General features: G+C 46.8%; 2 protein-coding genes, 1 long non-coding RNA gene and 2 pseudogenes across 4 annotated transcripts; 2 read left to right on the top strand and 3 right to left on the bottom strand.

Annotated features, from left to right (window-relative positions):
* The window catches only part of LOC147961887 (uncharacterized), a 3,441-nt pseudogene extending 390 nt beyond the window's left edge, over positions 1-3,051 (top strand).
* A 305-nt stretch (positions 3,052-3,356) lies between these two features.
* Positions 3,357-3,935, bottom strand: LOC125554580 (uncharacterized). The gene has a single exon (XM_048718098.1). It carries the CDS (start codon positions 3,933-3,935, stop codon positions 3,357-3,359), a length of 579 nt encoding a protein of 192 aa, XP_048574055.1.
* Positions 3,936-9,579: 5,644 nt separating this feature from the next.
* Positions 9,580-11,117, bottom strand: LOC147961886 (uncharacterized; annotated as a pseudogene).
* Positions 11,118-54,442: 43,325 nt separating this feature from the next.
* LOC125523754 (putative methyltransferase At2g41040, chloroplastic) lies at positions 54,443-57,265 on the top strand. Of its 2 annotated transcripts, none has more exons than XM_048688817.2 (7): positions 54,443-54,717; positions 55,203-55,303; positions 55,398-55,620; positions 55,820-56,013; positions 56,291-56,402; positions 56,772-56,888; positions 56,983-57,265. In XM_048688817.2, exons 1-7 carry the CDS (start codon positions 54,487-54,489, stop codon positions 57,118-57,120), a joined length of 1,116 nt encoding a protein of 371 aa, XP_048544774.1. In that variant the 5' UTR covers positions 54,443-54,486; the 3' UTR covers positions 57,121-57,265. The 2 variants fall into 2 exon arrangements, with proteins under 2 accessions (XP_048544774.1, XP_048544773.1); XM_048688816.2 differs by having other exon boundaries at positions 55,197-55,303.
* Positions 57,266-57,927: 662 nt separating this feature from the next.
* On the bottom strand, positions 57,928-58,448 carry LOC147961885 (uncharacterized). The gene is made up of 2 exons (XR_015612331.1): positions 58,411-58,448; positions 57,928-58,311 (listed from the first exon to the last, which is right to left on the bottom strand). It is a non-coding gene; the product is annotated as an uncharacterized LOC147961885 (long non-coding RNA).
* Positions 58,449-71,917: the final 13,469 nt, after the last annotated feature.

The following is a 71,917-nucleotide window of genomic DNA, read 5'->3' as shown; positions in this document are numbered from 1 at the left end:
CGGCAAGCAAAACATGATGGCCGAGGGGCCCTCGATGTCGATATTCCCGGAGCTTGTGGTGTGCGATCCCTTGCACCGGCGGTACATCCTGCTTCCCCCAGTGCCTGAAGATCTGGTGGCGTCGATGGAGAGCCAAGACGACGAATTTTTAGGGTGGTCTTGCAAGCCTAGCCTCATTCCACTCAGCGATGAGGAGGCTGCCCTGGTGAAAGAGACAACGTTCAGAGTGATCTGGTCGGCATGTTGCAAAACCAATATAGTCGTGTTTGTCTTCTCTTCGAGCACTGGGCAATGGCAAGCCGCTGCATCCCAGGCCTGCATGGACGGGGCGCCTTTGTATTTTATCAGGCGCCATTTGGTGGGCGGCTGCGTCTACTGGGTCTTGCCGATGAATAAGACTCCATTGCTGACCTCCCACCTGGAGAATGGAGCCAACAAGATATAGCTATTGTGGATGCAGGGGAAGGCAGGCTTGGGACGTTCCGTACAGGTTATGAAAATGCAAGTGGTGAATCTTATCTCTGTTATTCCATTTGGCAAAACAAAGGCGAGAGTTCCGGCGACTGGCAGATGGAGAAAATGTCACTAGGTTCTGGGTATCGGTATAATATCGAAGGTGGAACAGAAAACTACTTGATCCTACTAAGGATAGAAGCTCAGAGCATCTCCAGCCGTTGGCCCCCCAGGGCGCGCCTAAAAATCGCCGCCTGGGGGTGAGCCGGCGCAAAAATTAAGCCTGGGAGCGAGTTGGTCCCTAGCCGCCGGCCCCAGGGCTGCCCCCAGGCAGCTGCCTGACATGATTATTGTATGTATGCATTGAGCCACCTTGTAGTGATCTACTATCTTAACCAATCAGAAAATTAGAAAATTTGATGGGCATATATCTTTCCTTTATCCCATTCTCTCCCATGCCCGCCGATGTTCCTTCGGGCATCGACCCACAACCTCCAGCGCTTTCGTGTTCCTTCCTAGAAGCCCATGCCCGCATTTCCCCTTCCTCACTTCCTGTAACATTCATCTCCTATCTCGCTTGCGCGCCTAGCCTGCTTCATGCTGCCTCCCCGCCCACACATAGGAGAGATATTTTTGGTTGTACTGCTAAAACTAAGGGGCGTGCCATCCAGGTAGAAAAAATATACCTGCTGCACACTTGTGGGAACTAATTCATAAAACCTTCAATCAAGATGAGTATCTAGTGAATCCCACAGCGAAGCAAAGCGTGGGCATGTGACTAGTTTGTTCCATTTTGCTCGTGAAGTAGTATTGAATTGTACAACAACCTGAGCTGAAAGTTCTTCTGTATCATCTGATTATTACCTGTCTTGCTTGCGCAGAGTCGGTCGATGGATTAAGAAGCCTCATCCTTGGAACTCCAAGATGAAGAAGGTGGCACTGAAATGTAACAGTTGTGATGAGCATTTGCAAGATTAGGGTGGCGCATGCCTGAGATTAAGAAGCTATTTCGCTGAGACAGTGAGATGGCCCCTAATTATTTTCTTCTTCTTCTTGAGATGATGGCTCCTAATTAGCAGCTAGCTACAGATATGCGCAAAGGAGACAGGGAAAGAAAGGTACATGTTGATGAAGATGCCGCTGAAATTTGACAGTTGTGATGAGCATTTGCTACATATTAAGAATCTTTGTCGCTGTGACGGCATGTTTGTTGATGGACGGATGGATACCATTTCTATATATCGTGTGTGACATTCCCATGTCATTATGAATCCATTATGGTACTTTTATTGTACTGATATTATAGTCTCTTGAGGTGTGGTTGATCCAAATGCATGAGTGAAAAATCTTAGTACATAATTATATATCCGTGTCTACAAGTTTTCTTATATCGGATATAGTTGGCGTGCAAGACAAGTGCACAATAATTGTAGCAGTATGTTCTACATCAAATCAAATACTCCCTTTGCAAACATTTGTAAGATGTTTTAGATCACTAAAGTACTACTGTCTTATAAAGTTTACAGAGGTAGTATGTTACAAGCGTATACTTTTCTGAACTAATACGTGTCGATCTTCATAGAATTCCAGGTTAAATTGGAAAACCATTTCCTTGCAAAAATAATAATTTGAAAACCATTGTTTGGGAACTTGAGATAGCGTGCCCATTCTGAGTATAAGTGTATAACACTGAACTTCATTGCATAAATATGACATAAAAAAGAAACTTGGTTAGCAAGGAAAATACAGTTTTCAGCTATGACCCTATGAAATTAATTACGTAAATATATCACATAAAAATATTTTTGTATGCACGGAAAATACAGTTTTCAAACTGGCGCTGTAGTAGTTTTTTTTAATAATAAAAAATAGCACAACGGACAGCCCGTATAGCCTGAAGGATGGCCCTTTACATATATTCTTCTTACCTTTCATCCAAGGCCCGTTAGCGGATGGCCCGTTAAGGCGTCGTCGAGGGTTTCCGTCGCCGGCCTCCTCTTAATTTCCAATGGAGAGCAGCAAGAGAATTGAACCGAGTTTGCCGGAGTTCCCCGCCCACCTCTTGGAGCGGATATTCCATTTGGTGGGCGGCTGCGTCTACTGCGTCTACTGGAGAATGGAGCCAACAAGATATAGCTATTGTGGATGCAGGGGAAGGCAGGCTTGGGATGTTCCGTACAGGTCATGAAAATGCAAGTGGTGAATCTTATCTCTGTTATTCCATTTGGCAAAACAAAGGCGAGAGTTCCGGCGACTGGCAGATGGAGAAAATGTCACTAGGTTCTGGGTATCGGTATAATATCGAAGGTGGAACAGAAAACTACTTGATCCTACTAAGGATAGAAGCTCAGAAGTACTTTTCGTTAATAACCCCACCAATCACTGAATTTTGCAAACTGGATGTCAGGACAATGCAGGTTGAGAGGATTTGTGCTGAATCTTGCGGGTTCTCTGGTTCTAAAGCGTTCATATATACCAACTTCCCACCATCGTTGTTGTCTTTACCGACAATATGAAGCGGTAAACTTTCTATTGCATCCTTGCTATGTTCATCCCTTCATGGTTATCTCCCAGCTTGTCTAGTGCCTAATAGTTCAATACTGCAGTTGGTTGTTCTTGTTTGCATCATTTAGAGCATCTCTAATAGATAGTCCAAAATTTGGCGGTCCAAAAGCGGAGATGTAAAATTTGGACCGTCAAAAAGTGCGTTTTGGAGCTCCAAAAAAAGCTCAACTTCAACAGATGGTCCAAATTGATGGTCCAAAAGAGCAACTCCAATAGATGGTCCAAAATGAAGATGTAAAACGACATACTACTAGTCTATTCAACATAGTTCAAACATCAAATTCAACATAGTTTCATACATCAACTTCAACTACTACTTATTCAAACTACCAGATAAACTACTCATCGGAGCTACGGAACTGCTCCCAGAACTCCTGCTTCGTCGGGTCGTCGCACCCCTCCTCCTCCTCCTCCGAGAAGTTTGCCCAGTCCTCCTCGGAAGAGGACTCGATGGGGATCACCGTCGAGGGACCGGCCTCATCCTCCTTCTTCGGCCCCTTCTTCTTCTGCTCCGCCTCACGCTTCCAGTAGTACTCCATCTCGGCCTGGACGTACTCCGGATGCTCCCGAGCAAACCTCACCATCGCCTCCTCATCGGTCTCGCCAGCACTGACGACAACCGACGGCTTCTTCGTCTTCTTCTTCTTCGTCGTGATCTCCTTCATGTTGATTCCCTGCAGCATAGGCATCTCCGCTTTCGCCCGACTCTCGATCTCTGGAAAGTTGAGGTGTGACCGAGGCCTCTCGGCACGCCACACCGCCACGTCGTAGGCACGCGCGGCCTCGTGGGCGGAGGGGTACGTGCCGATCCACCAACGCCTTACGGCGTCGGAGAACTCCACACCCCAGTTGCCGGAGGGCTTCTGCCTCACGCTGAAGAAGCCCGACTTGCCCTTCGGCGTCTTCTTTGGCGCCATTGGGAGCGGCGTGCGGCCGGGGCGGTGCTGCGGGGCGGCGGTGGCGGGCGGGGCGATGACGAATGGAGCCGGGCGGGGCGGATCTATGGGGCGGCGGGCTGCGGGGCGGAGCTGCGGGGCGGGCGGGCGGCGACGTGGCATGGAAACATCGGCGGGCGGCGGGGCGGCGTGGAAACAACGGTGGGCGACGGGGCGGTGCTGCCGGGCGGCGGTGGCGGGCGGGGCGATGACGGATGGAGCCGGGCGGGGCGGATCTGCGGGGCGGCGGTGGCGGGCGGGGCGGTGGCGGAGCTGCGGGGCGGGCGGTCGGCGACGTGGCATGGAAACAGCGGCGGGCGGCGGGGCGGTGTGGAAACAGCGGTGGGCGGCGGGGCGGTGCCGGATCTGATGCGGGCGGCGTGCGGCGGGGCGGCGGCGGGGTGTGGAGGCGGCGGGGCGGCGGCAGACGGGTGGGAGGTCGCGGGCGGGCGGGCGGGAACGGAAATGAAGTGGTGGTTGGGAGTTCGCGGGCGGCGGCTGGTTTTGGACCAGATACATCTCGTGATGTATATTTGCATCGCGAGGTGTTGCATTTTACATCACGAGGAGGCCGCGCTCCAATTTTTTTTTGCATATGGACTGTCTGTTGGAGCAGTGTTTTTTGCCCCAGACGGTCCAAAAGTTAGTTATTTTTACATTTGGACCATCTATTGGAGATGCTCTTAGTAGGGGTTATTTATCTTGTGCTAGGTACATAATTGCAATTCGCTGTCTTGTTTTTTGTGTTTGTTCAAATTGTCATTTTTAGGGAATCAGACAGGAGAAAAGATCTTCCACATAGCTTATGCGTCCATTATTATGTTAGGCCTCATGAAATCAACAATTATTTTCAAGGAATATTTCATGGTCAAGGTATAGAAGGATTGATAGATCCAGTTTTTCCTTTTGAGTATTTCACTCACCTAACGATAATTCATTCCATTCAAGCACGGCTACACTTGTGTCTATTTCTTAATAAATAATAAGCAACGAGGCAGGAAAAGTCTTCTTTTAGCCATGTTCGCATATATGATTTTATCTTCAATGTTGTTTCAAAATAAATATGATTAACTTATACAGTCACAAATAAGAGCCCAACTCACTGCTCATGTATCTTGTTCTCAAAAGCTGTTTGATTTGAATCAGCCTCATAAGATCCATTATAGGCGGGGTGCTGTTTTTCCTTTCCTTTTAAAGATAGTTGGAACATTTCACCCGCCTCTTCATGAGTCTGTCATGCCAATGCATGCCAAATATAAGTATTAATCTTTGTGTTGTGCGGTCGGTTCACATGCCAAAAAATGCCTGCAGCCGACCGTTGGGGCCGCCCCATGAACTTACCAGTAAAACCATGACGTCTCATTATCTTCTCCCATCTCCACAACAATTGCCGCCTTCGTTTCATCTCTCCCATATCCACCCCAACAATCAAAGCCGACGCTAAATCGGGCAACGAGGCCTGCGACTCAGGGGCGGGCAAAAAAGCAAGGAGAAGCAGGCACATTAAGCTGAAACCGGCGACGCCATGTCCTGCCATGGCCGAGATTCAGACAAGTCGGAGATGACTCTGGTGGCGGTGAGGCACGGGCAAGGAAGAGACATAGGGCCGAGATTCAGATGTACCAGCAAGCAATGGAAGAAACAACATGGTGAAGATCTGAGTATCAAAGAAAAAGAAAAACAGCAGCTCTGTTGGCTGCACAACCACACTACACTCACAAGGCAAAACGCCGTCCGCCCCGACAAGGCAACGCAGTTGTGAATTTGACGGAGAACTACGAAGAACTAGGCAAGGTTGGTGTCGCGGAGGATCGCCGAACAGACCACCTGTTGTGCGCCATCGTACACCACCAGGGCCTTGCCACCGCAGCTTTGACTTCACAACAACAAACAACCAAGGCAATCCCACGGACACGTCGGAGAAGAGCTGACTACCTCGACCAATGCCAAGCCTCCGACCTCACTCACCCTCTTTTCATCGTTACCACAAAAGCCATCGTGAACGTCCAGCCGCAGGAAGCACCAATGGGATCAAAATCTTCAAGACGGCGCCCTAAAGAGGGGAAACTACGTTGAAGACGACGATACCGCCCGACCCTACAACAGGGTCTTGGTTTTCACCTCAAGATCTTGATCCGGGAGTAGAGGTTGTTTAGATCCCCCACGACGCCTCCAAGGAGGATGACAATGCCCAGGGGCACCGCGTCGCCGGCTGGCGATCACCGGCCTGGCTTCCAGCCGGAGCAACCACTCCCACGTAGCTGGCCGAGGCCAACAGGTACCTCCACTGGACCGTGCACCCCAGATCCACCGTTGTCCGTTGAAACCTTTGGGTCACCAGCGAGCAGGATCTGCGAGCGACCGCCACACCAGCCAGAGTTGAAGGCCGCCATCCAGAGGAGCCGCCGGACCAGCTCATCTCTGGCCCCTCACGACACAGCTGTAGCAAACCATCGGGCGCGATCACTGCAAGCCCCCAATGTGCCAGATCTGCGTGGGCTGGAGTCCTCTTGGCCAACGCGCTTCTTGCGCGCCCGAATCACGCATTGTGGAGCCCCTGCGCTGCTGTGCCTCTGTGCACTGCTTGGCAGACTAGCTGAGCCGCCTCGAGGAAAGCCCCCCCCCTCCCCCCCGCGCTGCCGAGCCGCGCAGGCTTTGCCCGACAACTGCCGCCAACAGAGGATGAACAAACGGTGGGTGGGGTGCTGGCGACGGATAGGGTTTGCTCCCGAGCCGCCCACAGGAGCGGCACGCACGGGAGCGCTCGAGTATAGACAATGTAAAACAGAACAAAAAGGGAGGACTTAAAGGGATGGCCGGGGTAACAACAGTTGGGGTAGGGTGAGGCGGGGCGCCAGCGACACTGGCCGCAGGGTGAGATATGGCAAAATGAACCCTCTTTTCAAAGTTTAGCCAAAAATGTCCCACCTCCCAAACTTATACCTAATCTAACCCTTTTAGTTAATGCCAATCTCTCATGCATTGAACTTGTCTGTGTGGCTATGTCAGTGCTCGGCGTTGGAGAAAGTTAGTGTTCTGTCATCGAAATGGGTGTCACACATGTGTACACTAGTAGAAAAAGGGTCTAATGTGAAACTCATTAGTCACGGTTTGTAATTAAACCGACACTAATGCGACCATTAGTATTGGTTCCAATGGCTAGACGGGCGGCGCTCATTAGTACCGGTTCGTGGCGAACCTTTAGTACTGGTTCATGCCACGAACCGGTACTAAAGAGGTGGTGGTCTTTAGTACGGGTTGGTGGCTTCAAGCGGTACTAGGGGGGGGGGGGGGTCTTTAGTACCGGTTGGAGTAACCAACCCATACTGAAGGCACCACCTTTAGTACGGGTTGGTGGCTTCAACCGGTACTAAAGACCCCCCCCCTTTTAGTACCGGTTGGAGCCACCAACCGGTACTAAAGGTGATGCGCTGCCACCCGCAGTGCACAATGTTTAGTCCCACCTTGCTAGTTGAGAGGAGCTCGCACCGGTTTATAAGCCCCGCCGCGGCTACCGCGTCGAGCTCCTCTCTAAGCAAACCTTTGTGGGCCTATTGCAAGTCTTCTGAACTGTGGAGCCTACTGGGCCGTACGGGCCTGTATCCTGGCCCAACTAGAAATTGGGTTTCTAGTCGTATGTAGGCCATGCCGGCCTAGTAGGCGGGCTGTTTTTGCTTTATTTCAAAAATAAAAATAAAAAAAATCCTTACTAACGGGACTAAAGGTCCCCAGACCACGGCGCGCCTCGTGCCACGTGGTGGGCCTTTGGTCCCGGTTCGTGTTGAACCGGGACTAAAGGGGACCTTTAGTCCCCACTCTTTAGTGCCGGTTTCAGAATCGGTACTAAAGGTCCTTACGAACTGGTACTAAAAGACATTTTTCTACTAGTGGAACAACGCCATGGTCCGTGGCATGGAGCTTTTAGTGCTCAATGGCATAGTCTATGGAGTTGACCCTCTCTCAACATTACACCATCATTTTTGCCACCCTCATGGGGTTAACGCCATGGACTGTGTCGTTGACCTCTAATAGCTCAAATGCCATGGTTTGTGGCGTTGACATTTGAATCTTGACGCTAAGTATTTTCCAACACGGAGGTGTGTGGTGCTGACATAGCCAAGGTCAACACGAAGAAAAGGGTTAGGTTTGGTTGAAGTTTTGGAGGGGTTCGTGTTTTGCTGGACTTCAAGAAAAGGGACAATTTTATTAATTCTCATGGCCGCGGGCAGCTGAAGACGGTGGTTGTTCCGGGCTGGCCGGCTTGTCATCGATACTGGGCACGGTGGCAATCTTGGTGAGTGGAGTCGAGTGGTGGCGGTGGCCCCCTTTGCTTGCTCGTTCATGTGCAGGCCGCAAGACGACTGATGAACATGACTGGTGCAAATCAACCATTGGGGAGCTCTGCTGCAGCCGACCGTGAACTAGCTGTTCTCTAATCTCTCTAGGACAGTAGAAGGCACACAGTTTGTTGATTGTGGCTGCCAAGACCCCCTTAATTATTTTTCCTTGTGTGGCGTAAGTTTGAAGTTTTCTCTTTGGAGACTGAAAACTAAGATTGAAGTTCGTTCAGCTCATTTATTTATGTTTAGTTGCATCTGCCTGACTGTTATTACAGCTCGTGTTTCAAGTTATGGCGCTAAATAGATAAAAGTGAGTTTGCAGTTCGTTACATGTGTCAGATTCAGCTAGGAACAATATTGCCAGTGGGACACAAATGCTATTCTGCTTCTGCCTGTAATACTATATGCTGTAGCTCCCTGTAAAAGTAATGTTTGCAGTTAGTTACACATATCAAATTCAGTTCAGAGCAACATTGCCAGTGGGACAAATGAGCATTTTCAGATAGTAGTTGCATACTTCAAATTTGGTTGAGAAACAATATTACCGGTGGTACACCAATGTTGTTCTGCTTCTGCCTGTTTAATACTACTATAAACCCCTATAATCTGTTCCTAATTCAGTTGAGAAACAATATTGTGGGTGGTACACCAATGCTGTTCTACTTCTGCATGTGTTGTTCTTCCTGTGTGTATACTATGCCGCCAATAATCTGTTCCATTTTGCTGATACGTAAAGTATTGAATCTGCAAAATCTGAGCTGAAAGTCCTTCTGCATCAGCTGATTAATTCTTGTCTTGCTTGCACAGAGTCAATTGATGGAGCCATAGTCAGTCGGATGAACATCCTCGTCCTCACAACTCCGGGCGGTTGTGATTTCGGCAGCGTGGACTCCGTGCAGATGCGGTCGCCTTGCCTGCAAGAGGACATGATTTAATCTACAGTGGACTCACTGTTCAGTGCTTATTGCGCTGCCTCCAGATGGACCAAGCCATGAGAAGAGCCAACGTGGCTAGGCCCTTGCGGTGGTCATTGGGTGATCCGAGGATGGCCGACGTGGACCACACAGATGGCCACTGGGCGAGCCAAGTGAACATCTTGACACGAAGAGGTGCCCAGCTTCTCCACGTGAGGCGCCAGTGGGGGGCTGAAGTAGATCTGACGAATAGAATACGATAGCAGGACCAGGCGGAGTACTTGGCGTCGGTGATCCAACGCAAGACCAGGCAGTCTGGAGAACTGGAGAGGGAGATGGGCCTGAGTAACCTTCAGAGTTGCACATACTCAGTCATAGCCCTGGCGTCAAGGCGCCATGGAGGTCGGCCACCCAGCTGCGACCATGAAGATCTTCCAACACCCCGCGCTTATGCCAACGACGAGGCACGAGTGGAAGGAGGGATGGAGCCAACTCAGAGATGGCCTTGCCATTGATCCAAGGATCTGTCCAAAAGCGGCAGGTACGTCCGTCGCCGACGGACCAGGATGTGGATGCAAGAAGATGGAGGAGGCGTTTAGATTGCTGGGGAGGTGAAGATGCGCCCAAGGTCTGGTGGGGTCCCTGCATTGCAACCACAGCCAATGAACACCAAGCTCAAGGTGTCGGCAGGCACGTTGCCAATGGATGGGACCGTGGCCACTGTGGGTCTCCTTCGGCCGTGGCAGAGGAACTCACGAATAGTACTGTTCACCTGCTTGAGCACTGGCGGGCAAAGAGCAATGACCACGATGATGTGGGACTGGATCACACATAGCACGTGGCGAACCAGAGCAAGGCGCTCGCCATGGGAGAGAAGCGTCGCGTGCCGGGTGGAAAGCTTCTTGACAAGATTTTTGACGATAGGCTGGAGCGACGTCGCGAAGGGTTTCCTCACTGAGAGTGGGATACTGAGGTAGGTGATGGGGAAACAGATGACGACACAGGCGAGCTCGTAGTTGATTGTGGCTAGCGGGGGGTCATTGCACCAGATGGGCGTGGCCGAGCACTTAGCGAAGTTAGTGCAAAGCCCGGGCGCCTCGACGAAGGCACGTAACAGCTCGCGGATGACCCACAGATCTTGGGTTGAAGGATGACAGAAGACAACGACGTCGTCAGCATAGAGGGATATGCTCGAGGGGGCATGGCGATCGGTGAGGCGCTGAAGCAGTCCGCGACTATGAGCATGTAGGAGGAGCGAGTTCAGAGCATCGATGGCCATCATGAAGAGCATGGGGGAGATGGGGTCTCCCTGGCGCAATCCGCAAGCAAGGGCGATCGGAGGTCCAGGAGATCCGTTGATGAGGACACGAGTGCTGGAGGTGGAGAAAAGAATGACGATCCAGCCAATCCAACGTCTCCTGAAGCCCAGGTGGCGTACACCTATGAGGAATGGCAGGAGACCGTGTCGAAGGCGTGCATGATGTCGAGCTTGAGGAAAACTCTGGGGACCCGGAGATTGTGCAACTGGCGGGTTGTCTGCTTGACTAGCATGAAGTTGTCGTGCACGCACCGGCCCGCTATGAACGTGCTCTGGTTGGTGTACACGAACTGACCAAGACGCGGAGCGATAAAACCTTGGCAATGAGCTTGGCGATGAGGTGAATCAAGCTTATTCGCCGGTAGTCCGAGAGGGTGGAGGCATATTGCTTCTTCGGAAGGAGCGTGATGAGGGCCTCGTTGAGGCATTGCATGCTGCACCCATTGAGCAAGTAGAACTTGTCGAGCACGGCACATATGTTAGCTTTGATAGTATCCCAGCACGCCACAAGGAACTCCGAGGTGAACACATCGAGGCCCGGGGCCTTGCCGCGAGGGAGCGCCTTCACAGCCTGCCAAATCTCATCCTCCATGAATTGGTGCTCAAGATCAGAGAGATCAAAGGAGCGGTCCTCAATCTGGTCGAGGTCGATGGAGAACTGGCAAGGGTGGAGGTGCCAATGAGCGAGGAGAAGTTGTGGAACGCCACTTCGGCCATGCCCGGCTCGTCGTAGACCGTGGTGTTCTCGTGCCGTAGGGAGAAGATGCGGTTTTTCTTTTGCCTATGAGCCACATGGTTCTTGAAAAATGCGGTGTTGGTATCACCCTCCTTGAGTTAGAAGAAATGTGCACGCTCGCGAGCAATGGACCTCTCAAGGGAAGCCAGGCCCAGGTAAGCACGCTTGAGATTGCGGCGTAGCCAGGAATCGTAGGGGGATAGGGCTCTAAAATCTTGAGCCGCGGGCAATCGATTCCCATGCAATCATGAGTTGCAACGATACATGGTCGGAGGTACGAGCCGCCCAGCTCTGGAGGTGGCGAGCCGTGTGCTTGAGGCATAGGTAGACGCGCCGATACGGATCCGGGTCGTAAACAACGCCCCACGCGTCCGCCACCGTGTCCTGAAACCTGTCGAGCTTGGTCCAGAAACGCTTGAAGTGGAATCGTTTTGGGCCAGCGTGACGCGGCGAGTAGTAAGAAACATCGGGCAGTGATTAGAGCCTGTCGAGGCAAGGCACCAAAGAAGGCAGTACAGCTGCGAGAGCTCTCATATTCAGAGATGCACATGAACCGATCATTGCGAACCAGCGTGGGAGAGCCCTGCTCATTGGACCAAGTATAACGATGGCCATGCATGTACATGTCCCCTGGCTCCATATCAGCAATGAAACGACGGAAACAGCTCGAAGTGCAGCGATTGATATGTCCATTACTCTTGTCCTCCGATGATGAGACAAGGTTGAAGTCATCCCTTAGGAGCCAGGGCCAGCACAAGACGCGCGGGTATCCTTCAAGTCTTCAAGGAACAGGATCTTCTCGTCATCCTCCTGCGGTCTGTACACGCCGGTGATCCACCGGGGGTGCGCGCCGGAGGTGGAGGAGACAAGGGTCGTGATGTGGTGCTGGCCAACGTACGGACTAGATATGGAGACCTGTTGCAGTTCCAGGCAAGGAGAATTAGGGCTGGACGCTCGAGCGAGCTTTTTAGCTCGGCCCGAAACTCGCTCCAGCTCGGCCCGACTCAGCTCGGCCCGACATGGAAATAGGCCGAGCCGAGCTGTGAATATTCGACTCGTTCGGCGACCGAGCCGAGCCGGTTTCCGCTCGGTCCAGCTCGATGGCCCGTTTCGCGGCCCAGTTTTTTTTTTAGAAAATTTGCAGCCCAGTGTACACACTAAGCAGCCTACGGAACAGCCCAAGCCCACTACGAAGCACCCCTGGCTAACCCTAGCGAGTGCGTGCACGAGATGCCGGCACCCCTGACTTCCCCCGCCGCGCCGCCGCTCTCGCCATGACCTGACGAAGTCGTTGTCCTCCTCGCCATGCCCGATGTTGGACGGATCTCTCTCTCTCTCGGCACCGCTGGCAGACGTGCCCGTTCGGTGCCGCGTCGGACACCGCCGTTCGTCGCTCCCGAGGTTCATGGCCAAGCTCGCCGCAGTCCCTAGTGTCCTCCGCCCCAAGCACAAGCAGGTATAACTTCCATGGCTCCCTCCGGCGGCGCGCACGCACTCACACCGACGGCTAACACACACACTTCACGCATGCACTAGCAGTAGCTTACTCACGCACGCATCCACTGCAGCACTGGCACACTGCATCGGCGCGCACACATAGAGCAATGCATCCACGAGCCGCTCGGTCTGAACCGAGCTAGATGCAAGACGAGCCGAGCCTCCAAAAGCAGGCTCGTTCAACTAGCAAGCTGAGCCGAGCTTAGCTCGTTCATGACGAGTCAAAGGCAGGCTCGGATCAAGCTCGGCTCGGCTCGGCTCGTGTCCAGCCCTAATCATTGCTATATACACTATGTTGTTTTCCTGTGTGTATGTGTCATCGATTGTGTGGCTACTCCCTCCTGAAACTAAGAACGTTTGCAAACGACAGGGAGAGAGGTTCTGAAGTATTTTATTTCTTTCTTTTGTTATCGTGGCTGCTTCTACGTACTTCTCTGCCAGCGTGACTCACAAAAACGATGGTGGTGTTGGCTAGTTGACTGTCTGTTGGTAATTTGGTTGCTGTGGTTCAGTTCTGGGGTTGCCAGCAGTTTGTGCTGCAGCCAAACCCAAACCCTGGCCTGGATGTTTGACCAGGATCGTACAATCGGCTATTTGTTTTATCAATTTCAGAAATGAAACTTTTGATCGAAATTTCAGAAATGAAATTGTGAGCGATGCTCCTTTTTTATCAAAAAAAGAAGTGACGGTGATAGCCTTGTGACAGATTAGCCAATGTGACCAGCTTAGCTAGTACTCCCTTCGTTTCATATTACTTGTCGCTGATTTAGTATGTAATAGGTTATGAGTGGATGGATTGATATTTGATCATTATGCTGGCATGGCGCCACCACCCGGCATAAGTTGAAACTAGTCACCACAAATCCTTTTTCTTTTTTGCGGGCGAGTCACCGCGAGTCCAAAGCCAAACCAAACCAACTGTGCTTGCACGGAGACGGAGGCAGGACAATTTTTCTGCTCCGTTTTTCGACCGAGCACTCACTTGCGCAGCAGAAATGCAGTCGCCGTCGCCGTCACCGGAACGAAATGCACGCAGGCGTGGATCGTGGCCTCGAATCTTCTCCGTCCATTCGTCAGTGCGGGCCGTACGAGACCGTTCACCTTGGCCGGGGGCCACCGTAGCATCCGATACGGCCCGTGTTCACATCGAGGAAAATATCTGGTACTCCCATCCCTAGAATGCTCCCGATATTCCAAAACTCAGTAGCACATTTTTAAATGTTCGAAAAATTATGCTGTTATTACAGCTTGTGTTTCAAGTTACGGCGCTAAACAGATAAAAGTGAGTGTTTGCAGTTCGTTACATGTGTCAGATTCAGCTAGGAACAATATTGCCAGTGAGACACAAATGTTGATTTGCTTTGATTTGATGGGTGTGGCGATTTGGTGCCCGAGCCCAGCTGATCCCGAAATCAGCGGCGCCCATTCGAGGCTGGGGATCCGAACAATTTGGTCTGACTGGTCTGACAACGAGCGCAAGAAAAAGGAAGTGCCGGGAAATATGGTACGAAACAGTTGTTCTTCCGTGGGGCCAGATCGTATCGTTGGGACGGCGTCTGCGCGCTTGAACTCTGGTCCGTGGACCAGATCGTCAGTGGTACAGGCGAGCCATGGATCAGATAGGGTGTGCGTTAACCGAGGCGAACTTCTAAATCGTTTCTCCTCGTTCATTAACGGAGGCATTGCCAGATCCATCTCCCTCTGCGCCGCAACTACCACACTGTGAGGACTGTTCGGCCTACGAGATTTCGGATTGGCATAGATGTATTAGATTAAGAGGAATAACTGCGGTCAGTGTACCGTACAATAGAAACTGGCTTCGAAATATTATGTGCGTACGCTTGCTGATCTGATGCCGGAAGAAATGGAAGAGATGGCGCTCGCGGGGAGACAACGGCACACAGCTTGTCCTGGACTAGTGGGTAAACAAATTTCGTAGCCAACAGCTCGCATTTGCAAACAGGAAAGTTCATTACGTGAAACAAACCTTTTCCTTAACATCTGAAAGGCCATAACATAACACTACAGTTCTAGTGCTAATACTGGGGGAAACAGGTTTACAGGTAGAGGGTGTCGAACCTACAGAAATTTCAGAACTCAACATTTTTGTTTGAACAAACTAATTGGCCGAACCAAAGTATACATAGCAACAACAAACAACAGAACAAGCACAGTAAGCATGATATTAGTAGCTAGCTGCAAGCAGAACAGCTGCAGCTACGAGCTCCGATCCTGAAGCAGTGGCGACGGCGGCGACTGGCCTAATGATTTGATTGACCAAAGCTGGCTCCGTCTGCCCGCTTGACTGAATGTGGGCTTGGTTCGGATCGGGAGATATCTACTCTGCGTGGTTGCCCTGATGGACATGGTTTGCGGTAGGAACTCCGAACAACTGAGCACGAGCAATCTGGAGTCGCTAGACCGCCTGAAAGTCGAAGAACACTGCCGCGCATGCATATATAGAGAATGCACGCAAAAAAAATCTTAGTGCTTGGAAGTGATCTGCGCTCAGAAGACAGGCGACAAAGCTACACAATTTCAGATCTACTTACATCGTAGCGGATGCACTTGTAGAAACGATGGCCGACCCTGTCGCCCGTCCTTGCAACATTGGTCTCAAGCTCCACACCGCAAAATGGGCATGACATCAAGAGGCTGAAGAAAATCAGGTGGGACAGGAAGGGAGGAGGAAGACGATGCGGACATGGCGGCAGATTCACAGGTGAGATGGCGTGTCGGCGAAAGGGGATAGTTCTGCGTTCGATTTGGATGTGAGGGCGAGATGGATTTAAGACGCTCTACTCCGAGAGCCGTTTGTGAGTCCGGCATTGTGGCCGGCTCAGTACAGCTCATAAATATGACTGAACCGTGCATACCCATCTGTTCCGCGTGAACAGTTCTACGTCATGTCGCATTCAATTCGCTGAAGAGCAGGACTAAATAAAGATATATACAATGCTGAAATACAGAGGCTGGCGCAGATCTGCATGGCAGCGTGTGGTATAGATATAAGGAGCATCTGAGCTCGGGCTCCGAATCGAATATTCGTGATTTGATTTGCTTTTTCTAACAACATACATTGATGGTGTGTCAATGTGCTGGATTTTTTTTCAGAATTTTTTAAACATTTTAAAATGTGCTACCGAATTTGGAGCACCAAAAGCACCCTAGGGATGTGAATACCAGATATTTCCCCGTTCACATCCGTCAATTGGTTCTGCATTTCTGCCAATACAAAAAACACGGAGGCCCTTTTCCCCCTTCCTTTCGGTCCGTGTGCTTAATCTCCTGCTCTCTTCTGAGCTCTTGTGTCTGATAAGAACACGGTACCTAGTGGAGCCATAGCGTACGTCCGCGTGAGCATCAGATGTTAACCTCGAATGAGAGAAAAAAAAGCATCAGATGGTTGACGACGGCCGATGACTTTTTGGTTAACAAAACGAAAAGCCTGGCAGCAAAACTAGTCCTACTAAAAGTGTACTGAACGAAGGAAGGTCTGAGCTACTCTTCGTAACCCGTTGTAGATACCCCATATGCTCGGGGTCCGGCTGTAGTATATAGTAGATACTTTTATAGGACAACAATCAAACCGATGACACCAAATGTCGACAGACACGTCCGGTTGGGTGCGGCCATCCAACCCAATGCACCAAATTTAAAAGCAGGGCATCGGTTTTCATTAATATTTGGTTTTTTTTACATAGCAAAAGAATTCGACCTTAGTCGATGATCGAGCCAGACGGTCCGGCCTCGTCGTCATCTCGCTACGATGCGAACAATGTTGACCCGCCAATGCTGCCATTGGCCGCGTCCGCCACCACCTATGCCTCCTTCATGATCTCATTGAAGTGGTGGTTGTGCCCTGCCTCATTGACGCGGAGCTGCCATAGCTTGCGGCAGAAGGTGTAGGTGTGCTGGATGGAATTGAGCACCGCCCATTGCTCATCCGCTCAAGTCCAGAAATCGCCGCCACCACGGCCACAACGGACTGATCGGACGTCTGCTCGCCCTTGATTTGGTCCTCTGCCACACGGTGCTCCAAGAGGAGCTGCGGGTTGCACCGATGGTCCTTTCGCAACATCCGGAATGCGGGCACTTGCGGCACATGCTACTCCTGCTCCACCATGACGCGGTGGTAGTGCGTCTGCGCTCGACCATTGGCGCGGGAGCCTGCTCTTCTTCCATCGTCATGTCCTCCTCGAGGTTGTCGCGCTGAAATGTGAGCCGTGCACTGGGCTTCCCAATTGTGCACCTCGGTCGTGATTTCGGCGCTGCGGCTATAGGCTCTTCCACCACCTACGACTCACCCATTGCATTGGTGGTCAACGAAGGAAGAAGAAGGGGTCGTGCACCAGTGGCAGTGGCTCGAACAGAGGGAGATGGGGCTCAAAGTGGTAGGGTTTTCTATTGTGACTGCCCGTCTTTAAATAACTAGAGTCGGGGAAGGCGGAGCGAGCGATGACTTAAATGCAGTAGCTAGGAGTTGGCTTCTTGGTCACCACACGGATGTAAATGTGGGGCAAGCGGACATACGGTTAGTCCGCTTGAATGCAATAGAAAGTCGTCATGTCCGGTCAAGTCCGCTCTGGACCGACATGAAGCATAGTGAAGGTTGCAGCAAAGCGCATGACGAGTGTTTCTGTGGGCTAAGGGTGTCAGACGCCTATGTGGTGGAGGTCCGGACGTCCGTAAACCTTCCCCAGTTTTGCTCTCGGTTTGTGAGATTTTGGATGTCCAAACCACTCCGTGGACGATTTGGTGCACAGCGGTGGAGTTGCCTTTACTACCCGATTAGGGCGGTTTGGAGCTCGGCCTACATGGTGGCCAAAAATTTGAAAATTCAAATTTCTCAGTTTCAAAAAAATCTGAAAGAAATTGTACAAGTATACAAAAGGATGTGATGCGTGCGCATGTAAAATTTCAGGCTGAAATATCTTGGGATGTGCAATAAAATAAAATCATGGATTTAGTGCATGTACCAGAAAAATGAATTTTGATCATTTGAAATTCTTTTCCATGGAGGCGGAGCTCCATTCAGCATCTTCGTTACAATACCCGGTCCAGCTGGTCAGCTGTCTCTGTGAACGTGACAGTACCCACCGTTGCCCATTGACCATTGTCCACTCCACCTCCCGTCCCAACGGTTTGCTCCTGAGTTCCCCGGCCAAGTCTATCTAACCGCACGGCTCGAGCAAGCACAAGGTACCAAGGCAGCCTTCATGGACGCGGAGGCCTTGTCGCCCTACTCGCCGCCTTCGCTGCGCCACAAGCTGCGGACCACCGTGTGCGGCTGCTTCCCCTCGCCGTCGTCGCCGGGCAGCGGCATGGAGAGGTCGCACACCGGCGGCAGTAGGACCAGGTGGAGGCGGCGCATGGCGGCCACGCGGCAGTTCACGTGCCGCCTGTCGTGGTTCTAAATCTGATAGTAAAATAAAGAGTAGGTATGTAGAGGCAAGATCTTAGCTATGGAGGAGTTGTACACGCTAGTTTACGAGTTCAGGCCCTTCTCGGAGGAAGTAACAGCCCTACGTCTCGGAGCCCGGAGGCAGTCGACAGGATTATATGCATGTGAGTTATAGGGGATGCGAACCCTTGTCACTGAGGAGGGGGTGGCTTATATAGAGTTCGCCAGACCCCTCCAGCCCTCAGTTACAAAGGGTTTAAAGTACATAAAGGTAGAGGCGTTACTGGTAACGCCTGTAATAAAAGTACATAAATGACCATTAAAGCTATGACTTAAATCCCGACCGTTGCAGAGTGAGTGGCTCTCAATCTTCTGGTAGTCGAGTGGTTGTTCGTATGGTCGAGTGCCTTTGAGATTGTCGAGTGGAACATAGCTCCATGGTCGAGTGGACGATGCTTTTTCTTCGACTGCTTCTGGTTCTTTCAGAGGAGTCCTTGGGAAGGGTATCTTGGTCAGATCCATGACCCTACCCTAGGTACATAGCTTCATCATTAGCCCCCGAATGGATCAGGGTTTGAGTGAGGAAGGAGTTGAGAACACTTCCGACCCATTCTTCATGCTATGAGTATATCTTGCTCTGGATCAATGAATTGAGGAGATAACATCAACTTCTTTTTCAGTCGCCTTGGTCCATTCTTAGTTTTTGTCGAGTGAACTTTCATGGTAGTGTTCCGAATGATGATGTGGAGGATGTTTTCCGTCTGACAAGTTGCCCTGCTCTCCGCAGATTTCGGGGATTCGAATTTTGGGAAGCGCGCCGGACGGGTGAGGCCGTGGTAATCGGGACGGATTGGGCAAGTCGCCTCGATCCCCGCGCCACCTTTTTCGCCACGTATCGCGCGCGCGACTGTTGCGGGATTTGTTTAGATCATTTGGGCCTACAAGCCAGTCACTCGGGAATGACATTATAAAAGGAACCGGACCGGGCCTTTGAACAGTGTGCTCTCATTCTCTTTCTTCTTCCTCGGACTTCTCCGCCGCGCCCGCTTCAGCTCTCGGCGCCGCAACCTCACTCGGACTCGATTCGCCGCCATGGGAAAAGAGAAGACGGTGGCGTTGGAGCGCGCGAAGAAGGCGACCGCGAAGGCGAAGGGCAAGAGGACCAGCCGGGGCGGATCCTCTTCAAGATCCGGCCTGCCGCCGGGCTGGATCCAGGGTGACTGGATCCGCTCGACGATCAGCCAGGACGACCTCGATGACCTGGTGGAGGGGGGACTGATCTGTTGGAGAACGTTGCAGAAAACAAAATTTTCCTACGTGTCACCAAGATCAATCTATGGAGTCATCTAGCAACGAGGGAGGAGTGGATCTACATACCCTTGTAGATCGCGCGCGGAAGCGTTCAAGAGAACGGGGTTGATGGAGTCGTACTCGTCGTGATCCAAATCACCGATGATCCTAGCGCCGAACGGACGGCACCTCCGCGTTCAACACACGTACGGAGCAGCGGCGTCTCCTCCTTCTTGATCCAGCAAGGGGGGAGGAGAGGTTGATGGAGATCCAGCAGCACGACGGCGTGGTGGTGGAACTAGCGGGATTCCAACAGGGCTTCGCCAAGCGCTGCGGGAGGAGGGAGATGTGTCATGGGAGAGAGAGGGAGGCGCCAGGGCTTAGGTATGGTTGCCCTCCCTTTCCCCCACTATATATAGGGCCAAGGGAGAGGGGGAGGGCGCAGCCTTGCCCCTTCCTCCAAGGAAGGGTGTGGCCAAGGGGGGGAGGAGTCCATCCTCCCCAAGGCACATCGGAGGTGCCTTCCCCCTTTAGGACTCTCCCCTCCTCTTGTCCCTTTGGCGCATGGGCCTCTAGGGGCTGGTGCCCTTGGCCCATGTAGGCCAAGGCGCACCCCCTAAAGCCCATGTGCCCCCCCGGAGTAGGTGGCCCCACCCGGTGGACCCCCGGAACCCTTCCGGTGGTCCCGGTACAATACCGGTGACCCCGAAACTTGTCCCGATGGCCGAAATAGCACTTCCTATATATAATTCTTTACCTCCGGACCATTCCGGAACTCCTCGTGACGTCCGGGATCTCATCCGGGACTCCGAACAACTTTCGGGTTACCGCATACTAATATCTCTATAACCCTAGCGTCACCGAACCTTAAGTGTGTAGACCCTACGGGTTCGGGAGACATGCAGACATGACCGAGATGACTCTCCGGTCAATAACCAACAACGGGATCTGGATACCCATGTTGGCTCCCACATGTTCCACGATGATCTCATCGGATGAACCACGATGTCAAGGACTTAATCAATCCCGTATACAATTCCCTTTGTCTAGCGGTATTGTACTTGCCCGAGATTCGATCGTCGGTATCCTGATACCTTGTTCAATCTCGTTACCGGCAAGTCTCTTTACTCGTTCCGTAACACATCATCCCGTGTTCAACTCCTTGATCACATTGTGCACATTATGATGATGTCCTACCGAGTGGGCCCAGAGATACCTCTCCGTCACACGGAGTGACAAATCCCAGTCTCGATTCGTGCCAACCCAACAGACACTTTCGGAGATACCCGTAGTGCACCTTTATAGCCACCGAGTTACGTTGTGACGTTTGGCACACCCAAAGCACTCCTATGGTATCCGAGAGTTGCACAATCTCATGGTCTAAGGAAATGATACTTGACATTAGAAAAGCTTTAGCATACGAACTACATGATCTTGTGCTAGGCTTAGGATTGGGTCTTGTCCATCACATCATTCTCCTAATGATGTGATCCCGTTATCAATGACATCCAATGTGCATGGTCAGGAAACCGTAACCATCTATTGATCAACGAGCTAGTCAACTAGAGGCTTACTAGGGACATGGTGTTGTCTATGTATCCACACATGTATCTGAGTTTCCTATCAATACAACTATAGCATGGATAATAAACGATTATCATGAACAAGGAAATATAATAATAACTTATTTATTATTGCCTCTAGGGCATATTTCCAACAGTCTCCCACTTGCACTAGAGTCAATAATCTAGTTCACATCGCCATGTGATTAACACTCACAGGTCACATCGCCATGTGACCAACATCCAAAGAGTTTACTAGAGTCAATAATCTAGTTCACATCACTATGTGATTAACACTCAATGAGTTCTGGGTTTGATCATGTTGCTTGTGAGAGAGGTTTTAGTCAACGGGTCTGAACCTTTCAGATCCGTGTGTGCTTTACAAATCTCTATGTCATCTCCTAGATGTAGCTACCACGTTCTATTTGGAGCTATTCCAAATAACTGTCCTACTTGAAGCTATTCTAAATTGTTGCTCCATTATACGTATCCGGTATCTCTACTCAGAGCTATCCGGATAGGTGTTAAGCTTGCATCGACGTAACCCTTTACGACGAACTCTTTTACCACCTCCATAATCGAGAAAATTCCTTAGTCCACTAGTTACTAAGGATATCTTTGACCGCTGTCCTGTGATCCATTCTTGGATCACTCTTGTACCCCTTGACTGACTCATGGCAAGGCACACTTCAGGTGCGGTACACAGCATAGCATACTATAGAGCCTACCTCTTAAGCATAGGGGACGACCTTCGTCCTTTCTCTCTATTCTGCTGTGGTCGAGCTTTAAGTCTTAACTTCATACCTTACAACTCAAGCAAGAACTCCTTCTTTGACTGATCCATCTTGAACACCTTCAAGATCATGTCAAGGTATGTGCTCATTTGAAAGTACCATTAAGCGTTTTGATCTATCCTTATAGATCTTGATGCTCAATGTTCAAGTAGCTTAATCCAGGCTTTCCATTGAAAAACACTTTCCAAATAACCCTATATGCTTTCCAGAAATTCTACGTCATTTCTGATCAACAATATGTCAACAACATATATTCATCAGAAATTCCATAGTGCTCCCACTCACTTCTTTGGAAATACAAGTTTCTCATAAAATTTGTATACACCCAAAATCTTTGATCATCTCATCAAAGCATACATTCCAACTCCGAGATGCTTACTCCAGTCCCTAGAAGGATTGCTGGAGCTTTGCATACTTATTAGCATCTTTCAGAATTGACAAAACCTTCCGGTTTGTATCACATACAACCTTTCCTCAAGAAAATCGTCGAGGAAACAATGTTTTGACATCCTATCTGCAAGATTTCATAAATAATGCAGTAATCGCTAATATAATTCCAACAGACTCTTAGCATCGCTACGAGTGAGAAAGTCTCATCGTAGTCAACTCCTTGAACTTGTCAGAAAACATTTTAACGACAAGTCGAGCTTCCTTAATGGTGATACCTACCATGATTGTCTGCCTTCCTTTTAAAATCCATATGTACCTAACAGCCTTGCGACGATCAAGTAGTTCCCCCAAAGTCTACACTTTGTTTTCATATATGGATCCTTTCTAGGATTTTATGGCCTCGAGCCATTTATCGGAATCCGGGCCCACCATCGCTTCTCCATGGCTCGTAGGTTCATTGTTGTCTAGCAACATGACTTCCAAGACAGGATTACGTACCACTCTGAAGTAGTACGCATCCTTGTCATCCTACGAGGTTTGGGAGTGACTTGATCCGAAGTCTCATGATCAATATCATAAGCTTCCACTTCAATTGGTGTAGGTGCCACAGGAACAACTCTTTGTGCCCTGCTATACACTAGTTGAAGTGACGGTTCAATAACCTCATCAAGTCTCCACCATCCTCCCACTCAATTCTTTCGAGAGAAACTTTTCCTCGAGAAAGGACCCGATTCTAGAAACAATCCCTTATTGTTTTCGAATCTGAGACATGAGCTATACCCAATTGTTTTGGGTGTCCTATGAAGATGCATTTATCCGCTTTGGGTTCGAGCTTATCAGCCTGAATTTTTTTTTCACATAAGCGTCGCAGCCCCAAACTTTTAAGAAATGACAGCTTAGGTTTCTCTAAACCATAGTTCATACGGTGTCATATCATCGGAATTACGTGGTGCCCTATTTAAAGTGAATGTGGTTGTCTCTAATGCCTAACCCATAAACTATCATGGTAATTCGATAAGAGACATCATGGTATGCATCATATCCAATAGGGTGCAGTTATGATGTTCGGACACACCATCACACTATGGTGTTCCAGGCTGTATTAGTTGTGAAACAATTTCCACAATGTCTTAATTCTGTGCCAAACTCGTAATTCAGATATTCATCTCTATGATCATATCATAGATCTTTTATCCTCTTGTCACGACGATCTTTCAACTTCACCCTGAAATTACTTGAACCTTTCAATAATTCAGACACGTGATTCATCAAGTAAATATACTCAACATCTACTCAAATCATCTGTGAAGTAAGAACATAATGATATCCACTACACGCCTCAGCAATCATTGGACTGCACACATCAAAATGTATTACTTCCAACGAGTTGCTTTCTAGTTCCATTTTACTGAAACCGAGGCTTTCAGTCATCTTGCCCATGTGGTATGATTTGCATGTCTCAAGTGATTCAAAATCAAGTGAGTCCAAACGGTCCATTTGCATGGAGTTTCTTCATGCATATACACCAATAGACATGGTTCGCATGTATCAAACTTTTCAAAAACAAGTGAGCCAAAAGATCCATCAACATGGAGCTTCTTCATGTGTTTTATACCGATATGACTTAAGTGGCAGTGCCACAAGTAGGTGGTACTATCATTACTATCTTATATCTTTTGGCATGAACATGTGTATCACTACGATCGAGATTCAATAAACCATTCATTTCAGGTGTAAGACCATTGAAGGTATTATTCAAATAAACAGAGTAACCATTATTCTCTTTAAATGAATAACCGTATTGCGATAGACATAATCCAATCATGTCTATGCTCAACGCAAACACCAATCTCGATGGTAGAGGGAGCGTGCGATGCTTGATCATATCAACATTGGAAACACTTCCAACACATATCGTCAGCTCACCTTTAGCTAGTCTCCATTTATTCTGTAGCTTTTATTTCGAGTTACTAACACTTAGCAACCGAACCGGTATCTAATACCCTGGTGCTACTAGGAGTACTAGTAAAGTACACATCAACACAATGTATATCCAATATACTTCTATCGACCTTGCCAGCCTTCTCATCTACCAAGTATCTAGGGTAATTCTGCTCCAGTGGCTGTTCCCCTTATTACAGAAGCACTTAGTCTCGGGTTTGGGTTCAACTTTGGGTTTCTTCACTAGAGCAGCAGCTGATTTGCCGTTTCATGAAGTATCCCTTCTTGCCCTTGCCCTTCTTGAAACTAGTGGTTTCACCAACCATCAACAATTGATGCTCCTTCTTGATCTCTACTTTTGTGGTGTCAAACATCGCGAATATCTCAAGGATCATCATATATGTCCCTGATATATTATAGTTCATCACGAAGCTCTAGCAGCTTGGTGGTAATGACTTCGGAGAAATATCACTATCTCATCTGGAAGATCAACTCCCACTCGATTCAAGTGATTGTTGTACTCAGACAATCTGAGCACAAGTTCAACAATTGATCTTTTCTCCCTTAGTTTGCAGGCTAAGAAAATCGTCGGAGGTCTTATACCTCTTGACGTGGGCACGAGCCTGAAATCCCAATTTCAGCCCTCGAAACATCTCATATGTTTTGCGACGTTTCAAAACATCCTCGGTGCCTCAATTCTAAACCGTTTAACTGAACTATCACGTAGTTATCAAAATGTGTATGTCAGATGTTCGCAACATCCACAGACGACGTTCGAGGTTCAGCACACTGAGCGGTGCATTAAGGACATAAGCCTTCTATGAAGCAATGAGGACAATCCTCAGTTTATGGACCTAGTCCGCATAATTGCTACTATCAACTTTCAACTAAATTTTCTCTAGGATCATAACTAAACAGTAGAACTGAAGCGCGAGCTACGACATAATTTGCGAAGACCTTTTGACTATGTTCAGGATAATTAAGTTCATCTTATGAACTCCCACTCAGATAGACATCCCTCTAGTCATCTAAGTGATTACATGATCCGAGTCAACTAGGCCGTGTCCGATCATCACGTGAGACGGACTAGTCATCATCGGTGAACATCTTCATGTTGATCGTATCTACCATACGACTCATGCTTGACCTTTCGGTCTCTTGTGTTCCGAGGCCATGTCTGTACATGCTAGGCTCGTCAAGTCAACCTAAGTGTTTCGCGTGTGTAAATCTGTCTTACACCCGTTGTATGTGAACGTTAGAATCTAACACCCGATCATCACGTGGTGCTTCGAAACAACGAACTATCGCAAAGGTGCACAGTTAGGGGGAACACTTTCTTGAAATTATTATGAGGGATCATCTTATTTACTACCGTCGTTCTAAGTAAACAAGATGTATAAACATGACAAACATCACATGCAATCAAATAATAGTGACATGATATGGCCAATATCATATAGCTCCTTTGATCTCCATCTTGGGGCTCCATGATCATCTTGTCACCGGCATGACACCATGATCTCCATCATCATGATCTCCATCATCGTGTCTCCATGAAGTTGTCACGTCATCTATTACTTCTACTAATACAGCTAACGGTTAGCAATAAAGTAAAGTAATTACATGACGTTTATGTTGACACGCAGGTCATAAATAAATTAAGACAACTCCTATGGCTCCTGCCGGTTGTCATACTCATCGACATGCAAGTCGTGATTCCTATTACAAGAACATGATCAATCTCATACATCACATATATCATTCATCACATCCTTTTGGCCATATCACATCACATAGCATACCCTGCAAAAACAAGTTAAACGTCCTCTAATTGTTGTTTGCATGTTTTACGTGGCTGCTATGGGTTTCTAGCAAGAACGTTTCTTACCTACGCAAAAACCACAACGTGATATGCCAATTGCTATTTACCCTTCATAAGGACCCTTTTCATCGAATCCGATCCGACTAAAGTGGGAGAGACAGACACCCGCTAGCCACCTTATGCAACTAGTGCATGTCAGTCGGTGGAACCAGTCTCACGTAAGAGTACGTGTAAGGTCGGTCCGGGCCGCTTCATCCCACGATGCCGCTGAATCAGGATAAGACTAGTAACGGCAAGCATATTGAACGAAATCAACGCCCACAACTACTTTGTGTTCTACTCATGCATAGAAACTACACATAGACCTAGCTCTGATACCACTGTTGGAGAACGTTGCAGAAAACAAAATTTTCCTACGTGTCACCAAGATCAATCTATGGAGTCATCTAGCAACGAGGGAGGAGTGGATCTACATACCCTTGTAGATCGCGCGCGGAAGCGTTCAAGAGAACGGGGTTGATGGAGTCGTACTCGTCGTGATCCAAATCACTGATGATCCTAGCGCCGAACGGACGGCACCTCCGCGTCCAACACACGTACGGAGCAGCGACGTCTCCTCCTTCTTGATCCAGCAAGGGGGGAGGAGAGGTTGATGGAGATCCAGCAGCACGACAGCGTGGTGGTGGAACTAGCGGGATTCCAACAGGGCTTCGCCAAGCGCTGCGGGAGGAGGGAGATGTGTCATGGGAGAGAGAGGGAGGCGCCAGGGCTTAGGTATGGTTGCCCTCCCTTTCCCCCACTATATATAGGGCCAAGGGAGAGGGGGAGGGTGCAGCCTTGCCCCTTCCTCCAAGGAAGGGTGCGGCCAAGGGGGGGAGGAGTCCATCCTCCCCAAGGCACATCGGAGGTGCTTTCCCCCTTTAGGACTCTCCCCTCCTCTTGTCCCTTTGGCGCATGGGCCTCTAGGGGCTGGTTCCCTTGGCCCATGTAGGCCAAGGCGCACCCTCTAAAGCCCATGTGCCCCCCGGGGTAGGTGGCCCCACCCGGTGGACCCCCGGGACCCTTCCGGTGGTCCCGGTACAATACCGGTGACCCCGAAACTTGTCCCGATGGCCGAAATAGCACTTCCTATATATAATTCTTTACCTCCGGACCATTCCGGAACTCCTCGTGACGTCCGGGATCTCATCCGGGACTCAGAACAACTTTCGGGTTACCGCATACTAATATCTCTATAACCCCAGCGTCACCGAACCTTAAGTGTGTAGACCCTACGGGTTCGGGAGACATGCAGACATGACCGAGATGACTCTCCGGTCAATAACCAACAGCGGGATCTAGATACCCATGTTGGCTCCCACATGTTCCACGATGATCTCATCGGATGAACCACGATGTCAAGGACTTAATCAATCCCGTATACAATTCCCTTTGTCTAGCGGTATTGTACTTGCCCGAGATTCGATCGTCGGTATCCCGATACCTTGTTCAATCTCGTTACCGGCAAGTATCTTTACTCGTTCCGTAACACATCATCTCGTGATCAACTCCTTGATCACATTGTGCACATTATGATGATGTCCTACCGAGTGGGCCCAGAGATACCTCTCCGTCACACGGAGTGACAAATCCCAGTCTCGATTCGTGCCAACCCAACAGACACTTTCGGAGATACCCGTAGTGCACCTTTATAGCCACCCAGTTACGTTGTGACGTTTGGCACACCCAAAGCACTCCTACGGTATCCGGGAGTTGCACAATCTCATGGTCTAAGGAAATGATACTTGACATTAGAAAAGCTTTAGCATACGAACTACATGATCTTGTGCTAGGCTTAGGATTGGGTCTTGTCCATCACATCATTCTCCTAATGATGTGATCCCATTATCAATGACATCCAATTTCCATGGTCAGGAAACCGTAACCATCTATTGATCAACGAGCTAGTCAACTAGAGGCTTACTAGGGACATGGTGTTGTCTATGTATCCACACATGTATCTGAGTTTCCTATCAATACAATTATAGCATGGATAATAAACGATTATCATGAACAAGGAAATATAATAATAACTTATTTATTATTGCCTCTAGGGCATATTTCCAACATGATCCCCCACGAATCAGCGTGGCTCCCGGGGAACGAGACCGAGCCGCAACCGCGGGAGGGTGAGTGTGTTCTCCTCGCCACTCACGTTGACCGCGGGTTTTCCTTGCCTCCCCATCCTTTCTTCCGTGCCTTTTTGAACTTCTTCGGGGCTCAACTCCACCACTTCACTCCAAACACCATAGTTTACCTGGCTGCTTTTGTGTCGATGTGCGAAAATTTCTTGGGTTGTCGACCGCACTAGGGTCTCTTCAAACACATCTTCACCTGTCGCTCCCAGTCGGTCAAGAAGGCCAACCCGAGTGACGAGAGGACGGATGTGATCTAGATGTGCGGGGGCCTTGGGATCCAAATGATGAACAAGAGTACCTTCCCAACGATGATCCTTCCCGACTCGGTCCGGGGTTGGCAGTCGACCTGGTTTTACTGTAAGGACCAGCCGATCCTGGGTCAGTCGACTGGACTTCCCCCTTTTCCCTGGCTCGAGTGGAGAACCCCTCCTCCTTGAGGGTGATTCCAGAAGAGAAGGCGCAGGTCAAGGCGTTGGTCGAGCGGGTCGTCTAACTCGTCTGTGATGGGGTGACTGGGATGGACCTGCTGGAGGTCTTTCTCAGTCGACGCATCCAACTGCTTCAGGCCCGTGACCATCCGATGTGGATGTACTCAGGACTTGAGGACTCCACTCGGATCCACCCGGAGGATGTTAACAAGGACACGGTGGAGAAGTGGCTGAGGGGAATCACTGGCAACAAAGACAATCCCCGGGGGTCTAGGAGGGTGATTCCATTCGACCACTCGCGCCAGCCGGAACAGGTATGATTCTGCTTTGCCAAGTATCTTCTCGATTCACTGTGTGACACCTTGTTGATGGTCGATTGTATTTCTTTTGCCCATTGTCCTTTCAGGCTCTCATTGATATGTACTCCATGCCCAATGGAGTGCAGGGGCAAGATGTCGAGGAAGGAGCGAGCGGGGGCGAGAGCGGCGAGTGGCACTCGGATGCAGAGGAGGACGAGGAGAGCGACGACTCGAGTGATGACGAAGAGGTCGACTCGCCTCCTCGCAGAGAGAGGAGATCCAAGCACGCTCACGACCCGGTGAGCACCCCGGTCTTGGTGACCGCACCGACTGGGCAATCTTCGAAGTGCCCCCAAACGTCTTCCCCAACGTCGATTGAGAAGGCTCCGAAGCAGCTCAAGGTTGTGCCGCCTCCTGCGCCAAAAGCATCGAAGGCCACCTCCTCCAAACCATCGAAGGCTTTGCCCAGAATCAAAGTGACCATCCCCACCATCTTCGGGTAATCATCTGACCTGTTCTTTTCGTTGACTCGAGCAACAGAACGTAACCGACTGAGTGCGGACATTTGCAGTGCTGCTACATCAGGAACCTCTTCCTACCAGTACCGAGACGAGGAGATGGAAGACGTGGTTACCTCCAATCCAGGTAAAACTCTTATGATCTTGTTCTTGATTACTCGGTCGATTGAATTCTAGCGGTTCACTTGGGGTCGACTGATCTTCTCTACAGCTCCACCCAACGTCATCGATCTCCCAGATGACGATGAAGATGTGGCTCCTAGGCCCAGAAAGAACAAAAAAGTAGCGGCTGGTAAGGCGTCTCAGCAGGGACCAACGACAACACCAACCATCCGTCAATCTGAAGACGCGGGCGGGGCCTCTGTATCCTTCGCTGTACCCTTGTCGAGTGAGCGCCCTGCACCATCGACTGTACTAGTGACTCCTTCAGTCGTCCAATCTCACGCCCCGTAGCTCGTAGCTGCCGCACCTGGGTCGTCTGCCCTCTTCTTCACCAGCTACCCTGTTCCGGAAAACCAGTCGGAAGCGGCTGCGGAAGCCATCCGTCAGGCTTTGGTGATGATGGGGCGGATGAAGACAGTGCATGAGAATAGCCAAGCTGCTTATGACGCCAGCGATGCTCTCCGGGCCAATGTCCAAGTAAGTAAACTTTCGACTGACCTTGTTCTATCAGGATATGCTACCCGAAATGTTTTCTTCCATACAATCTCCTGTTGTTTGCGTCGAATCTGTACACCCATTGGGTGTTTTGTTGTCTTTGGTATTTGCGCTCTTCCACTCGGTCTAGGCGAGTAGGATCTGAACCGGTGGGGGCACGCTAAGTGCACCCACTGGGTGTAGTCCCCGAGACCGCAGTCGACTACTAGCAGTCGACTGGGGTCTGAGTTCTTTTTCCTTTCTTTTCTTCCACTCGACCCGGGCGGACCGGTCGAATAGGATCTGAACCAGTGGGGGCACGTCAAGTGCACCCACTGGGTGTAGTCCCAGAGACCGCGGTCGACTGATGGTAGTCGGCCGGGGTCTGAATAATTCTTTTTTTTACTCAACCCGGGCGGACCGGTCGAGTGGGGTCTAAATCAGCGGGGGCACGCCAAGTGCACCCGCTGGGTGTAGTCCCCGAGACCGCAGTCAACTGCGTGCAGTCGGCGGGGGTCTAAGTGAACTCTTTGAGTTTTATTCACTCGAAGGTAAATAACCTTTGATCTTGTCAATTGACACGTCTTTTGTCTCCTGCAGAAGTCTTGTATTCTCATTTCCAAGTTTGCTAAACTTGACGAGAAGCAGAGGCAACTCAACCTCGACTTGGAGCTGGCCCAGCAAAATCTGAAGAAAGCTCAAGATGAAGCTGCTGGTATGAAAGGTAACTGCCTATCGACTGTCTTTATTTTTAAATATTTCTTCGAACTCTTGTTTGATCCGATTGCTTCTTTTGCAGAGAAAATGAAGTTGGCTCTGGAGAAGAAGGACTCGGACCTCGCAGCCGCGCAGAAGGAAGCCCAAGATAAAACTGCCCTTGCAGACCAGAAGCTGGCTTCAGTCGGAGCACTGGAAGGGGAGGTGAACAAGCTGAAGTCCTGCCTCAATGAATCTAACCGAGAAGTGACTCGTCTGAAGAAGGATAAACTTGTCCTGAATGAAAAGCTGGAGTCTGCGGTCCACAAGAGGAATGATACGGAAGCTTATCTAAGGACTATTGCCAAGAAGCTCTATCTTATGCTGGAAGGTACTCTTTTTAAACCGACTGTGTTGATGTTTGCAAATGAATCCTGACCGGTCGACTAACTAATTTTTTGACTGCAGAATTCTGTCAAGACTTTGCCGAGGAAACCGGAAGGGTCGAGACGGGTCTGGACCCCATCGCTTCTCCAGTTTACGACGAAACTGCCATGAACGTGCTCCGACTGGAGTCTCGTGTCGCCAGCGTCACAAGTTACCTCGCGCGTCTGAAGGTGGCAGTCTCACGAGTCGACTCATTGCTCTGGCCAAGGGCGACGCTTCAAAATGACCTGGAATCTCTGATGGCTCGACTCGACGAGATCCCTGACCGAGTGCAAGAATGGAAGAAGTCTTCTGCCCGGTGTGGCGCTGACGTGGCGTTGTCCTTGGTGCGAGTCTACTGCAAGGAAGCTCGTGAAGACAAGCTGGCGGCAATCAAGGTCGCCAACACCAAAAGCATGACTTCCAGTCCTTTATGGAGACTTTCATCGCTGCTGCCACTCGGATCGCGGACGGAATCGACTTGGACGAATTCGTCGAACCTGCTAGCCCTCCTCCTGCCGAGTGAACAAACTTATGAGATTTGAATCTGTCTTAAATTTTCCTCGAAATGCCGAGTGATTGCTCTAACCGTTAAACTCCTTCGGGCTTGATGCTCGAATACTTTTGATTTGCTGCTTGGAACTTTAGGATTTATCCGAATTTGTTTTATTTCCGAATATGCTTGCGTTTTGCCTTCAAGTGGACTTTGTTCTTTGCTCTAAAAAATCTTTGTGCTTGAGATGTAGCTCTGAGGTGGTGTCTCCAGTCGACCTGCACTTCATCGTCCTTGCGGATAGGGACGGAGCATGCATTGCAGTCGACCTGCACCTCGTCGTCCTTGCAGATAGGGATGGAGTCACATTGTACTTGTGGCGTAGCTCCGAGGGAGAAGGTTGCAGTCGACCTGCACCTCGTCGTCCTTGCGGATAGGGATGGAGCGCACATTGTACTTGTGGCATAGCTCCGAGGGAGAAGGTTGCAGTCGACCTGCACCTCGTCGTCCTTCCGGATAGGGATGGAGCGCACACTGTACTTGTGGCGTAGCTCCGAAGGAGAAGGTTGCAGTCGACCTGCACCTCGTCGTCCTTGTGGATAGGGATGAAGCGCACATTGTACTTGTGGCGTAGCTCCGAAGGAGAAGGTTGTAGTCGACCTTCACCTTGTCGTCCTTGCGGATAGGGATGGAGCGCACATTGTACTTGTGGCGTAGCTCCGAATGAGAAGGTTGCAGTCGACCTGCACCTCGTCGTCCTTGCGGATAGGGATGGAGCGCACATTTACTTGTGGCGTAGCTCCGAAGGAGAAGGTTGCAGTCGACCTGCACCTCGTCATCCTTGCGGATAGAGATGTGTTTCGAACTTAAGCGAGTATTGGACTGCAGCTAAGCCCCCGAGTGAGAGGGTTGCTCTCCACTCGGTAGAATTTTTCAAACTTAGGCGAGTACTGGACTGCAGCTAAGCCCCCGAGTGGGAGGATTGCTCACCACTCGGTAGGATTTTACAAACTTAGGCGAGTACTGGACTGCAGCTAAGCCCCCGAGTGGGAGGATTGCTCTCCACTCGGTAGGATTTTACAAACTTAGGCGAGTACCGGACTGCAGCTAAGCCTCCGAGTGGGAGGATTGCTCTCCACTCGGTAGGATTTTACAAACTTAAGCGAGTACCGGACTTCAGCTAAGCCCCCGAGTGGGAGGATTGCTCGCCACTCGGTAGGATTTTACAATCTTAGGCGAGTACTGGACTGCAGCTAAGCCCTCGAGTGGGAGGATTGCTCGCCACTCGGTAGGATTTTACAAACTTAGGCGAGTACCGGACTGCAGCTAAGCCCTCAAGTGGGAGGATTGCTCTCCACTCGGTAGGATTTTACAAACTTAGGCGAGTACCGGACTGCAGCTAAGCCCTCGAGTGGGAGGATTGCTCTCCACTCGGTAGGATTTTACAAACTTAGGCGAGTACCGGGCTGCAGCTAAGCCTCCGAGTGGGAGGATTGCTCTCTACTCGGTAGGATTTTACAAACTTAGGCGAGTACCAGACTGCAGCTAAGCCTCCGAGTGGGAGGATTGCTCGCCACTCGGTAGGATTTTATAAACTTAGGCGAGTACTGGACTGCAGCTAAGCCCCTGAGTGGGAGGATTGCTCTCCACTCGATAGGATTTTACAAACTTAGGTGAGTACCGGACTACAGCTAAGCCCCCGAGTGGGAGGATTGCTCTCCACTCGGTAGGATTTTACAAACTTAGGCGAGTACTGGACTGTAGCTAAGCCCCCGAGTGGGAGGATTGCTCTCTACTCGGTAGGATTTTACAAACTTAGGCGAGTACCGGACTGCAGCTAAGCCTCCGAGTGGGAGGATTGCTCGCCACTCGGTAGGATTTTATAAACTTAGGCGAGTACTGGACTGCAGCTAAGCCCCTGAGTGGGAGGATTGCTCTCCACTCGATAGGATTTTACAAACTTAGGTGAGTACCGGACTACAGCTAAGCCTCCGAGTGGGAGGATTGCTCTCCACTCGGTAGGATTTTACAAACTTAGGCGAGTACCGGACTGTAGCTAAGCCCCCGAGTGGGAGGATTGCTCGCCACTCGGTAGGATTTTACAAACTTAGGTGAGTACTGGACTGCAGCTAAGCCCCCGAGTGGGAGGATTGCTCGCCACTTGGTAGGATTTTCTTTCGAGCTTAGGCGAAACGGATTCACGGCTAAGCCTCCCGAGTGAGAGGCTTGCTCATCACTCGGTAGGATTTTCTTTCGAACTTAGGCGAAACGGATTCGCGGCTAAGCCCACCCACTGGGGGATTTCAGAGGTAAATAAAAACAACAAGAATCGTGCGAGAAGACCGAAAAGCTCTTTTCTTTGACGAACAAATTACAAAGGTACTTCTTATTACATTTTATTCGAACGAGTGCTTAGGTATAAAAGGGGCAAAGCAGCTCCGCGTTCCAAGCCCGTGGCTCGTCCTTCTGATGCTCAACGATGTAAAGATGGTATGCTCCATTGTGGATAACTTTGGTGATGATGAAGGGACCTTCCCAAGCCGGGGCGAGCTTGTGTGGTTTCTGTTGATCCACTCGAAGAACCAGATCTCCCTCTTGAAAGGTTCGACCTCTCACGTTTCTGGCGTGGAATCGACGCAAGTCTTGCTGATAAATGGTCAACCGGATCAAGGCCATTTATCTTTCCTCCTCTAAGAGGTCGACTGAATCTTGTCGGGCCTGCTCTGCTTCTTCTTCAGAAAAGAGCTTGACCCGGGGTGCATTGTGGAGCAGTTCACTTGGCAGAACAGCTTCGGCTCCATAGACCAAAAAGAAAGGGGTTCGTCCAGTCGACCGATTGGGAGTTGTCCTCAACCCCCAAAGAACTGACGGAAGTTTGTCGACCCAAGCGCTTGCTGCGTGTTTGAGATCACGCATCAGCCGGGGTTTCAGTCCTTTGAGAATTAGACCATTCGCTCTTTCTGCTTGTCCGTTCGACTGTGGGTGAGCGACTGAAGCGTAGTCGACTAGTGTGCCTTGAGAAGCGCAGCAAGCTCTAAACTCATCAAAATCGAAGTTTGACCAGTTGTCGGTGATGATGCTGTGTGGAACTCCATATCTGAATGTCAATTCTCTGATAAAACTGACAGCGGTGTTGGCTTCAAGACTCTTGATAGGTTTAGCTTCGATCCATTTGGTAAACTTGTCGACTGCCACGAGCACATGAGTGAAGCCGCTCCTACCAGTTCTCAGTGGTCCAACCATATCCAATCCCCAGACAGCAAAGGGCCAGACGAGGGGAATGGTCTTCAGGGCTGACGCTGGCTTGTGAGACATGTCCGAGTAAAACTGGCAGCCTTCACATCTGTCGAATATATCTTTCGCCATTTCATTTGCTCATGGCCAATAGAATCCGGCTCGGTATGCTTTAGCCACGATGGCCCGAGAGGACACATGGTGACCACAGGTCCCCGAGTGGATGTCGTTGAGGATCATTCGACCTTCTTCTGGCATTATGCATTTCTGACCGACTCCAGTCACGCTTTCCTTGAACAGTTATCCTCTTATCACGGTAAAGGCCTTGGATCGACGGACGATCTGTCGAGCCTCTTCTTCGTCCTCTGGGAGTTCCTTCCTAAGGATGTACACAATGTACGTCACTGTCCAGTCGGGAGTAATGACCAGAACCTCCATGATTAGGTCGACCACGGCTGGGACCTCAACTTCAGTCGGATCTGTGGCGCTCTTAGGCTACGGGGGCTCTTTAGTAAAAGGATCTTCTTGAACTGTCGGTGTGTGAATATGTTCCAAAAACACATTGCTGGGAATGGCTTCTCTCTTGGAACCTATCTTTGCCAAGTCATCGGTTGCTTGGTTTTTCAGACGGGGTATGTGATGGAGCTCTAACCCCTCAAACTTCTTTTCCAACTTCCTCACCGCATTGCAGTAACCAGTCATGGCTGGGCTTCTGATGTCCCACTCCTTCATCACTTGATTGACTACCAAATCTGAGTCGCCATAGACCATGAGGCGACGGACGCCAAGTGAAATTGCCATACGCAACCCATACAGGAGTGCTTCATATTCTGCTTCATTATTGGAAGAATCAAAGTGAATCTGGAGGACATATTTGAGCTTGTCTCCTCGGGGGGATACCAGAACCACCCCAGCACCGGACCCATTCAGCATCTTGGAACCATCAAAGAACATGGTCCAGTGCTCTGAGTGGACTTGAGTCGGCAGTCGTTGTTTAATCCACTCGGCGAGGAAATCTGCTATTGCTTGGGACTTAATAGCTTTCTTTGCCTCAAACTTGATATCCAAGGGAAGGAGTTCAATCGCCCACTTGGCCACTCAACCAGTTGCATCTCTGTTGTGCAGAATCTCCGACAATGGAGCGTCGCTGACGACTGTAACAGAGTGATCAGAGAAATAGTGTGCAACCTTCTTCATGGTCATGTAAATCCCATAAACAAGCTTCTGATAGTGTGGATATCTCTGCTTTGATGGAGTCAGAACTTCAGAAATATAATAAACCGGGTGCTGAACTTTATAAGCTTTTCCCTCTTCTTACCGCTCGACCGCAAGTACTGTACCGACGACTTGTCCAGTGGCTGCTATATAAAGCAGTAAAGGCTCTTTGCTGATTGGGGCAGCAAGCACCGGCTAGGTGGAAAGTAGGGCTTTTAGCTCTGCAAATGTTGCATCAGCTTCAGGAGTCCACTCGAACTTATCTGATTTCTTCATCAGTCGATAAAGAGGCAGTGCCTTTTCACCGAGGCGAGAAATGAATCGACTTAGGGCGGCCAGACAACCAGTAAGCTTCTGGACATCATGCACACGCACAGGGCGTTTCATCCGGAGTATAGCACCCACTTTCTCCGGGTTGGCATCAATCCCTCGTTCGGAAACGAGAAAACCGAGTAATTTTCCGCCTGGAACTCCAAACATGCACTTTGATGGATTAAGCTTGATATCATACCTTCTGAGGTTGGCAAAGGTTTCAGCAAGGTTAGCCAGTAGGTCGGAACCTTTACGTGACTTGACCACAATGTCATCCATGTATGCTTCCACATTCCGACTAATCTGAGTGAGCAGGCACTTCTGAATCATCCGCATGAATGTGGCTCCAGCGTTCTTCAAGCCGAACGGCATAGTGACATAACCGAAGCACCCAAATGGGGTGATGAAAGCTGTTTTTATCTCGTCGGGTCCGTACAGACGGATCTGGTGGTACACGGAGTAGGCGTCCAAAAAGGACAAACGCTCACACCCCGCAGTCGAGTCGACTATCTGGTCGATGTGAGGGAGAGAAAAGTGATCTTTCGGGCATGCCCGATTGATATGTTTGAAGTCGATGCACATGCGAAGTGAGTTGTCCTTCTCTGGGACCATGACAACATTGGCTAACCACTCGGAGTGGTAAATCTCACGGATGAACTCGGCTGCTAAAAGCCGAGCCACCTCTTCACCGATTGCCTTCCTCTTTTGTACGGCGGACCGTCGAAGATGTTCTTTAACTGGTTTCACTTTTGAGTCGACTTGCAAACGATGCTCAGCCAGTTCCCTGGGAACACCTGGCATGTCCGAAGGTTTCCATGCAAAGATGTCCCAGTTCTCACGGAGGAATTGGGTGAGCGCTTCTTCCTATTTGGAGTCGAGTGTTGTTGAAATGTGAGTCGGAGCTGCATTGGGATCTGTCGGGTGAATGTGAATCGACTTTGTTTCGCCAGACATCTGGAACGCTGAATCCATGGCGGGCTTCTTGGCTCGCAACAAATCACTCGGATCTGCATTTTTTTGATATTCTTGCAATTCTACTACGGCCATTTGTGCATCGGCGATCTTTGAGCCCTTTTAGAAGCACTCTTCCGCCTTCTTCCGACTACCAGTGATAGTGATCACCCCTTTGGGACCAGGCATCTTCAATTTGAGGTACACGTAACATGGTCGAGCCATAAAACGTGCATAAGCTGGCCTGCCCAGGATAGCATGATAGGCACTCTGGAAATCCACAACTTCAAATGTCAACTTTTCTTTGCGGTAATTCTTGAAATCACCGAAAACCACGTCGAGAGCAACCTGGCCGAGTGATGCAGCCTTCTTGCCTGGAATGACCACATGGAAACTCATATTACTTTCACTAAGTCTGGACATCAGAATGCCCATTCCTTTCAACGTCTCTGCATACAATATATTTAGGCCACTGCCACCATCCATCAGAACCTTTGTCAGTTGGGTGCCTTCGACTACTGGGTCGACCACCAACGCTTGCCTCCCGAGGGTGGCTATGTGCGCTGGGTGATCGGACTGGTCGAATGTAATGGCAGTCTGGGACCACTTCAAATAACTGGGTGTCACCGGAGTGACCATGTTCACTTCTCTGTTGATGACTTTCAATCGACTTTTACTCTCAACGTCAGCGAAAATCATCAGAGTGGAAATCACGTGGGGATAACCATCATCATCCTCTTCCTCATCCTCACACTAGTAGAAAAAGGGTCAAATGTGAAGCACATTAGTGCCGGTTTGAATTTGAGCCGGCACTAATGTGTGCATTAGTGCCGGTTCCAACGGCTAGCCGGCCGCTCTCATTAGTACCGGTTCGTGGTGAACCTTTAGCACCGGTTCGTGCCATGAACCGGTACTAAAGTGAGTGGTGGCAGGATGTTGTCAGTCCGGGGCCCCTCCAGCACCTTTAGTACCGGGTCGTATCACGAACCGGTACTAAAGGTTGTCCTACATAGACCCTTCGTCCACCCGAGCTCGCTCTGTTCTTCCCCTTTCCCCTCTCCTCTCTGTTCTTTTCCCTCTTCCTCTCAAGCTCATCACACATTTTGCCCAAAATTTGTCAAGATTTGAAGGCCCCCATCCATTCAAATGATCACAAAGGTTAGAAACTTTGTCCTTTCATCTCTCATTGCTAGATTAGCTCGTGCAATGCTTTATATAGTGATTGATTTTTGAGTTTAGTAATTTGGGAGGAATTATATATATGTGCTAGTATTTGATTTATATGCAATTTGAGGTCAAAAATAACACTTAGTTTGCATATGTAGGTGTGGTTTACTTAGTACCTTCTAAATCTCCGTTGTAACCACCGTCGATCGCTCGCAATGTCCCGTCGCGGGCAGCACCTTGTGGTGAGCCTCTTGTTCATGAAGTTTTATATAAAAAATTGATGTTTGTGTGAGTTGGATATATAGTTACTCGTATAATTATCTTACCCATACGTTGTTTGTTATACATAGTGCCATGGTTTTGATATCCGTCCCCGTCGGCCCTCGTCTGGGTTATGATTCGGATGTGGTATATTCTCTTTTAAAACTATTCATTGCATTTCGTGTTTATGACAAATTATGCCCATCAAGTTGACATAGATATTTGTATGTAGGAGGTAGTTGAACCGGAAATTCCAACCGACCCTATTGTCGAGAGGTTAAATTTAGTTGAAAGAGAAAACGAGGATTTGAAGGAAAAATTGAAAAGAATTGAGGGGGAGAAGATGGAATTGGAGTTGCATGTTGCCGATGTTGTCGATGATCACAAGATTAAGATGGAGAAAATGCGCTTGAAGATTAGAAAGATTAGAAAATATGCCATTCATAGTGAGGCTTGGTATCATTATGCTGTTGGATCAATTGTTACCTTAGTTGCAATCTTGATCACATTTGTTGTTACATTTAAATTCTTTAGCTAGAGAGTTATTTGTTTGTTGCATTTAAGTGTTGTATGATCTTTATGTATGAACTTTATGTATTGTATTAATTTGGTGTTTTCGGTGCTGTGTATTGAAGATGAGCCGGCAATGGATGTACGATGACCGATGCTCTCCCGAGTTCATTAATGGCGTGCGTACTTTTCTGCTTGCGGAAGCGGGCGGATGGTTTTATGCCTTGTCCATGTGCTGGCTGTAAGAATGATAACAATTACTCTAAGTCAAGAACCATTCACGTCCACCTGTTTAAGTCCGGTTTCATGCCCCGCTATAATGTTTGGACCAAGCACGGAGAAAGAGGGGTTATGATGGAAGACAATGAAGAAGAAGAGGCCGACGACAGCTATCTTGGCCATGATGGGTTCCCTGAATACGATGATACAACAATGGGGGAAGAAGCTGAGCCGGCAATGCGGGAAGAAGCTGAGCCGGCAATGCGGGAAGAAGCTGAAGAAGAGGCATCGGATGAGCCCGTTGATGATCTAGGTCGGGCCATTGCCGATGCAAAGAGAAACTGCGCAAGTGATTTGGAGAAGAAGAAGTTGCAGCGCATGTTAGAGGATCACAAAAAATTATTGTACCCGAATTGCATAGGTGACAAGAAAAAGCTGGGCACCACACTGGAATTGCTACAATGGAAGGCAGAAAATGGTGTATCTGACAAGGGATTTGGAAAGTTGCTGGTAATGATAAAGAATATGCTTCCAAAGGACAACGAATTGCCCGAGAGTACGTACGAAGCAAAGAAGGTTGTCTGCCCTCTAGGGTTAGAGGTGCAGAAGATACATGCATGCCCTAATGATTACATCCTCTACCATGGTGAGTACGAGGATTTGAATGCTTGCCCAGTATGCGATGCATTGCGCTATAAGATCAGCCGCGATGACCCTGGTGATGTTGAGGGCGAGTGCCCCAGGAAGAAGATTCCTGCCAAGGTGATGTGGTATGCTCCTATAATACCACGGTTGAAACGTTTGTTCCAAAACAAAGAGCATGCCAAGGCGATGCGATGGCACAGAGAAGACCGTAAGAAAGACGGAAAGTTGAGAGTACCCGCTGACGGGTCGTGGTGGAGAAAAATCGAAAGAAAGTATGGGAAGGAGTTTGTAGATGACGCAAGGCACGCATGGTTTGGTCTAAGCGCAGATGGCATTAATCCTTTTGGGGAGCAGAGCATCAACCATAGCACCTGGCCTGTGACTCTATGTTTGTATAACCTTCCTCCTTGGTTGTGCATGAAGCGAATGTTCATTATGATGCCAGTGCTCATCCAAGGCCCTAAGCAACCCGGCAACGACATTGATGTGTACCTAAGGCCATTAGTTGAAGAACTCTTACAACTGTGGAATGGAACAGGTGTACGTGCGTGTGATGAGCATGTGGGAGAAGAATTTGACCTAAAGGTGTTGCTGTTCGTGACTATCAATGATTGGCCTGCTCTCAGTAACCTTTCAGGACAGACAAACAAGGGATACCGCGCATGCACGCACTGTTTGGACGATACCGACAGTATATATTTGGCTAATTGTAAGAAGAATGTGTACCTGGGACATCGTCAATTTCTTCCAAGCAGGCATCCCGTAAGAAAGAAAGGCAAGCATTTCAAAGGTGAGGCGGATCACCGGACGAAGCCTCGCCACCGTACTGGTGCTGATGTACATGATATGGTCAAGGATTTGAAGGTGGTCTTTGGAAAGGGTCCTAGTGGACAACCTGTTCCGAATGACACTGACGGACGCGCACCCATGTGGAAGAAGAAATCTATATTTTGGGACCTGCCCTATTGGAAAGACCTTGAGGTCCTCTCCGCAATCGACGTGATGCACGTGACGAAGAATCTTTGTGTGACCCTGCTTGGCTTCTTGGGCATGTATGGAAAGACAAAAGATACACCTGAGGCATGGGAGGACCAGCAACGTATGCACGGAAAAGACGTCATACATCAGGGTCATGCAAGCTACACTCTTACCAAAGAAGAGAAGGAAATCTTCTTTGAATGCATGCTCAGTATTAAGGTACCGTATGGCTTCTCGTCGAATATAAAGGGAATAATAAACATGGCAGAGAAAAGGTTCCAGAACCTAAAGTCTCATGACTACCATGTGATTATGACGCAACTGCTTCCGGTTGCATTGAGGGGGCTTCTACTGGAAAATGTTCAATTAGCCATTGTGAAGCTATGTGCATTCCTCAATGCAATCTCTTAGAAGGTAATCGATCCAGAAATCATACCAAGGTTAGAGAATGATTTGGTGCAATGTCTTGTCAGTTTCGAGTTGGTGTTCCCACCATCCTTCTTCAACATCATGACGCACGTCCTAGTTCACCTATGTGAAGAGATTAACATTTTGGGTCCTGTGTTTCTACACAATATGTTCCCCTTTGAGAGGTTCATGGGAGTCTTAAAGAAATATGTTCATAACTGTGCTAGGCCAGAAGGAAGCATCTCCAAGGGCCATGAAAATGAGGAGGTCATTGAGTTTTGTATTGACTTTATTCCTGACCTTAAGCCGATTGGTGTTCCTGAATCGCGGCATAAGGGCAGACTGGATGGAAAAGGCACGCTAGGAGGGGAACAAATAATATGTATGGACGGATATTCTCTCACTGAAGCACACTACACAGTTCTACAAAATTCCGCCTTGGTGGCTCCGTATATGGATGAACACAAGAATTTGCTACGCTCCAAACACCCGGAGCGGTCTGATGACTGGATTACACGTGAACAAACCAGGAGTTTCGCCAGCTGGTTGCAGACACGTACCATGCATGACGCCTCTATTGAAGATGACCTGTACTTGCTGTCCCAGTTACCATCTTCGAATATAATGACTTTCAAAGGGTATGAGATAAATGGTAATACATTTTACACGATCGCCCAAGATAAGAAGAGCACCAACCAAAACAGTGGTGTCCGCTTTGATGCAGAAACCAAGATGGGAAAGGAAACATATTATGGTTATATACATGACATATGGGAACTTGACTATCGACGTGGTTTGAAGGTCCCTTTGTTTCGGTGCAAATGGGTCAATATGACACGAGGCGGGGTAATGGAAGACCCGCAATACAGAATGACAACACTGGATCTCAACAATCTTGCGTATGCAGACGAACCATTCGTCCTAGCCAATGACGTGGCATAGGTTTTCTATGTGAAGGACATGTCTACCAAGCCGAGAAAAAGAAAAGATAAGGAAGCGAATGCATCGTACGATGAGCCAAAGCGGCACATAGTTCTTTCTGGGAAGAGAAACATCGTGGGAGTGGATGACAAGACAGACATGTCAGGAGATTATGAAAAGTTTGATGAAATTGCTCCATTCACAGTGAATATTGACCCGAGCATCCAGTTAAATGATGAAGATTTTCCATGGCTATGGCGCAAAGGGACACACGCGAAGAAAAATTTTTAACACCCAAAGATCTGGGATGTGATCGGCTTCACTATCATCACTTTCTTCTGTGTTTCACACCTAGGAGGGAATCTCTGTAATAGTTAGGGTAGCTAGTTATGTGTTTTGGCATTTGAAACGCGAAGAAATTTTATGTGCAAGCAAATTCTTTCATGCATTTACTGATTTTTTTCAGCTAAATGACCCTGAAATTGAAATGCATTTCAAATGAACTCAGAAAAGGTTGAAAGTTGGCATGGTATCATAATTTCACCCACATAGCATGTTCAAAAAAGTAGAGAGTGTTACCGCAAAAACTAGATGCACTTCGTGTACAAAATGGACAAACTCTTTCGAAGTATCAGGGTTTCGGACGAAAACTCATCCGTTACAAAGGCATTTCATTTTTTAAATAACCTAAGCATTGCCAAATTGAATATAATGATAAAACACACTAATATTAAACATAAAAAAAAGAATCACTGAAAAATCTATTTTCAAAGTTAAGTTATTCACAAACTAGTGATTCACACAAATTTCAAATAATTCAAAATTTAAACTATTCAAATTTGTAAACTAGCGGTAGTAACAGAAAGTTTGTAATTTTTTGTACCTAAAGCAAAAATATTCACAAAGAAACTCTAAATACAGCAAAAAACAACTCAAAAATAAATAAAACAAAAATAAATAAAGCAAAAAAAGAAAAAACCCCACCTACTGGGCCACAGCGGCCTGCATACGACTAGAAACCCAAATTCTAGTTGGGCCATGATGCAGGCCCGCTAGCCCAGTAGGCCCAACAGGGCATCGCAGCAGAGGTAGGCCCAGAAGGCCTGCTTAAGAGAGGAGCTCGAGACAATAGCGACGGCGGGGCTTATAAGCAGGTGCGAGTGCCCCTCAGCTAGCGAGGTGGGACTAAACTTTTGCGCCCCTCGCCTGGCAGCGCACACCCTTTAGTACCGGGTCGTGGCTCCAACCGGTACTAAAGGGGGGGGCCTTTAGTACCGGTTGGCGCCACGACCCGGTACTAAAGGGGGTGCGGTTCCCGCCGCTTCGCCTGGCCAAAACAGACCTTTAGTACCGGTTGGTGGCTCCAACCGGTACTAAAGGTGGGTTCTATACAAGAAAACACTTCAAAAAAAATTGTCAGTTTCTCATCTCTCCCTGCTTCTTTCTCCTCTGCCCCGTCGCCGCCGCCCCTCATCGCCGCCCCCGTCGCCGTCTCCGTCGCCGTCCGTCGCCGTCGCCGTCCCCGTCCCCGTCGTCCTCGTCGCCGCGCCCCGCCCCGTCCTCCCGTCGTCCCCGCCCGGCACGTCCCCGTCCCCGTCGTCGCCACCCCGTCCCCGTCATCGCCGCCCCGTCGCCGTCTCCGTCTCCGTCTCCGTCTCCGTCTCCGTCCCCATCCCCGTCGCCGCCCCCCGCCGTCGCGCCTCGCCGGTGAGCTCTTGCCCCGACCGCCACACACACACACACACACATTGTTATAGAATTGTTAGCAATCTTTCTGTTTTTTAGTTATAGAATTATTAGAAATGTTAGTTTTAATTATAGAAATGTTAGTTATATAGAAATATTAGAAATGTTAGTTATATAGAAATGTTAGTTATATTAGAAATGTTAGTTGTATAGAAATGTTAGTTATATAGAAATGTTTTTTAGTTATAGAAATATTAGAAATGTTAGTTTTAGTTATAGAAATATTAGAAATGTTAGTTTTAGTTATAAAATTTAGAATTTGCATATATGAAATCACAATCCATCATTTAAAAAATGTTACTTTACTTTTGCGGCATATAGTATTTGTTGTCGACGATGCCCGGCCCGCATCCTCGCCGTCGTCCCGTTCGCGACAACGTCCTGCTTCAGAGGACCCATGTCCGGGACTGGGCTCCGCCGGGCTGGCACTGGGAGGTGCTACCTTCAGGGGCGCGACGCTTGGTGAGGAACCCGGCCCCGGGTCCCGTCGTCGACCCTCATCTCCTTTGGTGGCGTTCGTGTGGGCCACTTTCGGTGCGGAGGGAGCCGGCCCCGCCGGAGGTGGTACGTCGCCGTGTCAGGGAGGAGGACGAGCACGTCCATCGCTACATGGCTGCTATGGACGTCAGGTTCTCCAATACCTGGCAGGTTCTTTGGGGAGATCACCCGAGCTATGATTCAGTGATGGTTCCTTCACTTTGGTTGTCCACCGCCTAGATTACTCTCTAGTATTCGATCTTTATTAGCTAGCTAGCTAGCTAGCTAGTGATGTATTCGATATATAATATTCGAGACTACATATATTATTCGAGACGATGTATTCGAGATTATGTCTATTATTCGAGATGACGTATTCGAGATTATATTCGATGATGCTTATTATGTACTATGATTGATTCAGTTTTTCCTTATTAATTGATTGCATCCATGCATTTTAATTTGAATATATTTCTTTTGGATTAGTTAAACAAAACCTATGGCGGACAATACCGGCAGAGAGGGAGAAGAGGCCTTGTTCAATATCATACGCAATCCTTGCGGGCCAGATGATGATCAGAATGAAGAAGATTATGACGGCTCCGAATATCTAAAGAACACCAGGGAGGGTGATATGATATTCGATCGCGACGACCGAATTGATGAAGTCATGAACTATGAACATGACGAAAAAAATGTTGATCTTGAAACAACAAAGACCGGCAAGGTATATATATTTATATAAGCAGGCATCTGGTGATCATCACATGTTTTAAATGACTTGAAGATATATTAACGAATCGATCTTTCTTCTTTCAGCCATCCGGATCGAGCAAATCTTCAGGCAACAGGAAACGAGGCCCGAACAAAAAGTTGAAGGAGGGCGTAAAGTACAATATCGAGGCCATCAAACCTAATGGCGAACCATTAGCGCCTAAGAAGATTGCGGACAAGTTCATTCGTCAGTGCGGAGTTCTTGTGAAGAACCAACTCCCGATCTCCCCTCAAGAATGGAGAGAGCCAGCAAAGCCACGTCCAGGAGTTACTTTTGTCGATGACAGACAAAAACTTCTGCTTTGGGAAACGCTCATGGAACATTTCACCCTACCAGATCATTTCACAGATGTAGATGTGGAGAAAGTCAAGGACGCTGCTCTTAGGAAGATGGCGGCTGCATTTAAGAACTACAAGATTCGTGAATGGGCCAAGTACGTCAAGGGAGGAAGGAAGACTCCAGTATTCGAGGGAACACTAGAGAAGCAAAGTGCTCATTGGGACGATTTCGTGAAATTCAAGGATTCGGAATTATCTAAGGAACGGTCGAGAATAAACAAGGCCAATGCCGCAAAAAAAGGATAAGTTCCATAAGCTGGGGCCAAGTGGCTATGCGGTGGGAATGCCTAAGTGGGATAAGTCCGAGAAAGAGATGGAGGATGCACATGTCACTCCAGAAACATTGAGCTGGCCCCCCAGGTGCAGGACTTGGTTCTATGCACATGGGGGGAGTTGGACCCGAAGACAGGCAAAGTTTCGAAGAAGGCATGTCTGGACGGAGCCGAAGATAAGCTACTTGTTGCAATAGAAGAGGCTCGATCGGGGGTGTTCGAGCCCAACAGAGAGAACGACGAGCTTACGCGTGCCCTGGGAAATCCTGAACACCCGGGAAGAACACGAGGCATGGGCGCTATTCCGTGGTATGAGGGGTTTTCGGACTGGAACGCCGACTACAGAACCCGTGCGAGAAAGAAGATTGCGAAGGAGAAGAAGAGGAAGATGGAGGAGGAGAAGAGGAAGCTAGACTATGAACGCCTTCAAGGCCTAGAATCAGCGCACGCGGACTTGGCAGTCAAATTCCAGCGGCAGCAGGAGCAGATCGACTCACTTAGCCAGCAAAGGGGGTCTCAGCAGCTAGCGGATGATCCACCATTGGATAGCACCGTCCCATCCATGCCGAGAAGCAGCGTGGGTTCTGCCCCGGGCGACGCATTGCTGGATAGCTACCCAGTGGATGACATCATGGAGAACACTAACTGCGAGCTACACTTTAAAATGAAGAACATATCCATGAAGGTGGCGGACGCCCTTGCTTTTACAAATCCCCCCGAGGCAACCTTCCATTGCAACCCGATTCCAGCGGGCTATGCTCGTGTCTTGGTTGATGAGGTGGTGGACCAATATTCGGGGCTAGAGCTTGACATTCCTGGAGGTGACGATGAGCACACACTGGGAGAGGCCAACCATCGTATCATCCTATGGAGAAAGGATTGCATCATCTTTCGAAGGCCACCGACACCGCGTCATCCGACTCCTCGTCGAAGTCCGCCACCGAGTCAGCAGACTCCCGCTCCTGCAAGTCCACCAACGCGTCAGGCCACTCTTCCTCCAAGTCCGGCACAGCTTCAGGCCACTCCTCCTCCTCCAAGTCCGGCAAAGCGTCAGGCCACTCCTCCTCCAAGTCCGGCACAGCTTCAGGCCACTCCTCCTCCAAGTCCGGCACAGCTTCAGGCCACTCCTCCTCCTCCAACTCAGCCACGTCAGCCGTCTTCGCCGCCTCAGCAATCACGGAAGAGAGCCGCCTCAGCTATGGTGCGTAGCGGTACAAGTCGAGGTAGTACTGGAGGTACAGGCGGAGGCAAGCGATTTCAATATGGTCCAAGCCTCGCGCCTCTTCCGCAGAGGACTTACGACAAGTCCAAGGAGGAAAACGTAGCCATATCGAAGGCCGAGGTGGAATCCCATTTTGCACCGAAACCGCCACCATCGCCAAGGGAGAAAGTGCCTGTGGAAAAGATTGACCACTTCATTCGTATGGCTAGAGCACCAACTCCCAAGCCTGTTGACACAGACTATGAGCACCACATCAAGAAGTTAAATCGAGCACGTCTACAGAAAGAGGCGAGCTCGAGCTCGAGCAAATCAGCTGGCAAAAGGAGCGGTAAAACCGTTCCCCAGCTGGGAGAACAGGCGGCGCAATCAATCCCCCCGCTTGTTGTGCCAACAACACATGAGAGTAGGCGCTCCCAATATTATTGTGGGCAAACCATTAACGTTCCCGGGGTGGGCGATGTGGTAATAACCGAGGAGCATATTGCACAGGCTGAAACGATCGGGATCACCGTTGGACAACTCCTCGATATCGAGCCATGTCTCCGACTAGAGAGGAGGAAATAAAATGGAAATATGTCCGGGGCCAACCTTTGGTCGAGCCAGACGAGGTCAATAAGCTCCCAACGAGAATGTATGAATTGCATCAATGGTACATGGACATTACCAAGATTTCCAATCGAGAGTCCCTCATGGTGAATGTCAAGAAGGATCATTACTACCATGAGAAAGCTGTGACTGTTGAGTATTCAAAACTATTTCAGCTATACAATCAAGACGCACTCGACAAATATATCGTCAGTTGCTATTGTCTGTAAGTGATTTCTTTCTGTAATTTAAGTCTCAAGCTAGCTGTAGCTGTAGTGATCATTTTGATCAATCATTACCTGTAATTATCCTCACTATATTCTTTTCTGTGGTATTATGCAGGATGAAGATTTATGAAATGAAAAAAGGTGGACGCTATGGTATTGGGTTCGTTGACCCAAATACCATTAATGAATACACATGGAAAATAAATTCATATTACGAAAAAAGTGTAGAGGAAAGCACGCTAGAGTTCTTCAAGCGCCTCAAATACAATGAAGATATACTACTTCCTTACAACTTTGAGTGAGTCACACTGTCTTGTACTACAAATTCTGTTTTTGCCTACTAGCTAGCTACATGTTTTTGCTTACATATGTTCGCTTAATTAAGACATGCAAACATGTGTGCATGCAGATTTTATTGGATCTTGTTAATCATTAAAGTTGATGAAGGAACATTTGAAGTACTAGACTCACTACTTAAGAAAGCAAGTGACTACACCATCGTGAAGGGGATAGTCAACAGGTAATTTCAATCATTATTAACTATATCTCGGCCTATTTAATTAGTTCGTCATTTTCTGATCACAACTATTTAATAACCCATTTATTCATTTTCTTTGTCGGCGGGCAGGGCTTGGGCAAAGTTCATCAGGGCCACTCCAGGCCCATGGAAACAAAATCTGAAATGGTATCGACCCCAGGTAAGTAATTAAGTAGTACTAGCTAGCTGCCATCTTTTTAATTATTATGCTTGATTAATTATTATCTGATCAAATTCCATTCTCGTAAAGGCCCTGAAGCAGGCGCCGGGAAATAATCTGTGTGCATACTACGTTTGCGAGAACATTCGCATGATGGCGTCCGAAAGGAGCAAATCCCAAAGACAGGAGTGGGTACGTTTGTCAGAACACTATTCACAATTTTTACACCATTATCGATATCTAGTCACACAACTAATACACATGCATATTGATCTCCTTCTTAATAGTTTAAAGAGGTGCGGGAGAAGCTCCTAACAGAGGACCGCATAGAAGCAATTCAAGAGGAAATAGCGGGATTTTTGCTCGACCAGGTCATAGATCCCAAAGGAGAATACTATTACCCGCTACCACCCCCATGAACCACTTCCAATTGTTATCGTGCTCCGAAGGCACCAATTAGGCTAATGCCACTGGCTCCGAAGGCACTAATTAGGGGAAATTATATATATATATATATATATATATATATATATATATATATATATATATAGGAAATGGTTGTGTACTCCTGGGAGTACGTACTCCCGCTCCTCATATACCACATAGATGAATCTTTTATACCTTTTTATTATTTTTAATATACTTCATTAGTAATTATTAGATACCCCAAAATGAGTTTCATGAAAAAATTCATGTCAGTCTATGTATTTTTAAATATTTACGTATATACTGATGTGTTTGTACGTGAAAAGGTATATTACAAAAAGTACGTCACAGATGATATTTTTTCAACTAAACTCATATTGGGGTATCTTAGAATATTTAATGAAGTATATTGAGAATAATAGAGGTACAATTAATGCGTATATGAGGTATATTGAGGATGGGAGTACATACTCCCAAGAGTACAGAAGAGGAGTCATCTCTCTCTCTATATATATATGTATATATATATATATATGTATATATATGGTCGCGCTATTCGTCATCCTGGGTGAGGAATAGTTATTCTTCACCCCCCCTCTATTTTACTATCAATGCACCGTAATTTTACGTTCCGTAAGTTTTGTCTTATTTCCGATGCAAAAAGAGACCATAAGAAAATATATAATCGCCGTAAAAAATATTTTATGTTATGTAAAATTACAAACGTAAAAACATAGTCTAAAATACACATAAACTGCAGATTTTCTTGTCTTATGACCTATATTTTTATTTTGTTATGTCAAATTTTACGTAGTGAATCAATAGAAATGTAACTATTTGAATTTCAAACGTAATTTAATTATGAAACGATCGTAAGATTACATCGGGTGAAGAATAACTTATTCTGCACCCTGGGTGATGAATAATAACTATATATATATATATTATGATCGGTTCTACTAGAAATTCTATTTATATATATGCATAACATTTACAATATGTAGTATCGTAAAATACCAGCAAACGAAAAAGAATTAAATGGAAAACACAAAATTAAATGAAAAAGAAATCATAAACCCAAAACCCCCCATCCTTTTAATACCGGTTGATGACACCAACCGGTACTAAAGGGCTCCCTGCCCTCGAAGCTGGCTCGTGCCACGTGATTGCCCTTTAGCACCGGTTCGTGCTGAACCGGTACTAAAGGGGGGGGCCTTTAGTGCCTACACTTTAGCGCCGGTTACCAAACCGACACTAAAGGGCCTTACGAACCGGTGCTATTGCCCGGTTTTGCACTAGTGTCAGCCTTGTCTTCTTCTTTTTCCTTTTCCTTCGGCTATTTCTCTCGAAATTGTTGGATTAGGAGTCGACACTGCCGAGTGGTATGCTTCGGGTAAATGAAATTACCCTCTTCATATTTTTTTGGTGTGGATGTGGCATGGCAAATCCAGCACATCATTCCCATCTTGATCTTTTACTTTCTTGGGGTTCCACGGCCCCTTGGGCTTCCCCTTGAACTTTCCTTGAGTCACGGCTAAGGCTTCAGCAGGAGCAGCTGGCTCGGCTTTGCGCTTCTGTTTCCGACTGGAGTTTCCTCCTCCGGTCTCATGGACGACTGTTTTGTGCTTGCCACTCCGGAGTCGGTCTTCTTCTTCTCCGTTGGCGTACTTGATGGCAATTTCCATCATTCGAGTCAGAGTCATATCTCCTGTCCGACCGAATTTCATATTCAACTCCCGATACTTGACGCCTTCTTTAAAGGCACAAATTGCCTGATGATCAAACACATTCTCCACCGTGTGATGCAATGTGATCCATCTCTGGATATAATCCCTCAAAGACTCATTCGGTTTCTGAACGCAACACTGTAATTCGGTCAACCCTGCCAGTCGTTTGCAAGTACCTTCGAATGTTCTGACAAATACTCGGGCAAGATATTCCCAAGTATAAATACTCCTAGGTGCTAACTGATTCAGACATGCTCTAGTCGAGCCCTCCAACATCAGAGGAAGGTGTTTCATGTACACCTCATCATTACCGCCACCAATCTGGACAGCCACCCGGTAGTTTTCAAGCCAAGTATCAGGCTTGGACTCACCAGTGAACTTACTGACTCCAGTCGCCAACCTGAAGTTGGGGGGAATCATTACAGCCCTGATGGCTCTGCTGAAGCACTCCGGACCTGAGACACGCAGCCTGCTGCTGGTTGGTAGATCTCTGTCATGTCCCTCTCGGTGAGCTCTATTTCTGTCGACCAAGCCCTGAACGAGAATAGATCTCGCATCAAAGCCCGGTTCTCTGGGGTCGACTGGAATCCCTCGCCCCATACTATGAGGGCGCCTGTCATCATGTTGCCGAGGCACGTACAACCCACTCCTTGGGGGAGGCGTAGGCACTCGACGACGACCATTGCGATCGACTCCGTGGTCATACTGCTCATGGTTTCTGTACTGATCTCGTCGATCTCCACGTCCCTCACGCCTCGGGGGCGATTTCGGGCTGTGAGCCGACTGAACTGTGTCTGCAACCACGGATCTGCTATGGATCTTATTCCGCGACTGAGACACTGTGGTGTTCTGCTCTCCGGCCGCACGGAGCAAGGCTCGGATTTGCACCAGACCCCGACCAGCTTCTGACTGGGAGGGTTGGATCGACTCCGCTATCCGGGCTGCAACTGCGAGATTCTGGATCGGAGTTCGGTATACCTAAGTCGGAGGCGGAAAAAGTTGACGTCGACTGGACTCGGGAGCACGCTGTCGAGCACGCTCGTCGAGTGCGCGCTGGAGATTCTCCAGTCGAGTGCACTCAGCCAAGTTGGCTAGGCGCGCCTCCTCCAAGGCCTGGGCCTCAGGGGTTTCTCCAACGATAGGAGTGTGAAGTGCATCCATGTTCCGGCGGAGAAGTTCTTATCTCCGCTGCGAAGAGAGGGGTTCGGGGCGGTACTCTTCATGAATACGCGACGGATCGCCGCCTCCATCGCCTCCGTCTTCACGGGTGAAGCCAGGAGGACTGCGTGTCCATTGACCATCAAAATTTTCGCCGCTGGGTCGCTGCTATCGCACTCGGACGCAGTCTCTACGGAGCCAGTCGACAGATCGAACAGCCCGTAGAGGGTTTCGTTGGGCTCGATTGCCGCGACTTGAGGGGTGGCCAACTGGCGGGCCACCGCATGCTTCACCCACCGCTGAAGCCTCGATCGACCGGAACGTTTGCTCCGGCGGGCCACAGGGAGGGGAAAAGCTACAGGAGCCGACTGATACTGGGTCGACGGCTGCCGCAGGAGGACGCCGCGGACGCACGCGTGAAAGTGCGTTGCTCCGCGGGCGGGGAGCACGTTGACGTCGAGTGGAGCCTCCTGAAGCCAAGCGGAGTTGTCGATGACAAACACGAGCGCGCCGAGAGGATCTCGCGGCCCTCAGCCAAACCTCCGCCTGAAACCATGATGAAGGGGATCGGAAAAATTGCAACCTCTCCAACAAGTCGCTAAGACACCTCCCCCATGGTCGGCGCCAACTGTCGTGGTTCTAAGTCTGACAGTAGAATAGGGGGTAGGTATGTAGAGGCAAGATTTTAGCTATGAAGGAGTTGTACACGCTAGTTTACGAGTTCAGGCCCTTCTCGGAGGAAGTAACAGCCCTACGTCTCGGAGCCTGGAGGCGGTCGACTGGATTATATGCATGTGAGTTACAGGAAGTGCGAACCCTTGTCACTGCGGAGGGGGTGGCTTATATAGAGTTCGCCAGACCCCTCCGGCCCTCAGTTATAAAGGGTTTAAAGTACATAAAGGTAGAGGCGTTACTGGTAACGCCTGTAATAAAAGTACATAAATGACCATTAAATCTATGACTTAAATCTCGACCGTTGCAGAGTGAGTGGCTCTCAATCTTCTGGTAGTCGAGTGGTTGTTCGTATGGTCGAGTGCCTTTGAGACTGTCGAGTGAAACATAGCTCCATGGTCGAGTGGACGATGATTTTTCTTCGACTGCTTTTGGTTCTTTTAGAGAAGTTCTTGGGAAGGGTATCTTGATCAGATCTATGACCCTACCCTAGGTACATAGCTTCGTCACCACCCGCTTAGCTACGCGCTCAACTTTGACCACGGCAGCAATGACAATGGCGCGGAAGCAGAGGAGGCCGCCTTCCGGTACAGGAACTTCAACTCGTGCCTGCCTCCATCACTGATAACGCCATAACCGTAGCAGTGACCGTCCTTTAACTCTTGTAACCTTCATCTCTCTGATTCTCCCTCTCAATTGCCCCTGTAACTGTGAGCAAATTATGAGGTACTAGTAGTAGCATACATGTATGATTTGACCAATCATCGTCCCCGTGGTTCCCCATGTAGCCGAGACAGGACATGTACGCGAAGAGGAAAATTTGAAAATGATTCCTTTTTCTAGAGAATTAAAAAGGATATTCTTCTAGATGAAATTGAGCGAAGTTAACCTCTCGCCGCACCTTCTTCTTCTTCTTCTTCTTCTTCTTCTTCTTCTTCTTCTTCTTCTTCTTCTTCTTCTTCTTCTTCTTTTGATTTGAGATGCTCCCCGGGTCACACTCACGGGCGAACAAAGGGTGACTAGGGCTGTTACCATTGATGCCGTTGTCAGTCCTCCTCACCTTCGGTGGACATTGATTATGTTTCGTTTTTCGTGTCTGATTGTCCTCCCAAGCGTCGCCTTGAAGTTGGAATAATGTCCTTCTCGCCTAGAGCTCGCCGACAATGATTCTGGCACATGGAGGTTTGGTCCCGATGAGTTTGGTGGATCCGGCGGTTTCTACAGGTGCAATGAATTCTATGGCATTAGTTCTAGCGATACTAATGCTACTTCAGCTAGTTTATTTGGCGACGATCTAGAGGACAATGGTTTGTTTGGGTGACGACCACAACTCCATGTTCGACCGTCCTTCTTCGGGTGGAGGGGTTTGGATCTAGGAGAAGTGTTTGAATGCCGGCTTATGATGCTTGTCTGTAATGAAAGAGGCGCTAATGACTCCCTGCCCGTCACAAACAAGGTTTGCCAAGGCTCTGGCAGGGAGTAACGACTCACCATCCACTTGTTTTCCAGGTTCAAGATGATGGACTTCCTAGGAGATCTCTTGTAATTTTTTTTTTTGACATTTTGTTGACTGATGACTGATTGGCTCATGCTTTCCTTGTTCACACTTGTCGACGTGTAAAAAAAATGAGGACCCAATGGCCAAAGTCGCGAACGGACGCCGCTGGCGCCACGCCAGAGCCCACCACCACCACACCCGAGCCTGCCAATGAGCATTTCTTGTTTTCCTTCCTTCCTTCCCCGCGCGTCTCCAGGCTGCACCGCTGCAGCTGCAGCTCCCATGGAGCTCGCGGTGAGAGCCGCGGCAGCTTCCTGCTCCTCCTACCTGTCGCACCATCCCCCGCGCGCCCTCGTCGCCGGCCGCCTAGGCCGCAGCTCCGGCCTGCCGCTGCCGGCTCGCCGCGTGGCCGTAGCCGCGGCAGCTATCGCCCTCAACCCGGTACGTACACACGCCCAACGCTAGATGATTCTTATCTTAGGGAGAGAAGGGAACTGGTTGCCTTTACTGTTTACTAGGAAATGGAGAATGGACTGTCGCACACCACATGTTTGATGTTATGCCTATGCGGCTATGCTGCTGATATTTGGCCACGAGGTGCAAAGATTGAACCTGGCATGGCAGATTAGTTGACTGGCCTAAATGCTTATATACCCGCTGATGATCTATGCTGCCTTACATGTATGGGATGTCTGCTCTCTGCAATCGAGCCTGTACTATTTAACACCCAAGAGCTAATCACGCAAACAGGGTGCTCATGTGTTCTCCGGAAAAGAAGCAGCTTATTTAATAGCATAGTTACTGAATTGGTTGCGTTAAGCGTAGTGGAATGTTGTGTGTACCAGGTTTTGATGTAATGCTGAGGTGGGAACTCATTTACTATTTCTACTGTGTAAAACTGACGCTCGTCATGTGAAAAGTTTCAGGAGACCAAAACCGAGCAGAATGACACTTCAGAAACTGAGGTGTTCGCTTGCCCTGTTTGCTATGAACCGCTGATAAGGAAAGGGCCGCCAGGCATGAACCTGTACGTCTAAAGTCCATGAGTTAATTTCATCTCGCATGCATATCTGTTTGCCGGATTAGGATTTATGTTGTTTTGGCTTCTACGCGTGTCGCAGGCCAGCGATTTACAGGTCCGGATTCAAGTGTACAAAATGCAACAAGTCATTCACCAGTAAAGATGTCTTCTTGGATCTCACTGTCACCTCAGGAATGAAAGAATACAGTGAACTCAAGCCTGCTAGAACCGAGCTGTTCAGGAGCCCGCTCGTCTCCTTTCTTTACGAGAGAGGTTGGCGTCAGAACTTCAATCGGAGTGGCTTCCCTGGCCGCGACAAAGAGGTACATTTCTTGTCTGTCTCATTCTTCAGTTCCATGGCCTTAAGCTGTTACTGCTCAGTAAGAAATTATTTATGTTAAATCGTATATCTGTCAAAGCCAAGTATTTGGTGCTGCAACAAAATGCTGTCTCCAGTTTTCATGCCAAGAACATATTCATATTAATATGCATATAATTCTGGTCTGCTGTTGGCTTTATCAGTTCCAAATGGCTCAAGATTATTTCCAACCAGTCGCTGGTGGTATACTTGTTGATGTCAGCTGTGGCAGTGGCTTGTTTTCGAGGAAGTTTGCAAGCTCTGGGACATACTCAGCTGTGATTGCTTTGGACTTTTCTGAGAATATGCTCCGCCAATGCTATGACTACATCAAACAAGAAGAAACTCCTATGAACACGTGAGCTTTCCTTTGTGTTTACTTTTAGCTTTCCCTGTAGGACTTGAAAATATGTCTTGCAACATCCAACTCCAACAAACTTTCATTTAGACAACTTGGGCATCACTAAATTGCTTGTGGAAGCTAGTGGTTTGTTTTTCACTACCAAAAAACCTTATGATCTCTGTTCAAAACATTCCTTTTGTTTGAAGCACAGTACAGTAATCATGAACATTCATCAGCTGTATTCCCTGATGCTTTGAGCAAAAAGTTACTGTTTCTTCTTTTGGTTCTGCAGGAACCTCGCACTTGTAAGGGCTGATATTTCGAGGCTCCCTTTTGCTTCATGTTCAATTGATGCCATTCATGCTGGAGCCGCTATACACTGTTGGCCATCCCCATCAAATGCGGTATAGTACCTGTCTCATTTGCACTTTTTGATTAAATATTGTACATGGTTCATAACTTCATATTGTACATGGTTCATAACTGGTGTCTTTAAAATTACGATTTTATTTGTCCAATCCACTGAACAATTAGTCAATCCATAAAGTTTAACTCTTGGCATTACATGAGAAATACCGTTCCGTATTTCTGTGAATTAATGACTGCAAAATGAATTAGTAAAGTCAACCACAATAGTTTAGTGCTTACTTAGTATGCTTTGGACAGCTTTGTGCAGGCACAGGACATCGTGCAATGACCTGTGTACCTATCTTTTTGTCATATGAATTTATTCGTCACCATGACATCTCCTCCCGCTGCTGTTTGAAAACCAGATAGCTGAAATCAGCCGTGTGCTGAAGCCCGGCGGTGTATTCGTAGCGACAACCTTCTTATCCACCCCCACAAACAGCGGCCTGTTCTCTATCGATGCACTAAAGCCACTGAGACAGGTAAAAGAAGTCGTCGATCGTCTAGCGCTACTACTTATTTTCTGCGTGGCAGAGGTTACCTAACCTGATGCACCTTCTCTGCCATGTGCTGCAGATTGTTGGGCCAGTGAACAGCAGCTACAACTTCTTCATGGAAGGGGAGCTGGAAGACCTGTGCAGATCCTGTGGCCTGGTGAACTACAGCAGCAAGGTTCAGAGGTCATTCATCATGTTCTCCGGGCAAAAGCCGTAGCTGATCATAGCCAGACTTTCTTTGTATAGCCAGTCACGGTGTATATATAGCTGTTCTTTCTTTTTACGGGCATATATATAGCTGTTACAATTAAATCAGGTGGTGAGAATGTAACTCACACGCACATTAGGCAACTGAACCAAAATGCATGGTCTCTGACTCTGATGAACAACAGTAGCATTTCTTCAGGTTCAGGCATTGAGCAAAAGTTTTACACCTGAACAAATGTGTTGTTTCTGCACCATACATAAAACTTTAAAGTAACTGCTGAACTATAAACCTTTTATGGTATCCGTTTCTAATTAAGCTTGATAACGACCTGAACGTCTATTAAAATCTTCAAGGGTACAGACTGAATTCCTTTCTAGAGAAGATCAAGAGGGACGTATCCTGGCTCCATTTTTTACAAGATGGATGAAACCCAAGAGAGTATCGGTGCAAACAATCAGACTGGCTGAGTGAGTGATAGGATATCGTCATCAACCAAAATTATTCCCAGGATCCAGAACAAACCACACCATACAGCAGCAAGAAAGAAACTATCCTAGCTACTAAGCCTGCTGGCTGGCCTCGAGGTACAAGCAGCCATTCCGGCACCTCACGATTGTTCAAGGTACAAGCAGAGTGGTGAATAAACCTGCTGCTTGGAGGCAGCGGCACCAAGCTTCTTCAGGTCGAGGCGTGTCACAGGTGCTCGATTCGAGCTATCAATTGCATTATTCCTCGAGCGGAGCGAGTGAGACTGCTTGAAGCAATGTGTGTAACTGGTGCAGATCCATTCACCATTCATATCATATGACCATAAGCTTCCAGCAAAATGTGTCATTGTGTTAAATGAAAGGTCAAGCTAATTACAGCACTGTAGCAAAACTGGCAAGCCAACAGGTCGGAGGAGCGAGCGCTATTCCCATTCACAGGGCGGTTAGGCAGCAGATAGAAGCTGCTCCATCCAGATGATTCAATCTACTCTCTACTCTCGACACACTTAATATGACAGCCTATGCTTCGCAGTTCTTGAAAAACAACAGAACTATTGTTGCTGGACCATTGCTACAGCAGAAGTACCATATGGCGTTTCTTCTAGCATTCGCGACTGGAGCTTCATTTTCGAGGGTAATCAGCTGCAAGCCTCTCGTTCTTTTCAATGCAATCCCTATCTAGACGAGGCGAGTTCCTTCTTTTCACATTTCCCTGGGATTCAATAAATGTAAGAGACGAAAAATCAGTGACGCTCCATGATGAGTTAGATAAAGTTATGATATAAAATCTTTTTTTAGATGTGGGCCCAACCGTGAAGGCTTTCACTAGGTTTCTCCACTTATCCTGAAAGATTAAACACATAAAAATTAACATCTTTTACAATAAAATATATGTAGATAAATAAAAGATGAACAGAGAAAAAGTGTGAAATACAACAAAACAATGAGTAGAGAGAGCATGTAATGCATGTTCTTTAGTGCAATTAATCACCAATTAACTATACCTTAAGATCGTAGTTGCAGACGACCGGAGCAGAGCCGGCCGGCGGCCTCTGCTTGGAGACACTTCCTCGACCTCTGCTCTCCTGATGCTAACTACGGTGTGAGAGAGTGGCCTTTATATAGTTCTTTATATAGTTCTTTTTAGCTTAAATGTATGTCCATCGTCTATTTATGCTTCGATTTGCTATCCCAAGGAACCTAACCCATGTGATGTGAAGCAGCGCAAGACTAGCTTAGTCATGCCCACTGATTTGCAGCGAAAATTGCCGGCCATGTTCTAGAATTCGTTTCAACCTTCGGCCGGGGGTAGCTGCAGGTTTTACTGCAAGAGTGCAGAAATGTTTTTACAAAGCATAACATTTTTCAGGCTTTGGCAGAAGTAAAAAGACGGGTGCAGATATGGGCCACATGACACGACCACAGAGGAATTCTTTGTAGTCGGGCATGCTATGTTGTCAACGGCGAATATATATTCCATTTTCTAAATTTGGAAGAATATGATTCGAGGTTACAAAGTGCATTACTACACATTATAGTCGAATCATCAAACTCATCTAAACCTTCTTTTTTTTTACGATAGAGTGTTTCTCACCAAAAGATTGGGATACCCATAGTGCTATCACACACCCTTCCGCGAGGTTTGGTGGGTGGGTGGGGTGTAGTTCTAGGTGAAAGCTTGAGTTTATTCAAGGGGGTGGGGGTTGGGGAAGGAGGTTGATGCTGGCAAAGATGGTGCCCAAGTGGGTCATTTCTCTCCTTGGAACCTTACATGCGTTTTCGAATTACTCGCTCACTTCTCACTCAGGATCGTGGGCATGCTTAGTGGTGGAGGTCAGCTTTTGGGTCGACGTCGGTGTTGGAGCTTCTCAGCGAGCTGCATTGTTGGGTTGACAGTGTTGCCCCTTTTCCCTTTCTCATTGGAGGGATTTTTCACGTTAACATCTTTGTGTTCTCCGTGTTAATTTAATTTTCTTCGTTTTCTTGCCTATCGTATCTCTAACACTCTACACTACTATGATGCACACAACCTTTTTATTATTATTATAGTTGACGTAAGGCAGCAAGTCCATAGACATCATCAAATAGAGTACAGAACATGGACACCTATGACTAAATCGACTTCTTCCACGGCAACAAATAGAGTACTAATATCTCGCTGCGTCTGGCCGGAGATGGTTTGGACAAGGATTCTCATCTTGGTTGCCGAGACCAACCAATAGAGACCAGCACAACAAAAAGGAGACAACATCTTCAACAAGGTAACGCATTTGGCAAGGAAACAAGGCCTTCAACAACAATAAGTACATCGCTGTTGAGCTTGACTAGTAAAGGTAAGGCCAAGGGTTTTCACCCCAGACATGAAGCGGTGCTCCAGTTACCATCTTGATGATGGATCTTCCGGTAGTTGCACCAGTTAGTACTCCACACCATACCAAAAAAGCACTAACGTATTGGTGGGATGTCTTCCCGCCTTCGAACATCACCACAACCACCGGGAGGTCATCCATGTCGTGGTGGTGATGCGGCCGCTGCCATTCTGCAAGCGTACCACCGCCGTCCTGTCTTGCCATCAATGGATCTTAACACTGTTGAGGCCGACATGACTCCCATCCATTCCATTGCATGTGCCTTCTCGCCTGTCAACTCGTGCGTGCGCCGCCCGCACGGCCACCACCGTCGCGCGTGATAGGATAGCTGGACGCCGGCGCGGTAAGCGTCATACGCGAGCACACATCAGGAGTCCCAGCCGAGCTACTATGTTCCAGAGAAACTAAATGTTCTTTCTAGCCTTATTACCTGCATGAATAAATGATACTCCCTCCATCTTAAAATAGGTGTCTCAATTTTGTACTAATGTTGTGACACTTATTTTGAGACGGAGGGAGTATGATGTGATGTGAGCTCGAGGTTGCAAGCTCCACGAAGTTTCCTCCTCCCCAAATATGAACCGGCAATGCATGGCACAGTCCACTGTTCATTTCTAGCTACGCGCCATTCATGCGGGCACAGGTCACAGCCATGGCCGATCGGGTGGTATGACTGGCCTCCACTCTGCACCACCGATCGGGTGTAGTGATGATGGACCGTCCTTTTCACTAGTTTGTGCAAACGAGTAGCACAGGCTCATGGTTGTGCCTTCGGCTTAAAATGGTTACTGGGATGCTTCACAGGCACAACAATGCATTATAGTCGACTTTTGCCCGAAAAAGGGCACTTATCATTTGGGAATGAATATCCATCAATTTATGCTTCTATTTGCTATCCCAAGGTCTCTGAGCTAGCCTAACCCATGTGACTTGAACCAGGCGCAGGACTAGCTAGCCAGGACCATTGATTTGCAGCCAAAAATGGGCGGCAATCTTCCAGAATTTGTTTCAACTTTCGGCCGGGGGTGTTGAGATAGAGCATTCATTGCAACCTAGTGTAGAATAGAAAGCCTTGAGCCTCCCTCCATTGAACGCAAGAGCGCATAAATGTTGTTACCCAACATAACATTTCCAAGCTTCTGTCACCAAGTAGAAAGACGGGGTGCGGATATGGGTCACATGATATGATCACGAATAATATTCGTAGTGGTCGTCATCATGTTTCAAACGGTGAATATACATGTCATTTTCCAAATTTGAAAGAATAAAGTTTGAGGTTACAGAGTGCATTATTAGTTATTACACATGGTAGTCGGATCGCTAAAGTCATCGACACCTAAATCAACAGAGTATTCCTCATCGAAAGATCCGGGCAACCATAGTGCTATCACGGACCCTTACACAAGATTTGGTGTCTGGGTGTGTGTAGTTCTAGGTCTTTGACGGGGGGTGGGAGTTGGGGAAGGAGGTCCATGCTGGTGGCGATGTCGGCAAATGGGGTCATTTCCGTCCTTGGAGTCTTACCGTGCATTTCAAAATTAATTGCTCACTTCTCACTCCGGATGGCGGACATGTTTAGCGATGGAGGTCAGCTTCATCAGTGTTGAAAGATGTTGGTGCTTCTTAGCAAGCTACATCGTTGGGTTGCGGGTCTTGCCCTTCTGTTCAACTACACTCTTAGCACAATTTAGCTAGATAATTCATCCTGTCCATTGGGCATCTATGTTTTTGGGCCTAATTTCTTTAAAAAATGGGGCATGTCATCTATATAAATGCACCAAAGCTCCCTATCGTCTTGGTGTGGGTTTCGTAAGATGGTTTTTCCTCTTCTTCTTTTTGATAAAGGCTATTTTCATTCAGTCGTTATATCGAGCTGATGCAACTGCATTGAGAAAATGCACAGCCTCTGGATAACAAGATGGACACATCCAAAATAACAAAACAAGCGACGCTGGCACACCGATTTTTCTTTTCATGTAATTTGGAAAAGCCAGTGATTCCACAAGGTTAAGGAAACTTCACTCATTTGACCCTCCCAAACATGTGTATTTTCACTTTCGCCCCTCTTGATTCCTCCACTAGCTCCCCACTGGTTTGAATAAAATTTACATGTAAGATCATGATCACAACTATTGTACATTGGAGATGATGAGTACTATGGGATTATAAGTTGTAAGTCTTTTTGTAAATTACTCTTGTCCACTATTATCTGCCTTTTTCCTTTCCTATAAACTTTTTGAATTGCTACCTCAAACTAGAGCCATGAACCACAACATTTGCATGGATGAGCCAATTCGCAAGAGCCAGCCTTTTAATTGGGAACCTTTTACCAAACAACCACATTGATTGGATAATGTTGTTATTAGTTATATCCAGCCAAATGATAGTTAGATAAAAACATGCACAGTGTGAAATAATCGTGAAAGTGCATACAAATGACCAGAGCTTGGGTGACGCAGGCACCGGCGGAGCTATGTTGGGGCCGGGGGGGCATCCCCCCCGCTTTGGTCAAAAGTCTGAAGGAAAATTTATTTTAAGGGCTTAGATGAAGGAAAAACTAGCCTTTTGCCCCCCAGATCTTTGTCATTTATGTCCCCCCACCCCAATGGTTTCTGTCTAGCTTCGCCACTGGATCCAGGTACATGCCAGCAGAAAGGAAAGCCTGTGTGTAGGTCAGGCGTGACGATGGACCAGTCCAACGTGTCCATTTCACTAGGCCTCTTCGATTCACGAGAATTCAAAAACACAAAAAATAAGAAAACATAGGAACAAGATAGGATTGCATGTGCAAAATAGAGGATGGTGAAAACACATGAATTTGCATAATTGTGTGTTTGATTTGCAAGAATAGAAAAAAATACCGGAATCCAAAAAGGCATAGCCTAATTAAGGTTAAAACATATGCAAATTTCATATTAAGTTAATACACTATGTTAGTTATGGCATTTGCCTTGGTCTTTTGCATATTATGAATGTAAAAGAGAGGTTAGAGTGGATCATAAAATTCCTTTGTTTTTCGTAAAACCAAAGAAAAATCTCTATGTTTTCCCTACAGTACATTCTTTTGAATCAAATATATAAACAGTGTAACCATTGTAAAATGTGAAAATGTTATCCACTCAATACAGGAACACCGATTTCAGTTAGTTCGTAAAATTAATTTTCTCTAATTTTGAACCAACTTCACATATTTTGATTGATTTCAAAAATTCTATTTCAGTTATTTTTCACAAATATCAGATTCACACACTTAAGTTACCAGCTTCGCAAATAAACAGTTTTACAAAAAAGGTGAGTGAAATAAGTGGATTGAAACGTCAAAATTTAAATGTGTTTGAAATGTATCATCAAAGATTTCAAATATATAAAAAAATCAAAAATGAAATTACATTCTAAAAGATATGAAGTATTGAAACTGACAAAGAGAAAATAAAAATATGGGTGTTTGGATAGATGGAATATAAAAAATGCAGTTTCTATAAATTAGAAAAACCGTCCAACCGAATAAAATCTTGTTTGGCTGTTCTAACTAATCCATGGATATAGAAAACGTGGTTCACGGAAACCCTGAATTTTGAGGTTATGAAAAAACAAGAATTAGTGGTGGGGGGAAGGGGATGGACGAGGACGAGGCGGCGCGGTGCACGTTCGACGAGCTGATGGACGCCTCCGCGGAGCTCGTGCGGCGCGGCGACCTCGACGCGTACACGGACGACCGCGAGGCCTTCGAGCGCGGCGCCTGGGACTACGAGCACGCGCGTCGCCGTCGCCGCCTGGCGCGTGAGGCTCCAGAAGACGACGAAGCTGATCAACAGACCGCCGCCGCGAGCGTCGGAGCCGACACCGTCGGCACCGGCTCGAAGATCGCGGCGGAATCGTCCAGTGGACAGGCAGCTAATCCTGACCCGCCTGCAGCGCAGCCTGATGCTTCGGGTGCGACGACAGAGGAGGAAGCCGGCGGCGTCGTCGCGGCCTGTGATTACGTGTACGATCCGTCGTCGGGCTACTAAGGCAGCACGGGGCACTACTACGACGCAGCGTCCGGGTGCTACTGCTGCGCGTCCACGGGCACATGGTTCTCCTACCATGTCGACGGCGAGGCGAGCAGTACTCCGGCCGGCACGCACGTCGGAATGTAGGGGCGCACTGCTGCAAATGTTTGGCTGATCGTGTAGTCATTTTGACGTCTACTGAGTTGATGTGATTGTGTATCAAGAGGACTTTAGCTGCCGATTAAATCGTCGCTTATTTTGTTTCTCAAAGGAAACATAATTTTGCATGTTATTGCTAAGCATGTTTCATTTTATTCCAATCTTGTTCAAGAAACGTTTCACAATTCATAAAGTTCAAGTGCATTTATCTTTACATATGTTTCATTTTATTTGGTCTTGTTTCAGTAACGTCTCAATTGCATTTGAACAAACTTTTCATAAAAAATCAAATACGTTCATTTTCAGGCCTTTTCATTTTTTAGTCTTGTTTCAATGAATTTCAGAGACAATCAAGAGATTTTAACATAATTTTCATGATATAAATATCAGTCATGATTTAATGTCACTAGTAGAAATAGGGGCTTCCGTTCGGGCCTGGCCAACCCATTAGTCCCGGTTCTTCCACGAACCGGGACCAATGGATGCATTCGTCCCGGTTCGTGAGCCCAGGGGGCCGGCCGGGGCCCCGTGGGCATTGGTCCCGGTTCGTGTGGACCCATTTGTCCCGGTTTCAGGCACGAACCGGGACCAATGGTCCTCGCTCCTGGCCCACAACCATTGGTCCTGATTCGTGGCTTGAACCGGGATAGAAGGCTGGGCTTTAGTCTCGGTTCCAGCCATGAACCGGGACAAATGAGTTGCCTATATATACCCCGTCGCTGCAGCAGGGCACTCCACAATGCTCTGTTTTTTCTGCCCGGCAAGGAGAGGGCATTTCGGTGCTCTAGGTCATCTCCTATGCACACGAGGTGTTCGATGAAATGCCCAAGCCACGCTAGTTAAGCTTTCTCCTCTCGAAGCTCGACCTCGAAGCTCCATTTTCCCCGAGATTTGTGTAGGTTTAGCGGTCCGTCACGTCCCGTCCCCGTCTTCACCGCCTCGATCGCCCGCGCCGATCTCGTCGCGTGCACCACTGTGGTGAGCCTCTTATCTTCTTCTGAAAGAAAAAATTATTACTTTAGATAGATACTTGTCTAATTTTCTTACTTTTATTATTGCTTGTGCTTATATAGTGCAATGGTTTTGGTATCCGCCCCCATCGGACCTAGTCCTGGCTATGATTCGGATGTGGTATATATATTATCTTTTATAACTATTTGGTTCATTTATTGTTTATGACAATTATTGCCCATCAAGTTGACATAGATTTTATTTATGTAGGAAGTAGTTGAATCGGAAATTCCAACCGACCCTATTGTCAAGAGGTTAAATTTAGTTGAAGAAGAAAACAATTACTTGAAGGAAAAAATAAAAAAAAATTGAGGAGGAGAAGATGATATTGGAGTTGCATGTTGCGGATGTCGTCGATGATCACAAGATCAAGATGGATGCAATGCGGTTGAAGATGAGAAAGATTAGAAAATATGCCATTCATACCGAGGCTTGGTATCATTATGCAGTTGGATCGATTTTTACCTTGGTTGTTATTATGATCGCATTTATTGTTGCATTGAAAGGTTTCACATAGTTTCAATGTATGGTTTAACTAGATGCTCTAGAGAGCTATATGTTGTTCAATGAGAACTATGTATGTACTTTGATTTTAATATGATGATGAACTTCTATTAATTTGGTCACTTATCTATCCACGAGAGCTATATGTACTAAATTGATGATGTAGCTTTGAATGGTGCATTTTATACACGAAGTGCATCCAGTTTTTGCCTTAAGCCTCACTACTTTCTTGCACATGCTATGTGGGTGAAATGATGATACCATGCCAACTTTCAACCTTTTCAGAGTTCATTTGTAGTGCTTTTCAATTTCAGGGTCTTATAGCTCAAAATAATCAGTAAATGCATGAAAAATAACAAATGAAGTCAGAAAGGGTTGAAATTTGATGATGTGGCTTTGAATGGTGCATTTTGAAAACAGAAAAAGTATGGAGTTCAAATAAGTTCAAAAAATGAAATCCCTTTGTAACAGACGAGTTTCTGTATGAAACCCTCATACTTCGAAAGAGATTGTGCATTTTGTACACGAAGTGCATCCAGTTTTTGTCGTAAGCCTCTCTACTTTCTTGTACATGCTATGTTGGTGAAATGATGATACCATGCCAACTTTCAACCTTTTTAGAGTTCATTTGTAGTGCTTTTCAATTTCAGGGTCTTATAGCTCAAAATAATCAGTAAATGCATGAAAAATAAGAAATGAAGTCAGAAAGGGCTGAAAATTGATGATGTGGCTTTGAATGGTGCATTTTGAACACAGAAAAAGTATGGAGTTCAAATAAGTTCAAAAAAATGAAATCCCTTTGTAACAGACGAGTTTCCGTATGAAACCCTGATACTTCGAAAGACATTGTCCGTTTTGTACACGAAGTGCATCCAGTTGTTGCCGTAAGCCTCTCTACTTTCTTACACATGCTATGTGGGTGAAATGATGATACCATGCCAACTTTCAACCTTTTCAGAGTTCATTTGTAGTGCTTTTCAATTTCAGGGTCTTATAGCTCAAAATAATCAGTAAATGCATGAAAAATAACAAATGAAGTCAGAAAGGGTTGAAAATTGATGATGTGGCTTTTAATGGTGCATTTTGTACACACAAAAATTATGGAGTTCAAATAAGTTCAAAAAATAAAATCCCTTTGTAACAGACGAGTTTCCGTATGAAACCCTGATACTTTGAAAGAGATTGTGCATTTTGTACACGAAGTGCATCCAGTTTTGGCCATAAGCCTTTTCAATTTCAGGGTCTTATAGCTCAAAATAATCAGTAAATGCATGAAAAATAACAAATGAAGTCAGAAAGGGTTGAAAATTGATGATGTGGCTTTTAATGGTGCATTTTGTACACAGAAAAAGTATGGAGTTCAAATAAGTTCAAAAAAATGAAATCCCTTTGTAACAAATGAGTTTCCGTATGAAACCCTGATACTTCGAAAGAGATTGTGCATTTTGTAGACGAAGTGCATCCAGCTTTTGCTGTAAGCCTCTCTACTTTCTTGCACATGCTATGTGGGTGAAATGATGATACCATGCCAACTTTCAACCTTTTCAGAGTTCATTTGCAATGCTTTTCAATTTCAGGGTCTTATAGCTAAAAATAACCAGTAAATGCATGAAAAATAACAAATGAAGTCAGAAAGGGTTGAAATTTGATGATGTGGATTTGAGTGCATTTCGAACACAGAAAAACTATGGAGTTCAAATAAGTTCAAAAAAATTAAATCCCTTTGTAATAAACGAGTTTCCGTATGAAACCCTGATACTTCGAAAGAGATTGTGCATTTTGTAGACGAAGTGCATCCAGTTTTTGCCGTAAACCTCTCTACTTTCTTGCACATGCTATGTGGGTGAAATGATAATACCATGCCAACTTTCAACCTTTTCAGAGTTCATTTGTAGTGCTTTTCAATTTCAGGGTCTTATAGCTCAAAATAATCAGTAAATGCATGAAAAATAATAAATGAAGTCTGAAAAGGGTTGAAAATTGATGATGTGGCTTTGAATGGTGCATTTTGAACAGAGAAAAAGTATGGAGTTCAAATAAGTTAAAAAAAAGAAATCCATTTGTACCAGACGAGTTTCCGTATGAAACCCTGATACTTCGAAAAAGATTGTGCATTTTGTACACGAAGTGCATCCAGTTTTGGCCGTAAGCCTCTCTACTTTCTTGCACATGCTATGTGAGTGAAATGATGATACCATGCCAACTTTCAACCTTTTCAGAGTTCATTTGTAGTGCTTTTCAATTTCAGGGTCTTATAGCTAAAAATCACGAGTAAATGCATGAAAAATAACAAATGAAGTCAGAAAGGGTTGAAAATTGATGATGTGGATTTGAATGGTGCATTTTGTACACACAAAAAGTATGGATTTCAAATAACTTCAAAAAAAATGAAATCCCTTTGTAACAAACGAGTTTCCGTATGAAACCCTGATACTTCGAAAGAGATTGTGCATTTTGTAGACGAAGTGCATCCAGTTTTTGCCGTAAGCCTCTCTACTTTCTTGCACATGCTATGTGGGTGAAATGATGATACCATGCCAACTTTCAACCTTTTCAGAGTTCATTTGTAGTGCTTTTCAATTTCAGGGTCTTATAGCTAAAAATAATCATTAAATGCATGAAAAATAAGAAATGAAGTCAGAAAGGGCTGAAAATTGATGATGTGGCTTTGAATGGTGCATTTTAAACACAGAAAAAGTATGGAGTTCAAATAAGTTCAAAAAATGAAATCCCTTTGTAACAGACAAGTTTCCGTATGAAACCCTGATACTTCGAAAGACATTATCCGTTTTGTACACGAAGTGCATCCAGTTTTTGCCGTAAGCGTCTCTACTTTCTTGCACATGCTATGTGGGTGAAATGATGGTACCATGCCAACTTTTAACCTTTTCAGAGTTTATTTGTAGTGCTTTTCAATTTCAAGGTCTTATAGCTCAAAATAATCAGTAAATGCATGAAAAATAACAAATGAAGTCAGAAAGGGTTGAAATTTGATGATGCGGATTTGAATGGTGCATTTTGATAACGGAAAAAGTATGGAGTTCAAATAAGTTCAAAAAAATGAAATCCCTTTGTAACAAACGAGTTTCTGTATGAAACCCTGATACTTCGAAAGAGATTGTGCATTTTGTACATGAAGTGCATCCAGTTTTTGCCGTAAGCCTCTCTACTTTCTTGTACATGCTATGTGGGTGAAATGATGATACCATGCCAACTTTCAACCTTTTCAGAGTTCATTTGCAATGCGTTTCAATTTTAGGGTGTTATAGCTCAAAATAATCAGTAAATGCATGAAAAATAACAAATGAAGTCAGAAAGGGTTAAAAATTGATGATGTGGCTTTGAATGGTGCATTTTCAACACAGAAAAAGTATGGAGTTCTATTAAGTTCAAAAAATGAAATCCCTTTGTAACAGATGAGTTTCCGTATGAAACCCTGATACTTCAAAAGAGATTGTGCATTTTATACACGAAGTGCATCCAGTTTTGGCCGTAAGCCTCTCTACTTTCTTGCACATGCTATGTGAGTGAAATGATGATACCATGCCAACTTTCAACCTTTTCAGAGTTCATTTGTAGTGCTTTTCAATTTCAGGGTCTTATAGCTCAAAATAATCAGTAAATGCATGAAAAATAACAAATGAAGTCTGAAAGGGTTGAAAATTGATGATGTGGCTTTGAATGGTGCATTTTGAACACAGAAAAAGTATGGAGTTCAAATAAGTTCGAAAAAATGAAATCCCTGTGTAACAGACGAGTTTCCGTATGAAACCCTGATACTTCGAAAGAGATTGTGCATTTTGTACACGAAGTGCATCCAATATTTGCCGTAAGCCTCTCTACTTTCTTGGACATGCTATGTGGGTGAAATGATGATACCATGCCAACTTTCAACCTTTTGAGAGTTCATTTGTAGTGCTTTTCAATTTCAGGGTCTTATAGCTCAAAATAATCAGTAAATGCATGAAAAATAACAAATGAAGTCAGAAAGGGTTGAAAATTGATGATGTTGCTTTGAATGGTGCATTTTGAACACAGAAAAAGTATGGAGTTCAAATAAGTTCAAAAAAAATGAAATCCCTTTGTAACAAACGAGTTTCCATATGAAACTCTCATACTTCGAAAGAGATTATCCGTTTTGTATACGAAGTGCATCTAGTTTTTACCGTAACCCTCTCTACTTTCTTGCACATGCTACGTGGATGAAATGATGATACCATGCAAAAAGAAAATTAACTAAAAAACTTTTATAAAACTCTAATAGCAAAAGGAATGAACTAAAATGTTTTTATAAACCTCTAGTATTTTTTAAACTAAAATTATATAAAATTCATGCCACTGAAATTATCAAAGTATTTTCTGTTCAAAACATGAAAAGCAGAAAGAAACGAAATAAACTTTAATAAAAAGTAGAAACAACATTAAATAAATTAAAATTAAATAAAATAAATTAGTAGAAATAAAATAAAATAAAATAAACTTTAATAAAATAAATAAGTAGAAACAAAATAAAACAAATTAAAATTTAATATAATAAATAATTAGAAACAAAATAAAATAAACTTTTATAAAATAAAGAAGTAGAAATAAAATAAACTTTATAAAAGTAAAATAAATAAACTTTAATAAAAGAAATTAACTTTAATAAAATAAATAAAATAGCAACAGTAAGATTTTTTGTTGTAAGTAGAAACCAAATAAAAGAAATAAAGCAACAAAAAAAAAGTGCCAACTATTGGGCCACCACGGCCTGAATACGACTAGAAACCCTACCATGGGCCAGGATTCGGGCCCGCAGAAGGCCCAGTAGGCCCATCAAGCATAACAGTGACAATTAGGCTCGTAAGCCTGCAATCGAGAGGAGCTCGAGAGGGGTGCGGCAGTGGGGCTTATAAACCACTCCGCGCCCCTCTCAACTAGCGAGGTGGGACTAAAGTTTTGGCCACGGGAAGCAGAGGCCTTTGGTCCTGGTTGGTGGCACCAACCGGTACCAAAGGGGGGCATTCGTACCGGTTTGTGCCACGATCGAAGGATGAATACTATGATAATTACTACGACCCCGTTGATTCTTCTGAAATATCCCTTTTTGATGATGCTTGCTATGCTTGTGGCCAAGATGCCAATATGAATTATGCTTATGAAGATGAACTTGCTATAGTTCCTTATGTTAAACATGAAATTGTTGCTATTGCACCCACACATGATAGTCCTATTATCTTTTTAAATTCTCCCGACTACACTATATCGGAGAAGTTTGCCCTTATTAAGAATTATATTGATGGGTTGCCTTTTACCGTTGCACATGATGATTTTGATGAATATAATGTGCATGTGCTTGCTGCTCCTACTTGCAATTATTATGAGAGAGTAACTATATCTCCACCTCTCTATTTTTCCAATAGGATAAAATTGCAAGAAACTGCTTATGCTATGCATTGGTCTTTACTATGTGTGCATGAATTGTTCTTTTATGACATGCCGATGCATAGGAAGAGAGTTAGACTTTTTTGTTATATGATATATGTTACTTTGTGCTCACTACTAAATTACAAATCATTGTTAATTAAAATTGGCTTTGATATACCTTGGGATCCGGGTGGATTCATTACTTGAGCACTATATGCCTAGCTTAATGGCTTTAAAGAAAGCGCTGCCAGGGAGACAACCCGGTAGTTTTAGAGAGTCATTTATTTCTGTTGAGTGCTTTCATATAGTTTAAAAACAACAAAAATAAAGAGGGGGACCCAAAACTTTTTCAAAAAGGAAAGTGAAAGTGAGAAAGACAAGCATTGTTGAAGTGGGAGAGCTCCTTGAACTTTGGTCATGCTCACGACAACTTTGTGAATCTTGATTACAGAAAATTTTCAACAAAAATAATTATCCCCTTATACAATTCCATTGTATTATAAAAATAATGTTCCAAGGTTTGCCTTTAGGATGTTTACATTTGCTTGATGGTCTGTACGGTGCAGGACAAAAACTTTGGCTGTAGTGCGCGATTTTACATTTTTAGCTGGAACGTCAAATGGTTCTGATTCTTTTTGCACTCTATTTATATACAAATTGTTTATTTTTCCTAATTTTGGCAGAATATTTCAAGTATCAGAAGTATGGTGAATGTTCAGATTTTTACAGACTGTTCTTTTTTAGACAGATTCTGTTTTTGATGCATAGTTTGCTTGTTTTGATGAAACTATCAATTTATATCAGTGGATTAAGCCATGAAAAAGCTATATTATAGTAGACACAGTGCAAAAACAAAATATGAATTGGTTTGCAACAA

Source organism: Triticum urartu, chromosome 7A, assembly GCF_056163025.1.
Source record: "Triticum urartu cultivar PI428250 chromosome 7A, HENAU_Tu73, whole genome shotgun sequence".
In the NCBI taxonomy this organism is placed as follows: domain Eukaryota; kingdom Viridiplantae; phylum Streptophyta; class Magnoliopsida; order Poales; family Poaceae; genus Triticum; species Triticum urartu.
The sequence above is the reverse complement of the archived record's forward strand: the minus strand, read 5'-3'. Positions and strand labels throughout refer to the sequence as shown.

Excerpts from the sequence above, each read along its gene's own strand:
- LOC125554580 (XM_048718098.1), bottom strand. The coding sequence starts at position 3,935 with ATGGCGCCAAAGAAGACGCCGAAGGGCAAGTCGGGCTTCTTCAGCGTG.
- LOC125523754 (XM_048688816.2), top strand. The coding sequence starts at position 54,487 with ATGAGCATTTCTTGTTTTCCTTCCTTCCTTCCCCGCGCGTCTCCAGGC. Across the intron at positions 56,014-56,290 it reads GAAGAAACTCCTATGAACAC|GAACCTCGCACTTGTAAGGG; the intron begins GTGAGCTTTCCT and ends TTGGTTCTGCAG. Across the intron at positions 56,403-56,771 it reads GGCCATCCCCATCAAATGCG|ATAGCTGAAATCAGCCGTGT; the intron begins GTATAGTACCTG and ends TTTGAAAACCAG.